The following is a 72,089-nucleotide window of genomic DNA, read 5'->3' as shown; positions in this document are numbered from 1 at the left end:
AAACAACCATATTGGTTCTATTTATGTAGATGACACTATTTATTCTGACCCTAAGGAGATTCAATTTCATATCAGAGAATTCTTCAGACATCTTTTTGAAAAGAAGGGGAATATTAAGTTTGAAATTCCTGGTCTTGGCTTCGATAAACTCTCAGAGATTCAGGCTAGCAGTCTGATCTTGCCGTTTGAGGAGTCTAAGATCTATGATGCTATTTCTTCTTGTGGTAGTAAGAAAGCTCCGGGTCCTGATGAGTTTAACTTCTACTTTTACAAGAAAGTTTGGCCGATTTTGAAGGATGTTACTAGCGAATTTTTCTCGAAATCCCTTCGATTTAATACTCTTCCTAGAGGTATAAACTCTTCCTTTATGGTTTTGGTGCCGAAGATTGCTGGGTCTTCTGAGATTAAAGACTATCGCCCTATTAGTCTTGTCAATGGAATGTACAAGATGCTTTCTAAAGCCTTGTCCCGTCGCCTATCTCCTCTCCTTCCTGCTGTGATATCGGATAGTCAGCACGCTTTCTTAAAAAGTAGAAGTATATTGGATTGCTCTATGATTGCTAATGATCTTGTTTACGTGGCCACTAGAAGGAAAGATAAGTTTCTTATTCTGAAATTAGACTTTATAAAGCATTTGATAGCATTGACTGGGAGTACATATTTTCTGTCATGCGTTGTATGAACTTTCCGGAGAAATGGGTTGATTGGATGTCGTGTTGTCTTACATCTGGAACTACGGCTGTGTTGGTTAATGGGAGCCCTACTGACCCTATTGCTCTCGGAAGGGGTGTTCGTCAGGGTGATCCCATATCTCCTTATTTATTTGTTATTGGTGTGGAGGGCTTGAAGCGCATTTTGGATAGGTCTACAAAGAAGGGTTATTCGCAAGGATAGAAATTTTCTGAGAATCACGATCTGATCTCTATGCTCCAATTCGCGGATGACACTATTTTATACCTACCTTATAATGTTGAGCAGGTGAAAAATTTGACAAGAATTCTTCGTTGCTTTGAGCTGATATCGGGTTTGACTATCAACTATCTTAAAAGTTCGGTCATGGGGATCAATGTTGCTGAACAAGACCTTATTGGGGTAGCTAATATTGTGGGTTGCAAAATAGAATGTTTTTCCATTAAATATCTTGGTCTTCCTTTGGCTAGCAAGAATCTCACCTTAGGATCTTGGGATTATGTCGTTGAGCGATTTAAATCGCGTCTAGCTTTATGGAAAGGTTCTATCTTGTCACCGGCATGCAGGTTAGTTTTTATCAAATTTGTTTTGTTCAGTATCCCGGTTTATTTCTTGTCGTTGTTTGGCATGCCTGTAATGGTTCAGAATAAGCTTGAGTCGTATATGATTTGGTTTCTTTGGAAGGGAGATATCTCTAACCGGGTTTTGAGTAAGGTAGCTTGGAAGGTAGTTTGTCAAAAAATTGAAAATAGAGGATTGGGTTTCTATAACTTGCGTATTAGGAACCAAAGTCTTTTATTCAAATGGGTTTGGAAGTTGAGAACTTCAAATCGTGATTCCCTTTAGTTCATAGTTTCTTCAAGTTGTTCTTTAGTGTCTGATTGGAATTCTTTGAGGTTTGGGGACGTTAAGAAGATGTCTTTTATATGGAAAGGCATCAGAAAATTCTGCTGATATAATGATGTGAAGGGTTGGTCTGTTTTTATTTCGAATGTTCGTTTTAATGTTGGAAAAGGAAACACTGTATCACTTTGGCACGACAATTGGTTGGGTAATGCGCCGGCTTCTACCTTATTCCCTCGCCTTTACAATTTATCGAACCAAAAGCAAGCGCGTATTGAAGACATTTGGCTAGGTAATTGGCGATGGCGTCGAAGACTTCGTGGTAATGAGCTGCTGATTTTTAATGATTTGCTTACCAGTTTTGGTCGGTTAATCCAAGTTTCAGATAGAGGCAATATTGTTCGCTGGAATGCCTCTTCAGGCACCTTTACTGGTGCATCCTTCTGTGACTTTATGAACAGCTACAACGCTGTTTTATCAAGTCACCATCCTGCTGATTATCAAGACAGAACTGCTGCTAATTTATCTTACCGCGTTTCAGATGATGTCCCTACTGTTTAGTTACCAGCTCCTCCTCCTTCGGTTATTCAGTTTCCAGCTGCTCCTGCTTATCCGTCAAGACAGAACCCAGCTGAACTCGCTTCTACATCAGGTCACAACTGAGCTACTCTTTCGCCTTCGTCTAGTCAGATTCTCCCTGATTCTTCCAACCGTCGGGTACCAACAGTTGCAGGTCGGCAGCCAGATCTCTCTTCTTCCTCGTTTGCTGTTGGTAGGGGTACTCTCACTTATAAAAATCCTTTCATGCAAGTTTGGAATTCCGTGGCTCCGCCGAGAATTAAATTCTTCTTGTGGCTTGATTTAAACGATAGGGTGCCAACTCTCGACTTCTTGTTTAAACGATCTATTATTCCGGTTGAAGAATCTCTTTGTTCTCTCTGTGTCGAAGTGCAAACGCAAGCTCACCTTTTTATTCACTGTTTTTTTGCGAGGAGTATTTGGTGCAGTGTGCTAGATATGTTAGATGTTGTTTAGGTTGCTCCTTATTCCTTTACGGATTTCATGTTTCAGTGGCAAGGCGTTGTCTCTTTGTGTCGTTATTGGGGTCTTTGGCAATTACTTGGCTATCTTATTACTTGGGAAATTTGGAAAAGCAGAAACGGTCGAGTTTTTCAAAGCAAGAATGTGGTGAAAGAGGATGTGAATTTTCTTTGCTTTACTCGGGCGGCTTATCTTTATAAGATCTGTAATAGGAACTTTACTTATTCTGGTTTGGACTTTTTTAGAAGTCCTCGTTGTATCTTGTTTTCGGACTTATGATTTTGTTCCTTCGCTCTTTGACTAAGCCTCTAGTGTGCTTCTTTATAAGTCACTTCTTGTGCGAAAGCTTAGAGCGTTGGTCCTTTGCCACTTCTTGTGGCTTTTAATATACTAATTATTCATCAAAAAAATATGAAAGCAAAATTTCAAGTGAAATGTAGTATATATTAACCTTCTCACTCTAGAAAAAAATATATCTCCCTCTCTAAAAAATATTAAATTAAAAATTATAATTTTGAGGAGGTGATTTTGGGGTTGACCAGAAAGCCAACGTCACAATTTTTTTATTCTCCACTTTTTTAATAATCTTATTTAGTTATTGTCCAATAAAACTATCTATTTGAATGGTTCTCTTACTTTAAATGGCTGAAAACCCATAGTTTGGAGGTGGCTTTAGTGGCAGGAAAATCACCTTCTAATTTTAACAAATATTATTCAAAAATTTATTACTGATTTTGTTTCTTTAGTCGGATTTGAAAGATATTTATTCGGATCAAATAAGTTGACAACTTTTTTATTCAGATTTAAATTCTCAACTTAAAAAAATAAAATTTTCATGGTTGCTCTTTTTTTTTCAAATATGTTCTTTGATGTTGTTCTTGTGTTTTATTAGATGTAATTATTGAATTCATGTTGAAGATGAGACTTGAAAAATTTAAAGTTTTAAGAATAAAGTGGTTTTAAGAACGTATTTTCACTGTTTGGACAATAAATATATTAGGTAACCTATTTAGTGGTTTGAAAAGTCTTAATTAATATTTGTATTTACAACTCTTATCAATATTTTAGAATAGCTCTTTTAATTGTTGAAGAACCGTTCGTTTATGTGATTTTTATTATCATTAATTAAAAATTCAGCCTCTAAAAAAATAATATATATTCAGTCTCTCTTCTTAATCTTTCTAACCTTTCTCAGACCCCAAACTCTAAAATCTAAACTACCGCCGCTGCACTTATAGGAGGTGATTTCTCGCCACTTTAGCCAAAAATCACCTCCCCACCTTTAAACCTTTTAAATTTGACATGAAATAAATAATTTTATCATGTTTTATTAGGTTTTGTTCTTGTTATTATTCTTTTTTAAGTTTATCTCCTTTTTACAGGTTTATCTTCCCTAAATGGGTTTGATCATTTTCAAATGAAAAGTTTCTACAAGGCATTTCTTCTTTCTTTGGTGGTTCTTCTGGATATTGTCACGACAAATGCCCTGTCAGATTTGAAAATGTCTTGTGCTTTTCATTTTTTTACCATAATTTTAAATTTTACAACTTGGTTTGTATGTCTTAGATTTACATAGATCAATGGCTTTTTAATTGTAATTATTTAAATTTGTATTTTATTATATGCCATATTAGTTAGGTTTATTTATAAATTTAATTTTTACGGGTTTGATGTATTAGGTCGTTTGTTGGGTGGCTCTCGACAGCCAAACGCCCCCACCTTCATGTAAGGTTTATCGTAATTTCGAGTCCAAATATTATGACTAGAGCCGAGACTTTTGTAATTTCCTCAATGCAATTATATCTTCCTGCAAAAAAACAAATTTAATATGCAAAGAAGACATGACCAATATCAAACAATGACCACTGAGTTAAGAGAGGGTTCTCTATGAGAAAGAGTTCCGCCAGAGTTTCTCTTCTTCTGAGCTCCGCACACCAAGCCTATTATCTCACTCATATACACTCGCTCATCCCAAACACATATCACTATTAGGAATCCTGCTTTTAGCGGCAGATTTTTCCGTCGCTATAAGCAGGTAATCCGTCGGGAAAATGGTTTCCCAACGGACGACATATTTCAATCCGTCAATATTTTCCTCGTCCTTAAATTATGTAGCGACATAAAAAATTTAGGGACGAATTTTTAAAAATTAGCGACAGATTCAAATTTCGCGACGATCTTTAAAATCTATCACTAAAGTCGTCAACTCCCGCCAACTTAAGCGACAAATTTAGCGACGGATGTTGAATCTGCCACTCCGTTGTCAAAACTGTGTTTTCTAGTAGCGTGTAATCACTTTTCTCACTAGCTGAAGCAGTTATGTACTAGAAAATGTTGGTAAATATATTGATTTATATTTGGAATTATTGTCCTCACTAATTTACTGAACTGAACCAAATTTCATATGGCGATAAAACCTTTTGAAAAAAATTTAAAATAATTTATATTTATGACTGAAAAAACAAAACCTACAAAAAAAATAAACTTAATTGAAAATGGATTAGGAAATTGAAAATATCTTATTGTAAGTCAATTTTTTTAGTAAATGATTTTTTATTTTTTAAGTTCTAAAACTACTATCAAAGCACTTTCTTCGTTTCAAATTGATAAACACTATTTCAAAAAAAAATCTCCTAAATTATAGGTAATAAATATTTTCTTTACTAAACAATTGTCTCAAATACCATCATTAATTATATAGAATACCTTAAAAAGACAACAAAATTTATAAAAAAAAAACCAAAATTATCACTATATTTTATTTTTTAATAATTGGGAGAGGGGGAAGCGCTTGCGAGCTCACGACCTAGCATTTTGCTGCTTAGCTGCTTATATCATTTGAGCTATATCTCATTGGTAATTATCATTATATTAAATGAGAGTAAATATTATATTTTTCTTATATATTAACTCATTTTATTTTAAAATTAATATCCTAATTTGTTCTAAACTGTTTATAAATTTAAAACGGAGTAAGTAATAATTTTTGTTTGAGAGATATTTTATATGATGATAAAGAAGCTAGTGTTGTCCATGTTTGTCGCGGGCAAAAGCAATGCGATACCTTTCGTGTTAATTAGTGCTCTCTAAATGGATGAAAAGATATGATTAATAAATGCCACCAAAGCCACTGATTGGATTTCACTTTTCTAACAGCATCAGCAATCCACTCGCCACGTCAGCTTACTTGGCAATAGTCACAAGAGCTTCGACTGAATGGACTCCCACTTCTCATCAAAACTAAGCAACTTAGGATACTAGTCTCTACTTAATAATTTCGAAAATAATTAATTTTTTTTATTTAACACTAATTAAAATTAATTTAATATATTTAATAGTGTTCGCGAGATTTTCACCTTACTCAAACCTTTGAATTTATTAATGGGTAACTTTAGGTACTAATACTTTGACCGGGGTGATTCTAGATGAGGTAAACAGGATCTGAATGACGTAACCCTAATTCAAGTGACGTAACCCGAATTCAAGTGACGTTGTCCTAATTGCGAATGACGTTACCGTCGTTCGATTAAACTAACAGTACTAATCTGGGAATCCTGAAATCCAAGCGAGATTAATATCAATTCTACTCCTAAACTAAGATTCAATCCGGAGATTGGGATAAAAAGCCTGAACTTTGGTTTTTGATTAATGATGTGTTGATAAAAAATAATACAAAGCTCCTAGCTATTTATAAAGACAAAACCCTAATAAAGAGTCCTAATTCTAATGAGATTCAATCTCCCTAAACCAATAGAAAAAAGTTAAAATTAAATATAGCTCTTGTTGGGCTTAAAATCCCTGATGACCCCATTCAATTCATCTTCTCTGACCATGGGCCGAAATGTCACCAGCCTTATAATGGATCTTCTGGGCCGGTGCAAACAATTCCCCCAACAAGCCTGAGGTTTAGACTTTGGGCTTGTTATTGTCGGCCCTGACACCAAAGTGGGCTTCGCTGCTCTTATTTCGGCCCATACGGTAAAAACTTCTCTGACTCTTGGTCTCCAGTAACTGTTTTCCCCAAAGTATAAAATATCTTCACTTTCCTTTTTTGGATTTACCTGAATCTTTGACTCCCGAAATTCTCTCAAATCTGTTGACTTCTAGCCGATTTTTTGAATCTTAATCGCTCACTCTTCAAACTAGATCGCCATATCATCATGTCTCAACAAGAACAAGCCGCTCTCCAAGCATCCGAGAAAATCGCCGAAGTTCGTTCAGCCGCTCCATCCACCGCTTTTGAGGAAAATCGCCGTAGGTCCGATTCTCACCACTCCTTCAGAACTTTGTGAAACTGCCGTCCCCTTTCCAGATCATGCTCCTCCTCACTTCTCAGAGCTCCATTACTCGTCTGTGTGGACCAGGGAAACCTTCAGAAACTGGCCCAGCACCAACGCTGATTACAAAAATTGGATCTTACGACTCCATGGCTACTATGGCGATGTCTGGAAAGCAATAGGTCTATATGACCTTATTGGAATTAGTCAAAACACTTTCCCCATCGCCAAGCATTACTGTTTTGGAGCTTCACTTTTCGGGTCTGATACTAGTAATACCTTCTGCTTTCGGCGAGGACCGATGTCTATCACGTTGCTAGACCTGGCTTTCATGTTTAACGTGAACACCACCGGTATACGAGTATCGCCTCTTAACTGCCAAACATCCCCAAACCTTCATCTTGGGCCCGAGAAATCTGCTAAAAGCTTCAAACACTTCCTAGAGAAAAACATCGATCAAAACAACCAACCACCAACCGCTAACGAACACATCGCCTTTCTAGCATATTTCCTCGCCAAATTCATAATTTGTCCAGCTTCTTTCAGAGTCACACAAGAATGCCTTCGTATCGATGTTGCCCTAGCCGAAGGTCACCCCCTGAACATGGGAGAGTTCATCCTTGGATTGGTCTACAGATGCCTTCACAGTATGATCAAGAATGCCAAGGTGAAGACACATCGGTGTCCAAGTGGACCGATGTGGATAATCCCAGCGTGGATGTTCATGTACTTCCCTGACATTGTCAGACTCCCCGAACGAACTTCAGACGAGTGTTTTGGTTACACATTATTTCAAGGGGTTGCAACTTTACCCCATCTCAGAGAAGTCATCGGCTACTTCTTAGAAACTCGCGAACAATCGCCAAATTCATGGTGCCCCATTTTGAACATCCAATATCCTCCTAAGTGGTTATCTTATGGCTGGGAGATAACCGAAGACTCTGATATAGACGAGGAACTCCACTCTCAATGGTGGGACAACTGGAGCAACTCATTAATCAGCCGTAACCTCATGATCGACAACAATTTCAAAAATAGTGGATCGGAAGCGTATTGCCCCAATTATTTGTCAAGGCAATTTGGTTATACCCAGGCGATTCCCTGCCCCTTCCTAATAGATTGAAACGAGTATGGCTCTAATCGCCCTGCGTTACCGACATCACGACATATAGCTTTCCTTGGGCAATTCCACGAGGGCTATTTGCCATCGCCTGACGAATTACCTATACCAGATGGACATCCGTCTTCTACACACGAGTTCGAAGAGTGGTAGAAAATCGTGATCGGCATTAACTTCGGACTATCGGCAGAGGATATCCTTAAATTGAATATTTTTCAGTTGCCTGAAACGAAGCGAAAACGTACTCACGCCGATGTTTTTCTTTTACAGGTTCCGCAACCGAAGAAAAGGAAAGGTAACTACGAGCATCACCTTGAACTTGTTAAATTTGAACGCTTTTACAAATTCAAGTACGACCCCACCAATCGCCCCCTCCTTAGTTTAAAAATGGAAAACCATAGAAGAGAAGCTTGGCGAAAATACATACTCAAATGGAGGAAAATATGGGAGAAAAAATATCCGCATCGGCCTTACCCCATCTTCCAACAGTATATTCGCCCTTCTTTCACATATAAAGCACCCTTAGTCCCAGACTCTGAATATAGGTTAGCCAATAAAAAACCAAAATCTCGCCCTAAAAAGGTAACATTTACTGGTTATTTTGTGCCAGGTAACTGTAAGGATATCGCCTCCCTTGTCGAGGACTTGAAGATTCCCGCAGGTAAGTATGAAAGAAATTTTTAATCGTCTTCCTCTTAATGTAATACTGCCTTAACCTTGTTCTTTTGAATCGCAGAAGTAGAAGCGGAAATGGAAGGGGCGATTTTCATGGACGAGAAAGAAGAAGATGAACAACCTCTGAAGAGGAAAAGAACTGGGAAATAACCAATTGCCGCGAAATCGGCTGCCAAGCTCGAACCAAAGTTGGTTAACACCAAACCATCCACCTCCAAACCGTCGAAAAAATCGGAGGCTGCTGCTACAAAACAACCAGATGCAAATACCTCCAAGAAGGCAAATACTACCCGGATCTCCATCAAGATGAGCGGGAGTTCAGTTGACCGCTCTGCTCATGCGGTATCGCCTGCATCTACATCGGCGACAGCGACTGTCTCAGTATCTCGCCCTTCCAACTTAAAACCGGACATGACTCGTAATGAAGCCCTAAAGGTATATTCCTCTTACTATATATATTTCTATCATCGCCAACGACCCTAATACTAATTTTCATTTTGCAGACAAAACTCCTAGCTTTTTATTCCGACTCAGAAAGCGATGCTGAAGTGTCACGACCCAAATTATTGAGCCGAGACCGGCGCTAGGGAATGGGAGTGGTAGCTCCAAAACCCGTAGCAAGCCTAAAACCACTAATAAATTTTCGCATTTAAAAGTATAATACTGTATATAAAACATTTTCAGAAAACTCTTTTAAATAATATAATTATAGATATTATAATATCATATCAGAGTTTACATTAAAATGAATCATTTGAAGTCAATTCACAAATCTGCTATTGACTCCTATTGACTACTGCAGCTCTAGGACCTCATACTTGTGCAAGTCCAACGACTTCTGGCACAATGAATATGGTTTGTCTGATCCGACTTCTACTACCTGCAAACATCAGAGTGAGGGGTCAGTATTTGGGAAAATACTGAGTGAGTATGCAAATTATTAACGGTATTATTAAATTTACAACATCGCATACTCAGAATATAATTCATGGCTTTTCATTTCATAACTATCGTACTTAACCTCATTCTCCTGACATCGATAGCGAAGCCAACCGATGTATCCTGCATGCCTGACATCGATAGCGAAGCCAACCGATGTATCCTATATGCCTGACATCGATAGCGAAGCCAACCGATGTATCCTATATGCCTGACATCGATAGCGAAGCCAACCGATGTATCTCATACGTCTGACATCGATAGCGAAGCCTACCGATGTATCTGATATGTCTGACATCGATAGCAAAGCCAACCGATGTATCTGATTCAACTCACACAAACCAATCTAATATATCATGCAGACCATAAACATCACCACAAGGTTGATGTATCAAAGCAATCAAACATAACAAAGTCCCATACAAACAAATCATATAAATGCGATGTATTGATAACAACATTCATAATATATGAAAATAACTTTTCTAATAATAATAATACGCGAAAGTAATTTGCCACTCACAGTGACTGCTATCCCTTATATCCAAACGTAAGCTCCAGGAGACTGGTCCGTCAATCCTCGTCGAGCTTCTTGCTTCGTCATACTCGTAGATCGATAGTCCGTCACATCTTGAAATGAAGCTTAAGATTGATAGAGCTTCCAATTCCGAACAAATCGATATAAAGAACGCACGATTTGGACGAGAAACGGCGAAACGGCGGCGGATCGAAATGATCGTCAATTTCCCCCTTCACTGAAGCTTTTCTTCTTCTGCTCTTCTTTCTTTCTCTGGAATCATCTGATTCCTTTAATGTTATCTTATATTGTTTGGTTAATTATCCGTTTTAGTCCCTCATTTCTTTAACTTAAACCATTTCTCTTTTAAACTTTTCTTTTGTTCAATTTAGTCCATAACTAAATCGATTAACTCTTTAATCATAACTTATACGTATTATTTATATCCGATAAATAATACGAATCCCAATATTAATATTTTTCCGTCCATAATCTTTTAATTACTATTCTCAAGATTTAATTGGATAGTTTGCACTTTGGTCCTTGAACTTTTAAAAAGTTACAATTTAGTCCAAAACGCATCCGCGTCCAAATTTTAAAAGGTCTCCGATTGACCCGAGACTTTTACCACATATACTATGAAACATTTCGCGGACCTTGGAGAAATAATTTCCCTTTTTGGAACTTAACTGGTTAAAGTACCACTTTAGTCCCTGAACTCTAGTTTGGGACTTTTCTTGACATTTTTCCTTTTAATTAAAATTCCAACTTTAGAATTGGAATATGATATTAAATTCCGCATAAGTACTTTAATTTCTTGGAACTTATTTCCGATATCGCCACCCTAGCGAATCAGAACTGGACACATGGTCTAACTAAATACTTAAATATTTTGGGATATTACATTCTTCCCCCCTTATAAAAATTCGTCCTCGAATTTTCATATACTTTTCTTACTTTTTAATTCCCTTTACATCTAGAATTTTATTCATAGTAGGGATACCGTGTTCATTTTACTATACTGGTCAGCGCAAGGAATCGTCGTTCCAATTTTTATACTTCTTGCACTTTGATGTCAGTTATCACTGACAACCTTACTTTTGATTCTTCTCTTTGAACTTTCAGTTCCTTGCTGATACCAAATGGTAGTTCGTCTTAATGACGTCTTATCACTAAAGATGACAATCTTTGTCATTCGACATCTTCCTTTATGATGATACTAGTCATATTCATCTATGCTTACGGTTCTCTGTTCTTGATTCCTTACTTTTGTTCAATACGTCTGATCTTACCATCATTCCTCATTGAGTAATGTGAATACTCAATTAGTTCATGCTTCTTTACTTATGTAGTTTCGTTTATATTGTTGTTGCTGTCGTCCCATTGTTATTCATAATAGTACTAGGATTTTATCCCACTATCTGTTATCTCCTTTTATCTCGTTGCTTCACTTCTCGTATGAAGATTCTTTCGCTATCATCACTAATCATGATTATCTATGAGGTGAATCCTCAGGACGTACCCTTATAAGGTCTTTACTTTTCTTGCAAAACTTACTTAATTCTCTTATTGCATCTGGATATTTCATATTTGTCGCTGACATCTTATCTTAATAAGACAGCGTGTGATCAATGCTCATGTAAGCTTTCTTTGCTTCTAATCTTTAAGTGAAGATCTTAATCCTTTTCCCACTCATATACTTACATCTGAATGTTCCTTGATGACATCATGGCTCACTCTATGCTTGATCTTTTATTCATTATCCTTTCTCATTTTGTCTACGCTTTTCTTTTCTCTGTCATCTTTTAGACATTGTTCGTCTTTTGACTTTCAAAAATGCTTTTAGCATTTATCGTCATAATCCAACTCTTTCTTATCTATATCTTCCTTTCAATTCTCAATCTTAGTTTGGCTCCTAACTTCCAATTCATTCCTCTTTACTATCATGTAGCGTTAAACTTACTTCTCCTTACTATCCATAATCTTGTTATTCTACTTATTATTCCTACTTTCGTCCATATTGCAGACGTACTTCTTTGTAACTTTCTTTGATTTCTTGTCTTTAGTTAACCAATAAGATCAATAGTCTAAATGCTATGATCCTCTGGTATTCTTCTTGCGTTCCTAATTCACGTTCTTATCGTGTTTCTTGATTATCTTCTATTGCATTCTTTTCTTTCCTCCTCAGCGTCTTTTGTACATCGTGTACTACTTGCTTTTAATATCCACAACATCGATCATTAATAGGGAATCGTGGTCTTTTCGTCTAAATTTCCCGATGTAGTACGTTCTCAATCGTATATGTATTGTCTTATCGTATTCGTACTAACATTATGGCTGTCCATAATGCCAATTATATGTTGGTATCATCTCTATTATATTTTGCACTGCTGATATTTCTTGTTTCAGCACTCTAACGTCGATCACCAACTAAATAATGGATCACATTTTATTTTGTCTGAATTATCGACATAGTGCGCTTTCGATCACTTACTTATTGTACTATTGTACTATTATTGACGTCTTAACTGTCAGTGAATCCAATCCTATATCTCTCTATCATATTTACTTTTCTTGTTCCTATGTGTCCGCGACTACATAGAGTTCCATTTCTCTAATCTCCTTGACTGTTTCCCCATGTAACTCCTATTTTCCTTACCTCAATCTCTCTTATGGAGTTCCTTGCGACATACGCAAGCTATTCACACTTTCTTAATGCTTATCATCTTGAATGATTTCTTAATATCCTTAATCCCTTCTTAATTCTCATCGAATGTATATCTTATACCTTTAGCATACCTTATTTTCACATCTTAATTTCTCGTTCGATTTATCTGATATTACTTTCTTTCGTATGGCTCAATTCCAATATTGAGTCTCTGCTTTACATTCTATCACTTATTTCAACATACTAAACTTTAATCGTATATCTGACACGTTCGATGTCATATACCATCTCTTAACCGTTCATATATTATATCTACATCTTCTCATTAGGGTTACTATTAACCTTTTAGATCAATTGCACTATTCACTTTACTCCTTATTAGTTAAACTCGAACTTAGTATTTCGTGCTTCGCGTACATCTATCATACTTATATTTATTCTACTCTTTCATTTGCTTTATAATCACAACCTGTGGTGGGGATTCTAACTTCTAGTTCACTTGTCGTCCATCTCTTGATCTTTCTTATCGTGTACCTCCAACTATTCATTCTCATACAGGGTTGGTGTTGGCTGTACTCAGCAAGCCAAATCTTACACTTCAAACTATTCAATCTCATGTAACTCTGACGTTATCTGTACCTAGTTAATTACATTCTATGCTCTATCTTTTGTATTCTTGTCACACGCCCTCTTGGCTCGTCATCTTTATCCATATACATCTGCCATTGATACTCTTATTAAACTATTTCAAGCTCCTATTTCAACGATCGCAGTGATTAATACTTAGGTACTCGTCTTAAAAACATCATATCCCGATATCAACTTGATCCAACGGCTCAATTTAAAGTCATCATAGTTTTACCAAACCTTTATAGGTATCTCTTTCTTCGCGCTAATATTGTCTTTGTATCCATCGTCTTATTATTGGTACACAGTTCCTTTTTATCAGTTGCTTTTACGGCTAACTGATTCAGAATGACGTTGAGCTACTGCGGCACTTTCGATGCCTGTATGTTCACACTTTACTTTGCTAATTTCCCGTTGACCTTTATCTCATCTCTGGCCTTTACTGGCCAATTGGAGTAGATTGCATTCACTTTGGTTACTTCGACCTTCTTCTCGCGCCTCATATACTTGTTGTGCAACAGCACACGTTCGCGCAGTTTTTTGTTCATAGTATAGCGATTATTTAAAGGAATACTGATAAATTCCTTAAAATATAACGCTTATTAGTCATCACAACTAATCGCTTTTCACGTAAGTTGGACGTTAGGAACGTCTCCTTCCTTTAGACCTTTTAGGGTTACGTCTCTTATTGCAAGTCTTATGAGTGTTCTGACTCATTGTAGACTTAGCAAATTATCAAAACATATACTCGCATTGTATATGTCACACACATATTACTATCGTAGCTATAAGCATCTATGTTGACCGGATTCAAGAAAATCAGTGTCCCCTAGATTTCCTTGATTACGTATTGTAACTTAAGTCTTGTGAGCATTCTGCTCACATGGACTTAATCAAACATCAAGAGTATTAAAATATAACATACATATCATACGTCATTAATCGGATATGTTTTATTATCCGAACACATATCTACTATCCAGGCTAAATTCATTAGCTAGAGGCACAAATCCTATGTTCTCACAACTATACGTATTCATTCATCTCATAGCCTAGATCACAGCTTGCTCGCGAGCATCTCACTTTCATCACAGAGTTCTGGTCTAGGTATACTTACATAAAAAAAAACTTCTTGAAAACTCTTTCAAATAAAACGATTCATTTGAAAATTTCATTTAAATCTTAGCAAAATCGTGCACTAGGGTGATGACGTCTCTCATCCCCAAAGAGTTGCCACATCTCACCTCTTCGTCTGAACATAATGCATATGATGCATGTCCTATTAATGCATGTATTGATGTATGTAGTGATGCATTTCTATCAATGTCGTGGCAATCATGTATCTCTGTATCGGGGTCTAGGCACAATTATGCTTTCAGAATCGTTAAATAAATAACTTTTAAAAGTTATAAACTTCGAGTTTTGTAAGTTCTCTAGACCTTTAAACTCTGCTTCTGGAAAGTTCCTCAACTTCTACAACTTTGCATTCCTTCTTCTCACTCTTTCTGAAATTTCGATCGATCAAATTCTATAGCATCTATCACGTTATCTGATGCTAAGCACACATATATATGACATCAAATCAAAATCATATCATTTATATTCTTTCCACAGGAGGCAATACATCTCCTAGAAGTTTCATTCCAATAGGCATATCATGCGTGCCTATCCAATCGAAAAGAAAATACGTGTATGTATCTCTTATACACGTGTCATAAGAAGCAAACACATATTTCACAAATCAATCTGTCATACTGATCACAAAGCAAATCACACTAACGACCTGGATCAGACAAACCTTCACTCTATAGCTGCAGTAGTTCCTAGGTTACTTGACCGACAAACGCATCTTAGCAGAGGTAACTGGACCAACTGCTCTGATACCACAATTGTCACGACCCAAATTATTGAGCCGAGACCGGCGCTAGGGAATGGGAGTGGTAGCTCCAAAACCCGTAGCAAGCCTAAAACCACTAATAAATTTTCGCATTTAAAAGTATAATACTGTATATAAAACATTTTCAGAAAACTCTTTTAAATAATATAATTATAGATATTATAATATCATATCAGAGTTTACATTAAAATGAATCATTTGAAGTCAATTCACAAATCTGCTATTGACTCCTATTGACTACTGCAGCTCTAGGACCTCATACTTGTGCAAGTCCAACGACTTCTGGCACAATGAATATGGTTTGTCTGATCCGACTTCTACTACCTGCAAACATCAGAGTGAGGGGTCAGTATTTGGGAAAATACTGAGTGAGTATGCAAATTATTAACGGTATTATTAAATTTACAACATCGCATACTCAGAATATAATTCATGGCTTTTCATTTCATAACTATCGTACTTAACCTCATTCTCCTGACATCGATAGCGAAGCCAACCGATGTATCCTGCATGCCTGACATCGATAGCGAAGCCAACCGATGTATCCTATATGCCTGACATCGATAGCGAAGCCAACCGATGTATCCTATATGCCTGACATCGATAGCGAAGCCAACCGATGTATCTCATACGTCTGACATCGATAGCGAAGCCAACCGATGTATCTGATATGTCTGACATCGATAGCAAAGCCAACCGATGTATCTGATTCAACTCACACAAACCAATCTAATATATCATGCAGACCATAAACATCACCACAAGGTTGATGTATCAAAGCAATCAAACATAACAAAGTCCCATACAAACAAATCATATAAATGCGATGTATTGATAACAACATTCATAATATATGAAAATAACTTTTCTAATAATAATAATACGCGAAAGTAATTTGCCACTCACAGTGACTGCTATCCCTTATATCCAAACGTAAGCTCCAGGAGACTGGTCCGTCAATCCTCGTCGAGCTTCTTGCTTCGTCATACTCGTAGATCGATAGTCCGTCACATCTTGAAATGAAGCTTAAGATTGATAGAGCTTCCAATTCCGAACAAATCGATATAAAGAACGCACGATTTGGACGAGAAACGGCGAAACGGCGGCGGATCGAAATGATCGTCAATTTCCCCCTTCACTGAAGCTTTTCTTCTTCTGCTCTTCTTTCTTTCTCTGGAATCATCTGATTCCTTTAATGTTATCTTATATTGTTTGGTTAATTATCCGTTTTAGTCCCTCATTTCTTTAACTTAAACCATTTCTCTTTTAAACTTTTCTTTTGTTCAATTTAGTCCATAACTAAATCGATTAACTCTTTAATCATAACTTATACGTATTATTTATATCCGATAAATAATACGAATCCCAATATTAATATTTTTCCGTCCATAATCTTTTAATTACTATTCTCAAGATTTAATTGGATAGTTTGCACTTTGGTCCTTGAACTTTTAAAAAGTTACAATTTAGTCCAAAACGCATCCGCGTCCAAATTTTAAAAGGTCTCCGATTGACCCGAGACTTTTACCACATATACTATGAAACATTTCGCGGACCTTGGAGAAATAATTTCCCTTTTTGGAACTTAACTGGTTAAAGTACCACTTTAGTCCCTGAACTCTAGTTTGGGACTTTTCTTGACATTTTTCCTTTTAATTAAAATTCCAACTTTAGAATTGGAATATGATATTAAATTCCGCATAAGTACTTTAATTTCTTGGAACTTATTTCCGATATCGCCACCCTAGCGAATCAGAACTGGACACATGGTCTAACTAAATACTTAAATATTTTGGGATATTACATGAAGGTTCCACCGAGAGCTCCTCTAGTTCTGAAGAATCTGATACTGGCGGTTCTAAAGCTGATGTGGCTGTGCATCTTAACAACATCGCCGCAATGAAGGCAAAAGGTGTGCAAGTGCTGGGCGATCCAGATGAATCGAAATCACTTAAGACATCGCTAGAGGCGCTTCTCTTGGTGAGAGTTGAAAGCAAGGTAGCAGAGAGAGCCAAGAAAACCATCGCCAGCATAGTCAAAGAGCTCCCGAATTTGACTAAGTTATATGCTGAAGCTGCTCTCGCCAGATCTTCTTATGAGCAATCGCTGGAGACCAAGCGCAAGCTTGATGACGAATTCGGCTCACTCAGGTCAAAGGCGAAAAAGACCTCAGATCAACTCGCTCCTCACACTTCCAAGATGGACGAATTGAAGTCTAAGATCGAGGAGCTCAAAGCGGAAGAGGAAATCGCTGCCCCTTTAGAGCAACAACTTGATGATTTCATCTCCCAGGGCACTAACATGAAGGATTGCCGCAATCAACTGAAGAAGACACTGGCGAGTGCTGAAAAAAGATACTCGGAAGCTGTAAAAAATCTATCTGACATTCGCAGTACCATGGGCGATTTGTTCAGCCATTTTGGCTAGTTTTGTAATATCCAAACAATTTGCAATGTTCTGAACTAGGTTTTCATTGTATCGTTTTTGAAACATATATTTCTTTTTTATCAGAATAGTTGAATCGGCTAAATTTACGAAGTCTTAGATTTTCTAGCGTACGCTAATCTTTTGTGTTATCCTCATCGGCTGGTGCTCCGATGATTTGAGTTGACACAAATTATCTGGGTATCGGTTTTCTTTAAAAACATATAAAATTGGATCGGCTGATTTTCCGATGCTTTTACAATGTTAATAAAACTAAATCTAGATAAGCACAAAAGTTGTTATGATTTACAATTTTGTTAGTAATCGGCTTGCATTCTGATTCTTCATCGTTTTGGGTCATCGGCCGGTGTTCCGATGTTTGTAGGGCATCATTCTACCTCTCAGTTTGAACTAACAAAATTTAACTGGGAATCGGTCTTCTTTAAAAACATATAAAATTGGATCGGCTGATTTTCCGATGCTTTTACAATGCTGATAAAACCAAATCCAGATAAGCACAAAATTTGTTGCTTATGATTTGCAATTTTGTTAGTAATCGGCTTGCATTCCGATTCTTTATCGTGCTGGGTCATCGGCTGGCGTTCCGATGTTTGCAGGGCATATTTTTACTTCTCAAAAATATGTCTGTCAACTCCTTCCCAGCAGCTCGGCACATACCTTTTGAGATATTGAGCGTTTATTGCCCTATCATGAATTCGTCCTTCTATATCGGCGAGTATATACGCACCATTACCCAATACTTGAACAACCTTATAAGGTCCCTCCCAGTTTGGCGACCATTTTCCGAGTGCTTCTTTTCTTGCCCCGATAGGTAAGATGACTTTCCAAACAAGTTGGTCTAGCTGAAACTTCTTTTCTCGAACTTGCCTGTTGTACGTCCGTTCTACCCCTCTCTTCTGGGTCTCCAAGTGGTCAAGTGCCAATAAACGTTCTTCGTCTAAGTCTAAAGCTTCAAGCACCATTTTGTCATGATAATCGGCCTTTGTCAAAACGTGCTGCATCTTTCGCCTCGTAGATGCCACGGTAAATTCCATTGGTAACATCGCGTCATATCCATACACGAGTTTGAAAGGTTTAGTACCCGTAGCCGATTTCTGACTCGTGCGATTTGCCCAAACAGCTTCCGTCAACAACTGATGCCATTGTTTCAGATTATCTTCTATCATCTTCTGGATAATACCCTTGGCCGTTTGCCTGCGCATAATACGGGGTCGAATGTATCAACTTGAATCCCATATCTTTTTCATAATCGGTTATCTCGCTCCCGGTAAACATAGTTCCTTGGTCTGTAGTAATAGTCTCTGGTAAACCATGTCTCAGAATAATGTACTCTCTGAAGAACTTTATAACCGATTGCTGACTTGGTGACTTCAATGGTACGGCTTCGACCCATTTAGAGTAGTAATCGGTTGCGACAATCACAAATGTGTGTCCTTTGGATGACGATGGGTATATTTTACCGATTAAATCGACAGCCCATCCATGAAAAGGCCAAGGTTTAATGATTGAAAGCACCATCTCTGCCGGAACATGCTGAACAGGACCGCACTTTTGGCATGCTTCACACCCTCGGGCATATCGGATACAATCTTGCTCCATTTTGGGTCAGTAAAATCCATACTTGTGGATTAGCCACCTCATCCGTGGACCAGCCTGATGTGCGCCAGCGATTTCCTCGTGTACCTCGGCCATGACCAACATCGCTTCTTTTGGGCCGATGCATCTAAAAAGCAAACCATCACTCCCTTTTTTGTATAACTCATCGGCCATAACTATGTAATTGAGGGCCAAAGTTCGTAATCTTTTGTCGGCTATATCCGGTGATTCAAACCATTGGGTTATTTCTTTCCTCCAATCTGTAGAAAAATCCAATTGGTACACGGAATGAGCTGCTTTGTACATCGTGTCGTCTCTATTTACCAAGTTTGGCGTATCTCGTCGGATTGCCTCATACTCAAAGCAAGGTTTATAACCACTACCGTGTTGTGCGAGGTCATTTGCCTCCATGTTGTCACTTCTCTCCGTGTATTCTAACCAAGTATCTGAGAAACCGCTGATAAGGTGTTTAGCTTTGTTGCAGTATCGGATTAAGAGCTCCGACTCGCACTTGTATTCTCCGGCTACTTGTTTTATCACCAACAATGAATCTCCCCATACTTGGATTGATTTTTCCCCCCAGCTCCATTAATATTTCCAAACCTAAAACGAGAGCCTCATACTCGGCTTGGTTGTTGGTACACTTGAAAGTCAACGAACAAGACATTGTGAACCGTGCCCCCGAGGGTGAGACAATGACGATTCCTGCTCCGGCGCCTTTTTCCGTTCTGGAGCCATCAAACCATAATTTCCACGGATGAAGTTCCATACAGCCGATTCCTTCCTTTACATCAACCCCTGGGTGATCTGCAAGAAAATCGGCGAGGACCTGTCCTTTAACAGCTTTCTGAGGCACGTATACGAGAGTGAATTCTGACATCGCCACCGCCCATTTTCCCATCCGATTTCTGAGATATGGTCGGGATAGAATGTATTTTATTACATTGGTCTGTGCCAGGACATAAACTACGACTGGCAGCATTTAATATCTCAACTTGCAGCAGGTGAAATTTAAACATATGCACAGTTTTTTGATGTTTGAATATCGTGTTTCAGTATCGGTCAAGGCTCTACTGAGATAGTAGACCGATCTTTCAACGCCTTGGTCCTCCTGTGCGAGCATACACCCTAAAGATTAGGGAGCCGCTGATATATATAGCAACAAAGGCTGATTCGGCTTCGGTGGCATCATAATCGGCGGCTTCACCAAGTATGTTTTTAGCTCATCAAATACTTGTTGTTACTCAGGGGTCCATACAAACTGATCGTTGTCATTCCCTTTCAACAAAACGCTCCAACTGCGTAATCGGCCGGCTGTATTTGAAATGAATCGCCTCAGAAAATTTATTTGTCCGATCAATCGCTGTAGTTGTTTCTTGGTCTTTGGTGGTTCAGCATTGATTATTGCTTTCGTTTTATTCTTATCTACCTCTACCCCCCGCTGGTGAACCAAGAAACCCAGGAAATTTCCTGCCGACGCCCCGAAAGCGCATTTCAATGGATTCATCTTCAAACCATTAGTTCGGATACGCTCAAAACCTTATTTCAAATCGGCAAGGTGTGCTGTATTGTTTGGTGATTTGACGACCACATCGTCTATACTTCTAAACATTCAAACCCATCAAACATTTTGTTCATGGTCCTTTGGTAAGTTGCACCAGCATTCTTTAAACCGAAGGGAATCACGATCCATTCATATGCACCAATCGGCCCGGGGCAGCAAAATGCGGTTTTAGAGATATCGGCTTCGTGAATCGGTACTTGATTATACCCGGAATGGGCGTCCAAAAAACTAAGGATGGTGTGCCCGGCTGCTCCATCGATTAGCATATCAGCTATCGGCATCGGATACTCATCTTTGGGCGTCGCCAGGTTCAAGTTTCTGAAGTCGACGCATACTCGTAACTTGCCGTTCTTTTTCATGACGGGCACTATGTTGGATAACCATTCTGTGTACTTAGCCTCCCGTATGAAGTTAGCCTCTTTTAGCCGATTGATTTCTTCCCTGATGAGCTCCTCGACGTCTTTTGACATTCGTCTGGGCGGTTGCCTAAATGGGCGAAAACCATCCTTTAGGGGTAACTTGTGTTCGGCGATGGATTTATCTAGACCCGACATTTCTGCATATGACCACGCGAAACAATCCTTGTATTCCCAAAGAAGCATTATCAATTCGTCTCTAAATGTAACGTTGAGGCTTGCGCTAACGTATATCGGCTTGGGGAATGCATCTGACCCTAAATTAAATTCCAAGAGCGCGTCTTGGACTTGGGCTGGATCGTCCCCCAACTTCCCCGTAGCTATTTTAAGGTCTTCTATTCTCAAGGTACCGGTAGGGTCTTGATCTTGATCCTCGTATATGCACTATGCGGATAGCACCCCGTGATTGAGTGCTAAGTCATAGACCTTTTTTCGCAACTCTGTATGTCGTCTATTCATCGGAACGTTGCAAGATGGTGGATCGGCTGCTGCCCCCGAGGGTAATGTCTGTTGGCTGATCCGCGTTGATGAGGATTCTGGGACTGTTCGTATCTCGATGACTTAAAGATTGGATATTCCTCACTTGCTCGTCATACATCATAGCTTCTAAAACGTTGCTATCTTCGCCAAAAGGGCTTGGATCGCCCTGCACTATCTCAGCCTCTCCAGCTTCTCGCCATAATATCAGCATCTGATGCATGGTAGATGGAATGCACATGTTGGAATGAATCCAGTCACTGCCGAGTAACACGTTGTAATTGCTCCTAGCATTAACAACAAAGAAACCTTCTTCAGTCTCGACTCGGCCAACTTTTATCTTTAGGGTGATATACCCTTCGGCGGGGGTCTCGCCTCCGGCGAAATCTGTCATATAAACGTCAGTGGATTCCAGCTGATGATGTTCTATTCCGAACTTCTTGAGCATTCGGGATGGTAAGATGTTTACTCCTGCGCCGTTGTCAATTAGCACTCTTCCAATGGCGACGCTATTTACCTCGACCTTGATATACAACGGCCTGATGTGCCTTGTCATTCTTGTCGGCGGTTTGCTTAAAGAAACAACTGCCGAAGCATCGGCACTATTCTCGTCCGGGATTATAACATCTCCATCCAAAATTGACTTCTGTCCTGCTTTATTCCTAAAAGAATCCGGAAGAGTAACTACTTGGACCTCTTTTCGGTTATCGCTTTTCGAAATCCATGCTTTGAGCTGCCCACCTTGGTGTACAACAACTAACTCTTTCTTCACAGGTACCCAAGCCTTCAACTGGCCATCTGCGTGGCTCAGGACTACATCCTTGTAAGATCGCCTATTGCCGTTTGGCGATTTCTCATCCGTTGCCGATGTATGAGAAGGTAGCTCATTGTCGTGATTGCGTTTCTTCTCCACCCAAAATTTCCTAAGTTTTCGTTTCGGTGTCTCGAAAGACTCAGCTTCCGACCGATTATGCTTGCCTTGGGTCGTTTTTGGATCGTCTTTGGCTGCCCCCAATCTTTCTTGAATCGGTCTCTTAGTTCCGGAAGAAGATACAGTGGTGGATAAACGGTTTTTTACCGGCACTCGGCACCCTGGTGCCGATTTGGGCTCTGCTGCGACCAATCGCGACTCCTGTCGCATTCTCTGGATCCGCCTCTTCTGTGTCTTGGTCATACGAGGGGTCTCCTCCGTCGGCCTGAACACCCTTTTGAAAACCGATCTCCCCTTCTGTCCAGATGGCATGTGCTGCTGCCACTCCTTTGTGGGCGACCTCAGTTTAATGGTTTTGGGATTCGTTCTGGCCAATTTCTGTACGTATTCGGTTCCAGGGCGGCTCTGGCAGTGCTGGCAATGTTGGCAAATCGGCTCTGAGACAATTGGTTTGGTCATTCGGTATTGCCTAACTACGTTATTCACTACTACTCTTTGCCGAGGTTACTTAGCATTCCATTTCTCCAATACTTTCCCAATACCCAACACTTGGTCCAAATTGGGCCGAATCACGTTGATCGAAACGCATTTCGCATCGGCCTCCCTTTTGGCGGGGAACAACAATTTTCCTTCATTTATCGCCTTTTGGACTACGTTCCTGAACACTACGCAATTATTGGTGCTGTGTCTCCACGAGTTGTGGAATTTGCAGTAATCTTTGCCAATCAGTTCCTCGCTTGACAATACAACATGACCTTCGGATAGAGAGATTTTCCCGTCTTTTAGCAAGGCGTCAAATATATCATCGGCCTTTGTCAAGTCGAATGAATATTCTTTTTGGATGACCGCCATCTTATTCTTCTTCACGTATCCCGGCTTCCTCAACGCTGCGCACTCCGTTGGTTTCTTCCCAAGAAACTCGGCCATACATATCTCATCGTCAGATGAATCGTCCTCGCTATCGGTAACAACGGCAACATCCAACTGATCGCGGTAATAGGTACCTTTCGAGGATCCTCGCCTCTGTTCCTTCTCTTGGAGTAATCGTTCATAACCTGTGACTCTGTTGGTGAGTTCAAACAAATCCCGAAATCGGTGGCCTTCGAAATGTTCTCGCATGGCGAAGTTCATCCCTTTCACAACCATCAGCACGCAATCCCCTTCGGATATGTGCGTCATGCACCTTGTCCTCAAATTCCGGAAGCGGTCAATATATTTCTCGACGGATTCACTAGGTAGCTGCGAAATTCTTGCAAGATCAGCCAAGGTAACGTCGGGTGGCGCCCTGTAAAATTTCTCGTGGAATTTTATCTCCGGGTCTTTCCACGTATCGACCGAGTTAGGCGATAAATGGGAGTACCATGTGAACGCCACCTTGGTGAGGAAACTGGCAAACAAACGCAGTTTCCAAAAGTCGTGAGCCCCTGCTTCTCCACATTGAGCAGAAAATCTTGCGATGTGTTCCACTGTTGACTGACTTTTCTCTTCTCCTGAGAATAAACTAAATTCGGGAACTTTGTAACCCCTAGGGAATGGGTATAGTTTATCAATCCTATCTGGGTACGGCTTCATATATGAAGGTCTAGGCATCGGCCTGACGTCGACCCCTAATTTCTCTAGTTCATCTAGCAACTGCCCCCGATTATATAAGTTGTTTTCTCCCATGGGGGCATTGTTACTTCCGTAGAGGTTATCCTGCGGCGACTGCTGGTTCGGGCATTGTTGTCCCGGCAACTAGTCGTTGCCTTGGTACCTTCCGGCTTCTACACCAGACGAATCATTGCCCTGGTGTCGTGCTGTTCCGGTACCGGATGGATCGCACCCTTGATATCGCCCGACTCCTGATGAGGATAGATCGCCCTTGACCCCCGTGTCTCCTTCTGGGCGCGTTAACAACCGCACTGATCCATAAGTGAAACCTGTTTTACTCGGTGAATGTCCCGCATCGGCCGTACTACCAAGACCGCCATTTCTTTGCGATGTCGAGGTATAATCGGCCCTACGGTAACTCTGATCGGTCACTGATTGTCCCGAAAAGATCTTTCCCAGATTGTCCATTGAGCTCGTCAAGTTGCTCAAGTTTTTCACGATTGATTGCTGAACGACCGCTTGGTCGGCCAACATCCCCTTGAAGGAATTGGACATCTGTTGCATCGCTCCGTCAAACATTTGCCGATTTTCCTGAGCTATTTCGTCTCTCATAATGGTAAAATCAGCCCTAGATAGCGACGGTCGAGTAGGTGGTATTTCTCGGAAAAATTCGTCGAAATCTTTTTCCACGTCATCGCCTTCCATGGCTTTGTTGCTAGCAGAAATCACTTCAGGTGTCGTATTCTGAACTCCTTTGGTCTGCGGCTGCTTATCTCCTTTCGCCATGATGGTGATGATCTCTGGATCTGGTTGCTCTGTTTCTCCGAATTTCCTTTGAAGTTTCGCTCGGCTTTGATACCGAGTTTCCCTGTAATCGTCTGAAAAAACTCCGGTTTTGTGCTGACCATAAACTGTCCCCAGTGGAGTCGCCAAAAGATGTTCGCGAGATTTTCACCTTGGTCAAACCTTTGAATTTATTAATGGGTAACTTTAGGTACTGATGCTTTGACCAGGGTGATTCTAGATGAGGTAAACAGGATCTGAATGACGTAACCCTAATTCAAGTGACGTAACCCGAATTCAAGTGACGTTGTCCAAATTGCGAATGACGTTACCGTCGTTCAATTAAACTAACAGTATTAATCTGGGAATCCTGAGATCCAAGCGAGATTAATATCAATTCTACTCCTAAACTAAGATTCAATCCCGAAATTGGGATAAAAAGCCTGAGCTTTGGTTTTTGATTAATGATGTGTTGATAAAAAATAATACAAAGCTCCTAGCTATTTATAAAGACAAAACCCTAATAAAAAGTCCTAATTCTAATGAGATTCAATCTCCCTAAACCAATAGAAAAAAGCTAAAATTAAATATAGCTCTTGTTGGGCTTAAAATCCATGATGAGCCCATTCAATTCATCTTCTCTGACCATGGGCCGAAATGTCACCAGCCTTATAATGGATCTTCTGGGCCGGTGCAAACAAATAGATATATAATTAAGTTAATTTTATTAAAAAGTAATCAAAAACCGTCATATCCATCTCGAAATTTATATTTTCAAAGTTTCAGCTACCAGTCCTATGACACTGCCGCCGCCTTAGACCCAATTGTTCGTCCTCCGACGAACAGCCTGAGTTTGTCTTCCTCAAAAAAGGCGAGCCAGGTCTAGGTTCGCCTTCCTCGAAGGACGACAAACTCAAGTTGTTGAGGCGGCGGCAATGTCGAAGCACTGGCAGCTGAAATTTTAAATATATAAATTTCGGTTGAATATGACAGTTTTTAATTAATTTTTAATTAATTTTAAATTAAATATATATTTATCAAATATATTATCAAATAAATTTATTAGATTTAGTAAAAAAAATTAAATTAATTTTAATTAGTGTTAAATATAAAATATTAATTATTTTCAATTATATATATAAAAAAAAATTATAAAGAATTTAATTAATTAGTTATTGGACTTTAAAATGACATACTCACCTAAAAATACCAAACATTTGCAATTTGTGTCAGTTATAGTCAAACCTTTTCAACTCACCAAATTGTGCCATGAAAAGGTTTGTCTATAACTGACGCAAATAAAAAACGTTTGATATTTTTGTGTGAATAGACCTAATTGTAGACACCTATTTTCCAGACAGGTGAAAAGTGACAGGGGACTAAGGTCCAATGATGATTTTCAGAAAAATTTATCCGGATAATGAGCTTGTGGTGCGCTCATTGGGATTCAAGCTGGTCAGATCTGTGCACAATTACAAACTTGAAGAATTGAAATGTAATTAGCTGCAAATAGCCTATAAAAATCCAAAGAAATTGTGATTTAAGCGTAAGAAATTGGACTAATTGCAATATCTTAAAAATTTATGGGCTAATTTCAAGTTTGGCGGATTAAAATTGACCATAATCAAACTCTTAAAGCCCTAGGAGCCATTTTTGATATTTTTGAGCACCAAAACTTTAGCATCTACTTAGCAATCAAGTAGTATTACGAATTTGAAATTAAAAAATCCTAATGATAATAGTAAAGACTTATTCCTAATCCTGATAAGACTTATGGAGTTATCACTCAACACCTAGTAAGCCCTAGGTCAACCCGAGTCACTACACATAGGACTCTAGGACAGCCTAGCTAAGGGTCAAACCGGTCAACAAAATTCATCACCCAGAAAAGCACACAAACCCAAAAAATTCCCCTGTTGGCCAAACCAAACACACACACCATCTGATCAAACAAAGCCAAAACGCTTCAATCATTTAAGAAATCATTATTGCACATCGATTTGAAGCTTGATTCCACGTCCGAATCACCAAAAAATGAGTCAAAGAATCAGAACAGTACTTCTGAGGACAAAAATTATTATTTTATCACTTTTTATCACATATAATTTAGAACAACTAATTTGATATGTAAGAACCCATGTTAGGTTGTTTTGTTGTGAAATTACCTAAAGTTGTGTTCTTGATATAAACTGTCTTTGCCATGATTGCCATGCCTTTAAATTCTAAACATGATTTCCATGAAATTCATATTAGAAACATGTATATAGCCAGTTTATATGTGTTTTTATCATTATATGTTGACACTGTTTAATTCAAACGCCTAAAACGTATGTTTATAGATGAAATTGTCATGATTGTCATGCTCTGTGTTCTTTAATGTTCTTAACATAATTATCATCATATCTAATTGAAAACATATATTAGGATGTTCTTAAGTGTTTAGAACGTTTATTATTCAATTCCAGTATGTTTTTTGTGCTTTGTGATCGTTTTGAAAAAGTTTGTTCGTGTGGATACTCGTAGAGAACAAGTTGTTTTAAAAGACGTTCGATGTGCAAAATATCAAAAGTTCGACGCAAAGTGTCACTGGATTGAACCACCTCTCTTCCTTCCATCAAATCTGCTGTGAATTTAACATTCGGCAAGTTTTATTTATACAACTATGTATATCTATCGAATTGCATGGATCTTATTCTGGATTATAGAAAATAATTTTTAAAATTCTAGTGCGTTATTGACCTAATAATCCACCAATATTTGTATGTGAATTTGAATTTTTTTTAATAAAGTTGGAAAGTCTTTAAGTTTTGTGGTTATCTTGACAAATATAAGATATTAATAGCTTTATGTTAATATTGGTCGTAATTGGTTGAGATATGTTTTAGTAAACTGATGGTAAACTAATAATAAATTTATTTTTTATTAAACTGAAAGTGAAAGTAAACTAAATAAACTTATCTTTAAGAAAATGAAAGTAAACCGATAGTAAATTAAAAGTAAACTAATTAAAACTAATTTCACACATAAAAAAATACTGATATATAGTAAATTAAGAAAAATAATTTAATTCAACTGTATAATTATAACAATGAACTTGTTTTCTTTTTTGAAATTGATATTATACTAATAGTAAACTTGTTTTTTTAGTATACTAAAAGTAAATTTGTTTTTTCATTAAACTAAGAGTATATAAATTGAAACTAATTCCGTACCTGTTTTATAATACTAATAGTAAACTAAGAAATAATTTATTTAACTTTATAATTCAAAAATTAAACTAATAAAACATTTATTTTTTAAGTAAACCGATAGTAACTTTGTTTTTTTAGTAAACTAATATTAAATTTGTTTCTTTATCAAAATAAAAGTAAATAAATTAATTTTTAAAAAATAAATATATTTAAACTCATTTTGTACATGTTTTACAATATTGATAGTAAACCGATAGTAAACTAAGCAATAATTTACTTAACTTTATAATTCAAAAATCAAACTAATAATGAATTATTGAACAAAGGATCATTTTACCCCCTGAACTTGGCACAAAGTATCAAAAACGTCCAAATTGGCAAAACCGGATCACTTTTAACCCGAACTTGTCAAAACTGGCTCAAAAAACCCCAATTAACAAAAAATCACTCTTAATTAATTCAGGGGTTTTTTTCGAACTTTTTCAAAAAAAAAGTTGTTTTCTGATTTCCGGCGAGGAGGCTCCTCCTCGCCGGATCTGGGTTCGTCTCAGGCAAACCCAGAGGCGTCTGGGTTCCCCTAAGACGAACCCAAAGGCGTCTAGGTTCGCCTCAGGCAAACCCGTCTCTGTCTGGGTTCGCCTGAGACGAACCCAGATGCAAACGCATCTGAGACGAACCCAGACCCATCTGGGTTCGCCTGAAGCGAATCCAGATGCAGACCCATCTGGGTTTGCCTGAAGCGAATCCAGATGCAGACGCATCTAGGTTCGTCCGTTTCTGTCTGGGTTCGCAGATGCGTTCGCAAACGCATCTGCGTTCGCTTCAGATGTAGACGCATCTAGGTTCGCCTCAGGCGAACCCGTTTCTGTCTGGGTTCGCCTGGGGCGGAACTGTTTCTCAGGCGAGGAGGTTTCCTCCTCGCTTGAGAATGATGAACAATTTGTTCATCAAAGGATGAACATTTTTGTTCATCAGTTTGATGAGCAAAAGTTGTTCATCAAACTTTTTGATGAACAAAAGTTGTTAATCAAACTTTTTGATGAATAGATCCATGGGTCTGTTTAGGATTTTTAAAAAAACAAAAAAATTAATTTTTTTTTGTTAAAAGTTTAATAGTTTTAATATTTTTTGTAAACAAATTAATTTAGGAGTTAAATTGTCATATATATAAAATTTGGGGTTAATTTGTTATATAAAGTTTTAAAATTAAAAAATTAAATTGTATTTTTTTTTAAATTATTAGGTATTAATTTCAATTGTGAAATAAATATTAGGACCATTTTAAACTTTTTATCATTAAAATATCACCCTGGAAACCAAAACGACCATTAAAACCGGAGAGTGTATCTCACTCTCTGAGATGAGAGTGGGGAGGGGGCTTTTTGTACCAAATTTAACATGTTCGGGGTAAAAGTGATCATGTTTTGCTAATTTGGACGTTTTTGATACTTTGTGCCAAGTTCATGGGCTAAAGTGATCCTTTGTTCATGAATTTATTTAAGTAAAACGATTCTAAACTAATAGTAAATAAATCAAACTACTAACAGTAGACTTGTTTTTTTTAGTAAAAACTAAAACTAAACAGATTGAAACTAATTTCATACATATTTATAATAGGATTTTTTACGAAAATATTTGAATAAGTGGTCCATTTGATATTTATATGCTTCAAATAAATGATTTGCATTTATACGTCTCTTTTATGTTTAAATTTGCTGATTTGCTCTTTTCTTGTTTGTCCATTGTCCCACTAAAGACTTACACTTCTTTTTACATTTTCAAAGTTTCCCCAACAAAAACTATAAGAATTCTTTGTAATTATTTTTGAGAAAATAATAAGAAAAGTCATAAATCACAATTGCTTTTCACTAATTGCCATCTAAACTAGAGTTCTTTCTTTGTAATCATTATTATTTCAATTAATTACACAAAACCCATTTCGTTTTTATTTACTGTCATCTTCCTCAAGCTTATACATGTCCAAAAATAAACACATGTCTTTTTATGTTAACCCTATCAATAGCCTACATGTGTCCCCTTTTCTCTCCCATATATCCTCCTTTTTTTTTTCATGTGGTCCCCCTCCTGTCTTTTTCTCTCTTGTCATTTGTTCTCCCTTTTCTCTCCCATGTGTCCTTTATGAAGAGAATGAGATGAGAAAATGACAAATGCTCACTCACTACTTAACAAATTATATTTTAAAATTTAGTCTTTTTTTCTTAACTTTTAAGTAGTTAGATGAATTACTATTAAAAAGTAGATTTACATTTAACTCTAATCAACCATTCTACGAATTAATTAATCAGTTTTTATTTAATTAATAGTTAAACAACTTAATAAAAATAAATATTTGTGGCATTTTTAATAGTTCAGTAATTGAAAAAATTGTTTAAAGCAGCTGTATGAAATTAAACGTAGATATTATAGAGCGGATACATGTATGATACATTTCAGATATATTTTTAGTATACCCACAAGGGATTGAGTCTAAAAATTGATAAAGAAGCAGATCGAATATTTTTATATTTTGAAATTTTATTTATTTAATTTATATTTAAGAATCTGAAATATTTTACCTTGTTTTTTCAAATATAATTCAGATCTCGTAATTAAAAAATGAATACATCTGCGATACATATTTGATACGTATGCGATACATCTGCGGTACACCTGCGATACATATTTAATACATCTACGATACATATTTAATATATCTCTCAACATATATGATACATCTCCCAACATATATGATACATATTCGATCGTCAAAATCTTTTTTCCTTGTTTTTTTTACGTCTTGTTTTTAAGTAATATTGCATATGTTTTTATACATATTTGATACATCTCTGATACATATTTAATATATAATTTATAGTTAATAATTATCTCGGATATTTTTAATGTTATTCAGATCTCGTAATAATTAATGGATACACCTTCAATACATATTTGATACATATCTGATACATAATAGAAATATCTCTAATATATAATTATACATGACATAAAAATTATATCAGACCCGTATTCGATATGTATTGATAATATATCGATAAATAATTTATAAAAATTATATTATTTGGGTATTTATGTATTTTTTAAAATTTAATAAATTTAATAAATTTATGTTTTTAAAATTAAAAATAATATTATTTTTAAAATTTATGTTATATAAATAAATTATTTGGGCATATGGTGTATGTGTGTGTATGAGAAAAGGGGACCACGTGGCAAAAGAGGAAGAGAAACACATGAGAGAGAAAAGGGGACCACGAGATAAGAAAGAGAGAAAAAAGGAGGACCACATGATAAGAAAGAGAGAAAAAGAGAGGAAGACGACCACATGAGAGAAAAAGAAGGGACACATAGGAGAGAAAAGAGGACTACTCGAGAAAGAAAAAGAGGGATCACGTGTCTTGTTCTTATTGAGATGGTATGAATGTAAAATTTTAATGTTTTTTGGTATGAAGTAAAATAAATGAGTTAAATGCCAATTAGTGTAATTAGAGCTCAATTTTTGATAATTTTATTATTTTCTCATTATTTTTATCTTCATAATATTTACATATGTAGATTCTCTAATGCTGTTGGCTTATAAAAAATATACAAAGCCATTTTTAAATCAAAGAATACTTGAAAATTTAAGTTATATAACAATTTATGTATAATTATTTTAATTTTTTCATCTTTTTTAATTTATTTTTATAAATTTAAAATAACATAAAAGCCAACTATTTATTATATTTAAATTATTACTTTTAAACCAGAAAGATTGTTTGTATCAGCTCAAAAAATTTAAATATTGGTGTTTACACATAACATTTACAAAAATTCGACAATTCAATAGGAAATGTATGAACAATTGAAAAACTACCAATTAACAAGCAACCAAACATCATTATAAAAAAAATCAAAGAGTAAATATGTCAAATACCAAATATAAATTTTTTTACACCTTTAAAATGTAAAGAAAATATAACTCTATTTATATATATCCAACTGAAAAAATATATTTAAATTGCATAAAGTACTTTTTATGTATACCATCTACCAAAATTTATAAGTTGGCTGAAAATATTCTAGCAGTCAGTAAACAACTGCAAAGAAATCGGCGAGCAACTGTAAAACAACCTGCGAACAACTGTAAAACAACCAAGAGCAACAAAGTAATTAGGGAGTAAGAAAATCAAATATTGATTGAAAAACAATTACCCACCTTTAAAAATAAAAATAATACAATTTTATCATGTTAATATAACTATAAAGAATTTTGAAATTACATAAAATATTTTTTTTATTTGCACACTTATAATCTCTTTCTGTTTAAAATTGTGATAATACAGTAAATTTTAGGCATATATTTGATAAATAAACATATCTAAACAATACGTATTGTAAAAAGTTTAAATGTGAAAATTTCATAAACATGAAGAAGAAAATATTATAATTTATTATTAATCTAAAAATTAAAAAATTATAACTATTTTTCCATGTTCGCATATTTGATAGAAAAAAGAGTGCAAATAAACTACATAAATTAAAATTAAAATAATATAAGATGTAAAAAACATTAAAGATGAATGCATAAAGTCATTGTAAAATTTGGATCAACAACTAAATAGCAATCAAAGAGCAACTAGTGAACAACCAAATATTGAATCAGAAATCGATAATGTAACAGAGAAACTTCAAACTATACAAATAAAAAAAATTATGGTGAAATCAACTTTAAAAGATTGAAATAAAAAAAAAATACAAGTTAAATATAAATATAAAAGATAATAGTCTAAATTAAAAAAAATGCTGCAAATGATTAGATTTGACTATAGAAAACAAGTGTTTAATTTTTTTTTTAAAGTATATGTTTAATTATTAAAAATAAATGTTTAAAATTGGATAAGAAGTTTTCAAGTTAAAAAGAAATTAAACAAAAAACTATTAAGTATATTTATTATAAAAGACATGTGGATAATGGTAAGATTTGATTACTCACATTAATCATGTAATAATTTGTTTAATTTATACTTATGAAGAATGAAAATATTTTAATATTTATTATAATAATAAAAAAAATTAAAAACTGAAATTATAATATAAAGATAAAATACAAAAATTCAATAAATAAAGTCAAATTAAAAAAAAATTACTAACAAACAAAAGCATAAAAATATACTTTCTCCGGCCCAAAATTTTTATTGCATTCGAAAATTTCTTTTGATCCATAATATTCTTCACATTAAAATTTCAAAAAAATCATTAATTGCTATTTTTCTAAATTTATTTCTAATAATAAGTAACTTAATAAGGTTAAAAGAACTAGTTAAATACTCCCTCCGTCCCGTTTAAGAAGGGACATATCCCATTTTTATTTGTCCCATCTAAGAAGGCCATATCGTGTTTTCTGTGCCAATTTATATTGAACTTCCACTTTTATCCCTTTAGTTATTTCAATATGCATTAAATGCAATTCAATTTACAATACATATATTCTATTATTAGAAAAAACCATATTAATTAATAGGGGTAGACATGACAAAATAAAATATTGTCTTATTTTATTAATATTTGTGCAAAACTCATTTGTCCCTTCTTAAACGGGACGGAGGGAGTATAAAACTAGTGGTAGTTAATATGGACAATTTAGTAAAAATATACAAATTAAGACATATTTATTAGTTTTTAATTTATGTGAAATGGCCAAATGTATAAATATTAAGGACCGGAAGGAGTAAAAAAAAAAGAACATAATAAATGAAATTATTGATTATTCAAAATAATAACATTTGGAGTAAAAAAAGTCAGCACACAGACGAGAAACACAAAATTTGTATTATTGATTTGACAAAATTAAAATGAAATGAATAAAAGATATATAATGGGTGGATAACTATCCTACTAACCAAATAAAAGCATATGTATGACTCTTTGAATAAACATAATTTTGAGAACAGAAAGTTAAAAAAACAAACATTGCTTGGAAATGTAATTTTTGAAGAGCTATTTTTGAAAAAGTAAAATAAAATAGGATAATAGAAGTAATTTCATATTGATAGTAAATTAATGGTATACTAAGTAAAATAATTTACTACTATAACTTAATAATTTAAAAATAACAAAACTATAAATTAAAACATAAATATTCCAACATATACTGAAATGTAGAGTAGTTTTTATTATAATGAAAAAGTTTTTTTTTTTTGAACTCTTACATTATAATAAGAAAATTATTTCTAAAACATGAAATTTGAACAGAGATTTCCGAAACTCTCAAAATTCAGTCTTCTTACTCTATAAGACTACTAATGATCCATGCATGATATTAGATATTAGATACTAATCTATTCCTATTTGAGTTTCCTTTAGGAAGCAACATAGCTATAAAAAGATCAACTAAAATAGTTTCCTTAGGAAGCAACATTTCGATTAAGTTCATATGATTAAGCTTGCCAATGACACTAACTTCTGCTCGGAATTCCGCTTCTCCTTGCTCTACTAAGTCTCTTTACGGCTGCAACTCAATTATCAGATAATATGCCTTTGCATACAATTCCTCCTGCTCCTCTTCCAATCTCTTCTATGAAACCTCGAATCGCTTTTTTCAGCTTAGTGTAGCTGAATTTTCGAAAGCCTGTCGCGCTTTGAAGGTAGCCTAAGAGGAACAAATGAAAAAGTAACGCAGATAAAATAAATAGCTTGCTCCAACTCTGAATGTGAATGTGAAAATTCATCATTTACAGAATACTACACATCTAACATGCTTGAATCAAACAGATAAAAGATCCAAAAGTTCCTGTTCTGCGCAACCATCCATAGCAGCAAACTAACAAAATTGTGTGATATTTGCGCAGCCCTACATTTCCAACCATCTCCAAAATAATATACATCCGTAACATCAGAATCTCCGAGCTGAACTATTCATGTTTTGTTAAAAACTCAGACATACATGTTACAAATTTTTACGTACTCGCAAGACCATAAACTCAAAACTGCTACAGCAATAAGTTGGCCAATAAAAGTGAGTTATAGCATGTAATCACGCGGTTAAAAGTGAGTTATAGTTTGTTCTCCTAATTTAATATTTTCTCTCGTTGTAAAAGAAAACCAGTAGACTCACGCTGACCAGCATTCTGGGACCATAGTCTATTAACAGGCACATCCATAATGCTGAATCCAATAATTAGGGTGATGCTTCATTACAAGCTAAGAAATAAACAGTTCCATTTATCACAAATAAAATTTAACTTCGGATCTCAGGAGAGGGAAAATATAATTAGCTCTTAATTTATATGAGATAGCCGGCAGGCATGCTGAAGCCGATATATCTATTCACAAATACAAGAGGGTCTAAACATACATACCTCACTCATAACATCTGCGACGTAACACCTTATCATGTCTTCATAGAGACCAGCAGACCTCTGTATTTCTGGAGCATCAGGCCAGCCGTAAGGAACAAAGGTAATTATTGTTTTTATACAGTTATCTGCAGACTCTGCAATTACAAGTACAGTAACCACAACTTACATGTAAAATTGGTTTGAAATAGAAGATCAATACTACATTCACAGAAATTGTAACTTAATGCTTTGAAATAGAAGATCAATACTAAATTCACAGAAATTGCATAAACTTACATGTAATCCTTACGAGTTATGACGTCTAGGGATTGACAACCTTAAGGTTCCTTTCTTCCTTCAGTGCGGGCCATCGGGTATTCCTAATTGAATCTAGACAAACCTTAGAGTTAAGACTAACATAACTAGTAACTGATTCTACAGCAAATAAGAAACTGAAACCCTAAAATCTATCTTTGAATCAGCAATCAAACCTTGCATTTTCAAAATCTAGCTTCTCGAATATCATAAATCAAGAAAACAAACAAAATTTCAGCCGACTGTTACTATGAATCAGTTACAAACTATGATGCACGGAAACGGAAACGGCAAAACATATTTTTTCAAAATACAGGAAACGGAAATTTGGGGGAAACGTGTAAATAGTAAAAATATAGGGGTATATTTATAAATATTAAAAGTTGAAAAATTATATATATATATATATTTATTTTCATATGAATAAACTATTATAAAAAATAATAAAATAAATTATTTGAATATATAATAAATATAACATTTCTAAAAAAAAAATAACATTATCAATAAATTTCATAATAATTATGTGTATTAATTAGATCCCTTTATTTATAGGTAACTTTTTTAGGGTTTATTTAAGATTTTTTTTTTTTATATAGGAAACGAGTTTCCAACTGTTAGTATTTACAGAAACGGCCCCGAAACGTTTCCAAAGAGTTTCTGAGAGTTTCCGAAACGGGAAAACTTACCCTAAATAAGGTTTCCGTGCATCATAGGTTACAAATTAAACTTCAGCTAAAACTTAGATTTTGCAATTTTATTCAATCTCAAACAAAATTGGTAAAAAATTTACTTAGTTTAGCAGTAGCATTATAAATAAATTCAAAACAAGCATCAATCAAAACTATAAGTAAGTGAAGAAGAATCATTATGACTATAATCACCAATAACAGCCAAAAACGACAACAATAGACTGAGAAATACGGCCACACATCATTGCCAACATATTGTAAATCAAAAGAACATAAAAATAATAGACGTTGAAAGAGAGAACCTGAAGAGGAGTGCAACAGTGAATGAAAACAAGAAGCTGTACAAAGTCATCCATTGTGAGGATGCTGTGAAGTCAGATTCACCGTCGCCGGCCTATCTAACAATTGAAACAAGCCGAATGAAGCCGGGAATAGCAGAAGTAAAGAAACTGTGATTGTTAAAAAAACCGTATTTCTTGAAAACAGAAAGTTTCTGCAAGTGATATTGGTCAAACCGTAAAATTCAACACTAATTGGTCAACCAGTATTTTTGAGATTACTTTGCTATTTTGTGGGCACTTCTCAAAAAACCCCTATCCTTTACCCCACTTTATTATTTTTAGCCTATTTTGACACATTACATTTACTTGCATTTTTTTGAAAAAAAAAATTACAGGTCTTTATAAAAGTTACAAGATTAATAGTAATGGGCGGTTTAATTTCTTTCTAGGATCCTATCTAGGCATGCTTCGGAAGGAAGCTTATTTCCTTTGCAAAGTTTACTAATCAAGGAGCTGCAAATTTCTGTTTCAACAGAATAACCAATCTTTAACATGTAATCAAAAACAAGGACACAATCATCTAGCTTTTCATCTTGTGAAAGGTGCTGAATCAATCTCTCGAGAGTCATCTTCTGCGGTATGAGTTTATTCTTCAGCATATCAATTAGCCATCCCATAGCCTCCATTAGACAATCATGTTTGCATAATGCAGTAATAAAATGATCATAATCGCATACCTTCGGCTTCAAACCTCTGTTTTGCATATCATTCCACATCCGTTTTGCTTCTTTCATGTCTCCCACTTCACATAGATTCTGAATAAGAGGAATATAGGATAAAGTCGATGGCTGTAAACCATGTGCTAGTAGCTCGTTAAATAGGCCTTTACTCTCGTCGATTCTCCCTTCTTTACAAAAGCCTCTAATTAGAGCATTATACGTGATTACATCTCGAGAAATTCCCTTCCGTTGCATTGTTTCAGACAAATCAAAAGCCTCATTTACCTTTTCAACCAAGCATAGATTTGAAATCATCATGTTGTAACTCGCCGTGCTTTCCCCATAGCCTTTGTCACGCATCTCTTTGTACACTTTCATAGCCTCTTCAAACTCTCCGTTCTTACAAATCCCATTAATCAGCGCATTATAAGTGTATTCATTCGGTAAAATACCCTTGTTTGTCATGTCAAACCAAAGCCTCCTGGCTTCATCAAGCCATCCTATCTCACAAAGACCATGAATCATTGTTGTGTACATTACTCTATCTGGGGCATAACCTCTGTCATTAAGATCATTGAAAATCCTAAAAGCCTCGAGCGACATTCTGTTCTTGCAAAGTCCACTGATGACTTCCTGATATGTATAAATATCAGGAGCACAATTTTTAGCGACCATCATGTGAAGAAGCTCAGATACTCTGCCATAGTTTTCCTGCTTACAGAAACCGGATATCAAAGCATTAAAAGCAATATTTCTCGGGACCAACCCCTTTTCCAAAACCTCTCTAAGAAGTTCATAACCCTTCAAAACTTGACCATCGCTACAAAATGCTCGAACAAGATATTCCACAGTTTCAATATCTGCCACAACCCCGAATTCTATCATATCATCATATAATCTCCAAAAAAGATCAGTCCGTCCAACACTGAGACATCCCAATAAAGCTGAATTCCATGTCGCTATTGACGGGCACACTTCAGTACCTTTAAACTTCTTAAACAATTCAAATGCATCCTGAATCAATCCACCCTCGCAAAGACAACAAATATAACGCTCTAACAAACTCACATCAGGATCAAACCCTGAAATTTCAAGAAAATATTTTGCTGCACTGCAAGCCTTAGCCTCCAAAAGTGAATCAAAAAGAAGACCACAAGACACTTGGTCAGGCACAAAATTAGAATGCAGGTGCAGCCATTGAAAGAATTTTAATGAAAGAAATGCATTGTTCTGGTGCTTCAAAACCTCAAAGAAGAACTGGGGATCAGTGAAATTGATCGAAGGAAAATCCGACGATAAAGTTCGCTCCCACTTGGACTTTTTTCTAATGATTTGAGCAATTTCTTTAGTTATATCAGTAAACTGCTGATTTACACTCCGACCCAATTCTTGATTCTGATTTGGGTTAATTGATTTTCCATTAAAGCCAACATCTTTAGATTGGAGAGCAATTTTTCTGATCTGGGTACTAGAGTTTTGCCTGCTAGGGTTTTGGCGAATAAATCTTGAAATAGGTGATGGTGTTCTAGCCATTAACAAAAAAAACCCTAATAATTCGAAGATACAGGTAATAAAATAGGGAAGCAGACCATTAGAAACTAGAAATGGACCTTACAAATTCTTGGAACTTACAGTAATTAACCAATTTCCAGTGAAATGAATGCGAATAAATCTTGGAACTTACAGTAATTAACCAATTTCCAGCTCTACTCAGCTTCAATTGCTATACCAATACTAAATATTGCAAAGAAATCGAATTAGTTTTGTCTGAACTCTGAACTGATTGTATTTATTTAAAAGTAACAAATTCTACTGTATCTAGGTTGGTTTTCGGCCGAAAGATAAACAATGAACAAACGATCACTTCACCCCGAACTTCGCACAAAATATCAAAAACGTCTAAATTAGAAAACTATATCACTTTTATATTGAATTTCGCAAAATTGTTTCAAAAACACCCTTATACTGCTGGGGCATCCTAATTAGAAAGTGAGATTCTAATTGTACTCTAATTAATCCTAATTAATTTAATCTAATTAAATATTTACCCCTAATTAATCTAATTTAATTAAATGATTAATTTAAATTTTAAAAACGATAAATTCAGCGGGTCTTTTTTTACACCACCACTGCTGCTATCCCTCTTCCTCTACCTTTACCAACCACCATCTAAAATCCATTAACCATCGGTCAAACCCAACAACAACCGCCCGAAACACTACCCACCACCCATCTCAGACGAACTGAGTTCGTCTCTCAGGAAAGACGAACTCAGTTCGTCTTTCAATACATCAACGAACCCAGATCTGGGTTCAAGAGTTGTTGTTCGTCTCTGTGAGACGAACTCGGCAGCTGCCGGAAACGATTTCCGGCAGCTGCTGATTATAATAAAAAAAATTAAAATTATTTTGTATAAAGTACAAAAAGGTATTTTATATTAGTTAATATAATTTTGATATGTAAGGTTTTAAAATTAAATTATTTTTTTAATTATTAGGGACTAATTTATATAATGTTACAAAAATTAGGATCAATTTAAACATTTCACTATTAAAAACCACCTTGAAAAAAAAACCACCTCCAAAACCAGAGTGTGTGCTTCACTTTCTTAGGTGAGAGTGGGTGGTTTTTTGTACCAAATTTGACAAGTTCAAGGTAAAAGTGATCTTATTTTGCTAATTTGGACGTTTTGATACTTTGTGCCAAGTTCAGGAGGTAAAGTGATCCTTTGTTCGATAAACAATTTAGAGGAAATTACATCATTTACCAAAAAAATGAAAATAATTATAAAACTATATATTGATTTTTTTTTCATTTACAAAAAATTCTAGTTGATTTAAAAATAATCATAAAAATAATTAAAAATACCAAAAAATAAAAAATAATTATAAATATACGGTGGATATTGTTGGTATAATGTCAGTATATTAATAAACTAACATTATATCAACATTATGCCAACGTTATACCAACATTATGCATTCTGGAATTTTATTAATATCAAATAAAAATTTATCAAATTATATCAAATCGTATATTAAAAATTAAATTAATAATATACCAAAATTATACCAACAGTATACCAATAGTATTCACATCAAAATATATTGAAATTTTATTATTAGATAAATATTTACACTAATATTACACCACATCGTATACTAAAAATTAAACTAGCAATCTACTAAAATTATACCAATAATATACAAATTATCTAGTTCATTACCAATTATAGTGAAAAATACATATAGAAAGAATATACATGTTATCAACTAGAAAATATATATAAAAAATTATCGATATACCGAAAATATATTGAAATTATACCAATAATAAACCAAATACTATTTTTACATTCTCTGATTTATAGTTTTAATATACGGAAATTATACCATAATTATTTCGATATTATACACATTGTACTTTTGTAAATAATTTTTATTTTTTGGTAGTTTTGTAATTAATTGTAAATCAGTTCGATATTTTTGTAAATAAAAATATTTACCGGTACTTTTGTAAATATTTTTAAAATTTTAGATAATTTTATCATCATCCCAACAATCTAAGTAAAAGTTAGCCCGGCTGATCATGTAATATTTTGGCAGTCATAAGCATGAGGGGTGGGCATGCACCCGCTAATCATTCCATTGCTTAGATTATTGGATTTTTTTTAAGGAACTGTTGAAAAATATCAAGGCTTTTTACACATAATACGGTTTTTTTCTGGCCCAATATCTTTTAGGAAAATTTACAGAAATATGCCAATAGCGCTGATTTATTTTAAAAATGCTAATTTTCCTAATTATTTTCATTAACTGCTAATTTATCATTTACAACAAATACCTAAAAACGGAAACTTATTACAATTAATACCTACTTAATCCTAGTCCTACACGTTGCATCTGATTATTTATCGCCTACACCCCTTTCACATCTCCTCTTCCACCACTGCTGCCGTGACGATCACCATTCAAGTCCGACAATCGGCTTCTCTCCGACCATCTCCACATACCCTGCTCCAAAAGACGACTATTAATGCAGTTAAACGTCCAATTAAAAAAGTTTTGCTCATCACCACATTGTCAACAACAACGACTAACTCAATAATTTCAGCTCCGACGAGATCTGATGAACATACCATACGACGTTAAGATAAAGGTGAAAGCCAAGGTGATAGAGGTGGAGGGGCCTCGAGGGAAGATGACCTGCAACTTCAAGCACTTTCATCTCGATTTCCAGCTCATCAAAGACGACTCCATCGACAAACAGAAGCTGAAGATTGAGGCTAGGTTCAGCATAAGGAAGACGAGTGCTGCATCAGGACTACTCTCGGCCACGTGGGGAATCTCATTTTTAATTTCTGGGTGTTTCAAGAAAGAGTAAAAGATGTGCCCTTTGAGATTTATTTTGGTGTTTTTATCAGCGGTTTTGGCTGGTTATGTTGCTTGGAGGACCGTCAGATTGTCGTCGGATATTGAAAGTGCAATATCCGATGATTCAACGCCAGAGAAGAAACCATTGCAACATAGTAACACTAATCAAAAATTCAATGCGAAAAGGGTAAGTTTATTTTTTTTGTAATTCAAATCTTGAATTTCAAGAATTGTCTTTTTATTCCTTTCTTGAGTTTCTGTTTTGTGTTTGATTTTTAATTCTTGCTTTTATTTAATGCAGATGGTTCGAAATGGATTATGGATATTTATTGACATGGCTAGTGGAAAATACTTATGGAGAAATCGGAAGGAGATGAAAAAAGATGAGAAAGTGAAGAACAACTAGGATTTGGTTATAGTTTTTTACCATTTTCTTTCTACTTTGTTTCTCTATTTTCTTTCTGTGAAAAAATGTAGAGATTGGAATTTCAGAACAGGTACTTGTAATTTTCAGTATATAGACAATCAGTTGATAATCTTTTTTGCATTGGAGCTTGGAAATGTTTGTGCATAAGTTGACGATCACCCCTTTGCAATTATAAAGGATTGAATTAAAAGTGAATTTTCCTACACACCATGACTTATGTTTTACTCTTGTAGAAGTTTGAGTTTGATGATTCTGATGGAGTTGTGGATTAGGATGATTTTTTGTATGTTTAATAATATTAGTGTTGGGAATTATTGATTAGAAAGGTGTTATGCAATATTAGATAAAATTAGCGTTAGTAATTATTGTTTACGTTTCTGTTAATGAAAAAGTAATTTCAGTTTAAATTTTTATATGGGTTTGAGATTTGATAAATATGAGAACTGGGTATAACTTTTAAGGTGCACTAATTTCATTTTTTAAGTCTATGCAGCAAATACTTGGCGTCGAGGTGGAAAAATTGAATACAAAATTGAAATTTGGTTCGGTGCCACATATTTTATACATTTATGATACATATAAGATACATCACAAATACATTTATGACGACAATATATTGTTATTGGTTCATCTTTTTTATTTATATATCATGTATATACATATTGGATACATCAATAATACATTATAAATACATCACCTGATACGTCATAGATGTACCACCGGTACATTATAGATACATCATTGATACATCAATAATACATTACCGATATATCGTTGATACATCGTTGATATATCGATCAATTTTTATACTAGTGAACTAGCCCATACAAGTGATAATAATATGCTAACGCGAGCTCATCTTTGATCACAAGTCGATTTAATTATTATGCTCGAGAAAGTGTTAGAAAATGAGACCATCAATTTAGCATCTCCTCTTATGATACATTACAGACTGAATTTTTTTAAATTATAATTTTTTTTTATAAAATAAGTGTTAAGTTTAGGATATATTATAGATACATCTTTGATATATAATTTATGACTTAAGTAGCAATTTGCCCCCTCAACTTGTAAGCAATGGGGTAACACATAAATTAACTTTGTGGGCAAATTAGTCATGAACTTGCATATTATGGCAATTAGCCCCATTTTGGCAATTTGCCCCCTAAACTTGTAAATTATTTGTCCCTAAATTGGCAATTTGCCCCATACAATTTTAAGCTAATTTTTTTAAAACGGGGCGAATTGCCCATAATATACAAGTTCATGACTAATTTTCCCATAAAGTTAATTTATGTGTTAATTGCCCATTGCTTACAAGTTGAGGGGACAAATTGCTACTTAAGTCTATAATTTATGCATTGGGATTCCCTCAAGTTCAAATAAACTTGAGAGGGCCATGTTCACGATCTATACCGTTCACTATAAAATGAACGGTGTAGATTAATTTGATAAAAATTGTACTTTTTTAATCTACACCATTCATTATAACGTGAACATGACCTCCTCAAGTTCAAAATGAATATGAGGGAATCCCAATTCATAATTTATATATTGTAATTTTTATATTAAAATAGATGGATTATTAAAATTATATTTAATTTGTATTATTTATATATCGTAAATGTATTATTAAAATTATATTTAAAATATATTATTTGTATATTTTGATATGTATTATGTACAAATAGTGTATCAAAAACATATCGTTTAAGTATTTTGTATGCATTACATGATATATATTGACATGTTATTATTTGCTGATTCTTTTTCTATATTTTTTTATATAGTCGATGGCTCAATAGGGTATTTAATATTCTAAATTATAGTAGCAGAGAGAGATATTATTTGTGTATTTAATATGTATTATTTGTGTATTTTGAGATGTATCATTAAAGTCGTATTTAGTATGTATTATTTGTATATTTGAGATGTAGTATTAAAATTATTATTTGTTAACTTCTCTCAACTGTTTACTTTTATTTATAATTTATGATTTTAACAATTCTTTTTAGCAAGAAGTTTAGTATTACTACTAAAAAACAGTCGATTAGTGACGGATTTCAAATCCGTCGCTAAAATCAAATTTAGCGACGGATTTCGAATCTGTCGCTAAATCCTAAAAAAAATTGGCGGGATTCGTCCTGCCACTTTTAGCGACGGAATTTCTGTCGCTAAAAGTGGTGGGACGAATCCCGCCAATTTGTGTTTCACTTTTAGTGACAGATTTTGTAATCCGTCGCTAAAAGGAATACATTTAGCGACGGATTACAAAATCCGTCGCTAAATGTATTATTTTTATTAAAAAATTACTAATTAAAATAAAAAATTACAAATTAAAATAAAAAATAATTATTTATTAATTATTTATTAAAAAATAATTACTTATTTAAAAATAATTATTTATTAACAAAATAATTATCTAAAATAAAAAAGTTATTATATTAGAATGCGGGAGTAAAGTTTAATAGTAATAATTTTTTTATTTAAAATAATTATTAAAAAATAATTTATTAATTATTTATTTACAAATAATTAGTATGAAAAAATAATTAATTTATAATACAGATTTAAATTGCGGGAGTAATTTGTTTATTACTTTCAGTTATATTTAAATATAATATACATAGATATAAGAAAAGAATCTGAGTTGGTTAAGATGGAATCACACATGGGGGAACTAAAAGGTTAAAAAAGATTGGGTGAGAGCAATACATGATGGGTGACCTACAGGAAAATTGGGAAATTTGTAAAATTTGAGGGTGGGTGATAGTGTGTGGTGTATAGCGGGTGGGTGTATGATGGTGTGACCGTTTAAATAATATTTCATTTTACGAATTTTAATTAAAAAATTAATTTTTTAATTTTTTTTTATTCTTGAAAATTAGTGACGGATTAGCGACCAGACATTTAGCTATTTGATTCGGTCGCTAATTAAAAAATTCATTCCGTCGCAAATAATTTTTAAATCGGTCGTTATTTGATTAGCGACCAGACATTTAGCGACAAACAACGTCGCTAAACCTGTTTAGCGACGGAATTTAGCCATTTAGCGATGGAAAAATTCGTCGCTAAATGGCTGTTTTTTAGTAGTGTATACCGTGTTATTTTTGGAGAATGTATCTAAATTTTGAGATGAATACAAAGTGTATTCGAGTTGTTTCTAAAATTTCATGGACTGAACTCCAATTTGCTGATAAATTATTGATAGATCTCTAATACATCGTGGATAGTAATGGTTGTAATTCATTAGAGCTAGCAAATGAAAAGAGTCGTGAAGTAACTTCTGTTCGTTTAAATAGTTTTTGAGACACATACATAATACATATTAATAATATAATTTTGAGATACATAAATAATATATATGAATAATTTATATATTATTTTTACCAATAGCGATAAATTTAATGAAGAGGATAAATATTGTTATTAGTTCTTTTTTTTGGTATATCACATGTATATAAAAATATTTATATTGATAAAAGTGGAGTTAAAAAATCATAAATCATTATTTTTATACTTTAATTTATAGTGAATAGTAATATATCAAAATGTCGACGCAGCAGTGTTCCCAGGTCGACAATATATGGGAGTAGGAGTTGTGGTACGTGACTGGCGTGGAGAGGTTGTATAGGCTAGGCAATGCAGTTGGTTCGTCTCGTTTTCTCCTCGCATGGCTGAGTTTATGGATATTAGAGAGGCTCTTAGTTAGCTCAAGGGGCATGATAAAATTATTATTGAGCCGAATGCGATAGAGATTGTTTTAAAGATCAGAAATCCGACTAGTAATGAATCTGAGATGCTCGTGGATGATTGTCTAGAGCTAGCAAAGCAGTTTTATAATATTTATTTTGTTTTCGTGAGGCCATCTGCGAATCAGGCAGCGCATGTTTTAGCGCAATATGTTAAGTTCCAATTCAGGTCATCAGGAGTAGTTTTGTGACTTTCCTGACTATCTCACAAATGTAAATGCTCTCGATTTGATTTAATAGAATAGTTTTTCTCTTAAAAAAACATATCAAAATGTTATTGATAGTATTTGATGTGTGAATTATAATTAAAGCACGTGATACATATATCGTTTAATTTAAAATATATTATACATACACCTTAAAGACACATATATGATACATATTAATAATATATTTATTTATTTATTTATTTATTTTTGTTTTAGAAATATGAAAAAAAAAATCAAATATATCCTTGGTACATATCTGAGACACAACAGATACATAAATGATTCATGTTTGAATAGTTTTCACAAACGGACGCGTGACCGACACACGGTTCTGACGCGCGTGTCAAACGCATGTCAGAGGCGTTTCTCACACGTTTTTGACCTATTCTGATGCGTTTTTACCTTTTTTTTATTTGTTTTGTGTGTGCCATATGTTGCATCCTCATTGGGAAGGTATTAAATGTAAAGTTTCAGCTTTTTGAGGTGCTCATATAATATTTCAGCAAATTTAGCATTTTTGTTATTTTCTTCCTCTTTTTGAATATTTTTGTCATTTTTTCTGTCTTTTATATGAGCCAACTCTATTCTTTCTTTTTCATACAAATGTTTCTTACAAAGTTGACCTAAATTTTAAAATTGTTTTCTTTGTTACGTTTCTAAAATTCGCAGTTTCTTTCTCTTTTTCTTCTGAAAATTGCGGTTTCTTATAATGGGAAGAAAGTCAGTTGGCCATAGACCGCTAAAAGGACAATCGTCTGGTTCGTAATCTCTTGATAAAACTGTCAATGAAGCAATGTCTCATGAAACTAACAATGCTGTTGTTTTGAGGAATGATGAATATGAATTTATTCAGAATCCACCTGTTGTCACGAATGACTCTGAATTAGCGGAGTCTGTTTTAAAAAGTCAAGAGGATATGTCGGAACAAATCACATTTGCTGTTGAAGAATTGAATGTAGATGATGCACTAGAGAAGCGTAGCTGAAAATGCTAAGGAAGTATTAGACATGACCGAAATAGTGCTGAAAGCAAGTAAACCTAAAGTTCTTCGTGCTTTTAAGCATCGGAAAAAGACAGATTCTGATGTTGATAAAACATTAAAAAATCTTAAACTATTGTTACTGAAGTACAACATGATGTTCCAACATTGCCAAAGAAGCCCGTTTGTGCTTCTAAGCGTGTGAAGAGTGGTCCAAATGCTGGAACTGATTCGATGGTTGCTGAACTTGCCAAATTAAAGGCATCGTATACTAGCAAAAAATTGGTGAAGCAAGTTTCTTTTGAAACAACCAACAGTTCGAGCCGTGTTGTAAAAACTACATCCTAAGAAAACTATAAAGAAGAATACCAGTTGCGTTAAAATGAAAATTTCTTTTGAATCTACTGATTTGAATGGTGCTGCTAATAAAATTATTAAGGTATTAAATTGTTTTTGTTTTTTTAAGATGTTTTGATTATTCGTTGTATAAATATGTCTTTGTTGTTCACTAAATTCTTTATTATTATTTTTTCAGCAACTTGTTATTCAGGAGAAAAACAATACTCCAACTTTTTTTTTGAAGAGAAAATTTCCTCTTGAAAATTCGGAATCGGAAGATGTCTTTGTTGATAAGTTAGTGGAGGTATGCTATCTGATGATCATTTAGCGACGCCTCAATAACCGACGGAGATAATTCGTTGCTAAATGTATCTAGCAACGGAAAATAATCATTTAGTGAAAGAAAAATCCGACACCAAATGGCTATTTTATAGTAGTGTATGCCCGTTCTCTGCCAGAACATCAAGATTATTTTTCAGACGTTTTTAAATATCTCACATTTGTAACTATTTTTAGTTAACTGATATCACCAATTATTGTTGTTTTTAAAGACAAACAAAGTAATATATTAATGTAAAGTTTCATCTATAGAGTTCACTAAATATATCATTGATAATTATTGAGTTAAGGAGCATATGATGTCCCTAGTGGTGGAAGTGTTGTCTTTTACTCGAAGGAGACCAAATTCAAACCTTGGTTTTTGCAATTTATGTTGTTTCTTAGTTGATTAAAAATGTTTTTCAATTGAACCAGATCGAGTCTAATGTTCTATATGTCCAGTTCAACAAGTTAACCAGTTAGGTTTGAAAGGTTTTAGCAGTTCTTAAAAAAGAGGATTATTATAGCAATTCAAACAGGAAATCGGTCTGGCTCCCCAGTTATTCTTATCAAACTGACCGATCCGGTTTTGGTTTGAAAACCATGATATTATCAGATTCTAAAGAGCACAATTTAAGTTTCAAAGAAATTGAATGAAACCTCGCGAACTCAAAATTCATAATGACATTGCTCGTTATATATGTTTAGGACTAATGGTTAAAAAAATCCAAACCCTTACGATTTGTTGCAATTATATCCAAAACTTTTAATTTTTGCAATAATATTCAAATTGCATTCTTTGTTGCAATAATATCCAAATTGCATTTTTTGTAGATATAATAGTCAAATTGATGGTTAAACTTGTTGTTTTCAATTAAAATTTTAGGCTATTATTATTTTTTGATGTACAATAATATAGTAAAAGTCCCAAAAAATGGCAAAAAACTCAAAAAATTCACATAAAAGTGCAATTTGGATATTATTGCAAAAATTAAAAGGTTTGCATATAATTGCAACAAGTCGTAAAAGTTTGGGTTTTTTTTGCCATTAGCCATATGTTTATTTAGTGGAAGTGCAAATCCTGAGAAAGATTACAAAATTGGAATAATTTTGAGTTGTAAATACATGACCTAAAAGTCTACAATTTAATTTTTCTTTATTAATTAGCATGGTAATTAGTATTATTGATGCTTGTAAATTTCTTTTATTATATTCATATTTCTAATCAATCCCAATGCTATTCAATTATTATTAACATTGTATATGGACCCCTTCTTTCTTTCTTCTGTTTAAAAATAGGATAGAAGTAATACATATTCTTTGATAAATATTCAAGTTCATGATTCCATTGCTGACATTGTACATAGACTTCCTTTTTAAATAAGAAATATAAAGGAATAATAAGTTGTAAGATAACTTTAATTTTAATGTTATCTAATGACCATTTTCTGGAAAAACTATTTTAAATCAAAGTTGATGATATTATTTTTATTCATTATTTATTACTTTGGTCTCATATAAATGTTAAAGTTCATTTTTTTTAAAGGTCGAACTTTTACAGCTAAACTGAAGCTAATTCTAACTAATACTTTAAACCATTCAACTCATCAATTTAGACATTTGATGTGTCAATTAGTCGTTCTCAATATATTTTGTCACACGTCCGCTGTATCAAAAATGATGATTTTAAAAATACCGGATACATTTCACATTATCTACAAAGTTTTGGCTTTTTTAAACATTAAGCCAAATGTTAAATGTGTAATACTATTATAAAAGGTTAATATTAAAATGAAAACGTGGCATATTTTGAAATACTTGTAACTTTAACTTAAAGCTTTCTTTGTCATTGTGAAAAACATTTGTGCGTAAGTGGTACCACTTTGTAATTTATGCCTTTGAACTGAGTCCCTAAAATCATATGTGACCCTCCTACTGTCTCCTTCTCTTTATATCATTCATCATTGGCTACTTTCCTTTTATTTGCACTTTTTTTTACATTGAGGTCCCTCTTTTAGGTGCTGAATGACAAAAGCATAAACTCTCTAACATTTTTCTAAAATATTTTTGTACACAAATATTTATCAGACTTTAAAATAAAATTATTTATCAGACTTAAACATGAACAAAAGTATAGAGTGGTAATTTCTTGAAATACATATTTTGGTAACTTATTTACACCTTTATCTGTCAAGTTTTGATTTTTATTTTTTACCTTTTTTTATTTACGAAAGATATCTTTTTGTTTTTTTAATTTCAAAAATGCATTTCTTTCGGTTTTCAATTTCGGTTTTCGGTTTTTTCGGTTCGGTTGACCGAACCGACCGAACCTACAATTTTTTTATATAGTGTAAGATTAGTGTATATATAGTGTATATATAGTGTATATATAGTGTATATATAGTGTTAATTTTTATTTTTTATAGATTTTTTTCTAGATTTTTTTTATTTTTTATAGTGTAACAGTAGTGTATATATAGTGTTTTTATGGTGTTTATATAGTGTAAGATTAATGTATAAGTAGTATATATATAGTGTATAAGTAATGTATATATAGTGTATAAGCAATGTATTTATGGCATTTTGTAATGTTTTTTGTGGTTTACACCATGAAACACTGCAAATACACCATAAACACTGCAAATACACCATAAACACTGTAAATGCACCATAAATATACTAAAAACCGACAGAAATACACTATAAATACACCAAAAATACACTAAAACGTAAATATATTATGAAATTACTACAAATGCACCATAAATCAATTTTTTCTTTATAAAATCGGTAACAATAAAAAATCGATGAATAAGAAAAGACAAAATAAATAATTATATGAATAATAGAACAATTTTATAAACAAAAAATTATAGATTTACAATAATTTATTTACAAAATATTTAAATCATTACAAAAAACCTAAAAAATTACAAAAATCTAAAAACGAGTCGAGAAATCCATAGCGTGAACGGAAGAGACGAACAGACTAGCGCGAACAGAAAAGACGAACAGAAAAACGACCGGAAACGACGAGAAATCCATCTGTTGGACCCTTGTCCTTTCAAACTCTTTTGTTTTGACTTTGACAATCAACTATGAGTGATCTAATCTTGTTTATTAGTGTATAGGAACTCATAGGAACAATCGGAAGTCAATTCGGAGCTCTCTAGCAAAAATTGAGTTTTTGAGTTGCAAGTTGTCCAGAGAAAGTTAGCGGGCGCCAACTATAGTTAGCGGTCGCCAACTTTATCAGAAGTGAAATCCTAACCTACAACTCAAAGTTAGCGGGCGCGAACTTGGCTTAGCGGGCGCGAAGAAGATGACCGTTGGAGGGCCAACAGATATTTTGAAGTCCCCCAATGGAACGTTGACATGTGGCACTAGCCGTTGGAGTTTTTGTCCTTTAGCAGAAGTTAGCGGGCGCCAACTAGTTAGCGGGCGCCAACTTTGTCTGACAGCAAAATATGTTTTGTTTGCTTGTGCCTTTCTTGGGATTGCTTTGGGTATAAATATTAATCCATTTGTAATGTTTTAAGGTTAATGATTCACACACCTTGAAACAACAAACACACATTTTCAAATCAATTAGTTTTGTTGTAGTTTTGGAGTTATCTTGGAAACTCCTAATCATTATGAGTTAGAGTTTAGCTTTGGAAAAACTCAACCCTTCATAGGTTCTTTATTATCCTTGAAAAATCAATTGTGAGTTTGAGATTATCTCTAAGAAATCTCTTTGTAAAGTTGGTGTTTATCTATAAAGCACAATCCCATTTAGTGGATTCTAAAATCTCAATCTTAGATTGAGTAGTAGAGTAGGATCGTTAGTTGAACCACTCTAAATCTCTTGTGTCTTTAAATTCTCTTTTCCGCTTTAAAGAATTTAAATTTCCGATTCACCAATCAAAAACCGGTTTGCCTTATAACCCATATAGTATTTCACCATCGGAACTAGACGAACGGAAGCGCGACCGGAAAGACGAACGGAAAAGTAATCGGAGGAGATAAACTGAAAATCAAATGAAAAAGAAGAAGAAAAGAAGAAGAGAAGAAAAGAGAGAAGAGAGAAAAAAGGTGGCTATGTAAAATGATAACCTCAAATGAGATAAAACTTCTTTATATAGTGGGTATTTTTGGTAAATAAGTTAGCTTATTAGGTAACGTAGGATGAGAGAAAAAGATGAGATAAAATGGTGTAAATACTTTATTTAAAACAGGTATTTGAAAAAATAATCCCAAGTATATATTGGAGTTTTAATTAATAAAATTTGTATTTGTTTTGTAAATTCCTTTGTAAATAAATTTTGATATTTCTAAGCTAAATAATACTATTTATTTCGGTAATTTACCATTAATTTTTTTTAATTTTTGAACTAAATAATACTCCCTCCGTCCCAAATTAATAGACAGTTTAGAACAAACACGGATATTAAAAATTTAGCTTCTCTAAATAAAATGAGTTAATACATAAAAATATACTATACTTGCCCTCATTTAATTACTGTTGTTCAGGAAGTTCTATATTATATTTTATGTTTTTTCAGTCCCTCTATTTATCTAATTTTTAATGTTTTTGCCATCTTTTAATTATTTTTAATTTGTATTTACTAAATTTTCTTCCAACAACATAAAAAATATTAAAAATCGAAAATCAAATAAAAAAAGGAATCGGAAGAATAAACAAATAGTACATAATATTCCTCAATAAAAATAGCATGATATAGGAGTGCTCCGGATGGATTTTGCTAAAAAGAAGCTTGTCAAAGTTTTCAACTCAAAATAAATCCATAATTTGATTTTGGAGAGAGCATTTTTTTATAAAAATTATGATATGTATAAGAGTTGCCTCCAACGACAAAACTGTCCAGCTTCTAAGGTGGCCAAAAAGAATCCTTACCAATCTTTACTATATAGTTTTTTAAGCTTATTTATTCACTAAAATCAAACCACTATCATTAGACTTTATTATAAATTTATCAGACAAATAAAACTAATAAAATACTCCTTGTCAACCAAGACGACCCACGTCTAATTCGTCTTTCCTTCAGAAAAAACTTTCTTAGTTATTACCATTACTAGTACTACTAATACATATATGATTTCTATTTTAAACAATTTTTTTATTCAGCATAATACAACGATAATTAAATTATTTACTTTAGAATATTATTTTATTTTAAAAAAATTCCATACAAAATACCTATAGAACATATAACTAATCTAAACATATGGTATATATATAGATATATATCTAATACTATTGGAAAGACATACCCTATAATCATTAATATTCTTCTTTATTTAAGCTATATAATTATTGACATTCTTGTTGCTTTGCCATTTAATCATGTATCTCCCTTCCTAAACAACATACTTCCATTATTTTATGCACTAAATTAACTGGCAGAATCTTTACTTGGACTATAAGTTTCCTATAAATTAAAAGAATGCACCCTCCTCTTCTTTTAATTACTTTAATTTTTAGCTCTCAAACATAAAAGAAATGGGAAGAAAACCTTGCTGTGACAAGATTGGTCTGAAAAGAGGACCATGGACTATTGAAGAAGATCAAAAGCTTAATAATTTCATCCTTAACAACGGTATCCATTGCTGGCGATTGGTACCGAAATTCGCAGGTAATTCGGTCTTTAGTATTTTCAAATTTTACGTAACGTTTACTAAATTATTTATATTTGAGCTAAAATGAGTTGTGATATAAATTAAAGGGCTACTACGATGTGGAAAGAGTTGTCGATTGCGATGGATTAATTACTTGAGACCTGATCTTAAGCGTGGTGCTTTTACAGAATTTGAAGATGATCAAATTATTCAGCTTCATTCCCGTCTAGGCAATAGGTAAGGAACATGTAAGGTTAAGAGTTTGAATGGTGCTATATTTTTATCATATGTTTCAATGTGATGCTAAAACTTTAATTTATATCAATTCAAACGGTAGTAGAACTTTAATTTTTATTTCAAAGCTGCAAGGCAGATTACTTTTCAATCTTTCAAATCAAAATAAGTTGATATGACAATCAATTGTAATATATTCAAAAAATATACCGATATAGCCAATATGACCGATATTTCAATTTTTCAATCGATTTAATTGTTCCTACGTGGCAACTAAATGTGTAATTATTTTAATTATGCCTACGTGGCAACTGAATGTACTTTTTTTTAACTTGGTATGCCATGTAGACATAATTAAATTGATTTTGGATAAATTTCTAGCAAGTTGGCCAATTCGAGATAGTTTTAATTTTGGAAATGTTTAGATAGATTTCTAAAACGTCAAAAAGATTTGGCTTTTTGATGCCATTAAACCTTTTTGATAGCACTTATATAAGAACTAAAGTTTGCACACCAAATTATAAGATTGAACAAAATTTTGGTATCACTCATGTTAACACAAAAATACCAATCAATATATAGAAAAAAAAGTTAATATTACAGATTGATAATCGATGTTAATTGTGCATATATTTAGGTGGTCTAAGATTGCTTCACAACTTCCGGGTCGTACCGACAACGAAATCAAGAACCATTGGAACACCAGAATCAAGAAAAGGTTGAGGCAACTTGGGGTAGATCCTCTTACTCACAACCCAATTCAGCAAACAGAAAAGTTTGATACTGATAATGGTGTCAAAATCGACGAGGCAGTACAATCTAACTCGTCGACCGGACAAGAAGAAGAAGAAAAAGAAGTGCAAAAAAATGATATATTGAATAACTACGAAATGTTGTGTTCTTCAAGCTCTGATATTGTGTTTTCAAGTAATTCATCACAACATTCTTCAGTGGGTGAAACTTCATCGGTTCATCAACAAGATTGCTGGGTTGACTGTGTGGACTCTATTCTTTCATGGGATACCTTCAATGATCTTTACTTTCTTGATAATATTAATACCCAATTTCCTAATTGTTTATGATCAAGAAAATAAATGTAAAATATTGTGAAAGAGTGCTACAACATTAAAGTTGAACATCTCTTTAATTTCTTTTCTTATTCTTCTTATTATTAAATAGTCAAATTCCATTTGTTTTTTGTCATTGTAAATTTTTGTTTTTTCGCTTTCACAAAAGGGTGGATTGAAAAATTGTGCCATTATCAAACTCCAGTGTTATTATAGAAGGGTTATCGAATTTTAAATTTTACATTTTTTGTTATTGATGGAACAACGCTTCTTCGAAGAGACTTGCAAAACAAAAAAAGATCAGAAAATTAGTCAGACTGCATTTATAAATAACCAAATATAAATATGTTCTATATCTACATTTATATTGTCTATATCTATGTAATTATAAAATTAATAAAATCAAATGAAATTTTTTATTCTCATAAATAATTATTATAATTCTCATCAAATAGAAAATTGTCAAAAAAAAAAAATTCTAACTAAACTATTTATTTTGATTTCATCTTTTTAGCAAGTGTCATAAATTTCCACTTATCTAAACTACTCATTTTAATTTATTTTTTAATGAATTTCAAATTGTTACTAATTGATGGAAACCAAATTCCAGCATAACTATTATGAAATCGAGTCGTACAAGATCCACTCATACAAGAATCCAAGGACTCACCCAAGGCGAAGCATAAAGATAACAGCACTCGGATTTTGGAGATCTCGCAGTGTCTAAAGACTAAAGAGGATTTACTTAAATCCCAACAAGACCGAATCTCAAAGGATTCCGTGATATCTAAAATCAAGTTCAAAGCGCGTGGCCAAAGACCTGATTACATGGAAACAAAATAATATCCAGAAGACCAGGTATAATGGAATCACTTTCCTACTTGAAAATATACTCATATTTGGAAAGATAAACCTATTTAGGAAGTACACTCCTACATAGGACTCTCATTAAATAAGGAATCACTTTCTTATTCAAATACCTACTAATAAATAGGAATCACTTTCTTATTCCAACTCATACAAGGTATTTATCATGCACTGTATAAAGACATGAGATATGCCTACAATCACGAATGAATTCATTACACAAATACGCTGCTTAAGCCTAGATTCACTTAAGCATCAGAGCGTTAATCGGACAATCACCGTCTGTTTGACCATCTACTCTATTTTGCAGGTTTAATCTACGATCAGAGGACAAACTCCACCAATTGGTGGAGTCTGTGGAAAAAGCTTAAAACCTTCAAATTCGAAGGAGTTTTTCTGAACTCAAAACTAATTTCAATGAAGGAATGGCTTCTGGCGGATTAAACTCGAAGAATAAACAACCCATGGATTCGAAGAATCTGGATCAAACACCTCCGCAAGGTTTAAATGCCTCTAACACTTCTAATGTTACCGACGCCGACGGTGTCAACACCACCGGAGTGAACACCACTGACGCATGAAGTTCACACTCAGACATACTAAACCTAACACCTCAATATCAAACGGAGCAGATCAGGGGAAGCAATCCAATTGTCTTCCCTAATCTAGATGGAACTAGCGAGCAAATTCCAAACGTGGTTTTCCCAGAAGTCTATCACGATATGTTGAAAAAGATGTTGGGAGCGTTCCAGGCTAACCTAGATAAGATGGCGGAAGAGGCCATAAATCAACAAGTGCTCATGTTGAGAGCATAAATTTGCTGAGGAATCAATTTACTACACCACCCAATCACCACAGACAAAGGGTGGAAACGGATGGGAGAAACCCTAACAATCAAGGGACTCGAGGATGAATTAACAGAGCTGAAAGAGGTAATGAAGATGGGCGTAAGACCCCTAAGAACCAGTAGGATGAAGGGGACGAGAACAAAGGAGACGAAGCTAACCGAGGAAAAGCCACCCAAAATGGTAAAAATTGGGATGAAGCCAGGAGCGGGCTAAATTCAAAAAGAGGAGAACGAAGGGAGAAAGAAGATGCTTCAACACGGAAAAAAAAGACAAGAAAAAAAGACAAAAAAAGGTCCCACAAAGCCCAATCAAAAAAAACCAAAAGGACTAAGGCGAGTCCTGTGAATCTCCATAAAGGAGTAAAACAACATACGTAGCCGAATAAGACCTAGAAGAAAAGATAGCAAAAGCGCTAAAAAAGTTCAAAGATGAGGAATTGGATATAAATGATCTGAGACTAAAAGGATCTCCCTTATCCGCTGAAATTATGGAGGAAACAATTCGCCACAGTATGAAGTTATCGATCTTACCAACATTCAATGGCGAAGGACACCCGAGAGACCACACGTTAAGATTCTCGGCGACGATGAGGCCATAAGCGTTTCAGACGCCATTTTGTTGTAAGTATTTTTCACCACCCTGACCAGGACAGCTCATAGATGGTACAATAAGCTCAAACCGAGGACAATTAAGAATTTCACGGCCCTATCAAATGAATTTCTAAATGGATATCTCATAAACACATCGGCCAAAACCACCACCAACATCCTGAGATCATGGATCCATGAAGAGGAAGAAACGACAAGGAGCTACTTAGAGCGATTCAACAAGCAAGTCATGAAGATCGACAACCTAAACATTGACATGGAAACTGAAGTCTTTAGAGAAGGAATATTGTTCGGAAAGTTGGTGGATAAAGTGCAGGCCAACAAACCCACAACTTTCACGAACATGATGGGAATAGCACAGAAGTACTTTAAGTTTGACGAAGGACGAGAGCTGTAAGAGGAAAAGAGGCAAAAACAAAAGAATCCAAATAAAGATCAAGGGATAAGCCAAGATCGAGGAAAGAGGAGAGACGCTCGACCTTAAGAAAGTAGGCGCTTCGCCCCACAAATTAGATATGAGTCAAGGAATGACCCCCGAGACGATGAACGAAACTACACACCGCTCAACATGAGCAGAATCATTGTCTTGATTTGGATAAAAGAAAACGTGAAATATGTAAAATGGTCGCAGAAGATGAGAGCCGAAATTAGGGACACCGGGAAATTCTGCAAATTCCACGATGAGCATGGATATGACACCGGATGCCGAGATCTCAAGGTGGAAATTGAAGGAATGATTGATTTAGACAAACTTAGGAAGTTCATCGCCAAAAAAAGAAAAGGATAGCGACCAGGGAGAGAAGCAACACAGAGATGAAAAAATAAAAGAAAAAGAAGAAGAGAGGCCCTCAAATTTTTTGGGGACAATGCACATGATCAATGGTGGTGGCTCTAGCAGTTCTACCATTAGAAAAAAAACAAATAAAAGAAGTGATGAATATCCAGGAAACTCATAAGGCCCCGATCATATTTGATGTCGAAGACTACGAGCATTTCCAAGCACCTTATAATGACGCCTTGGTACTAACAAAAATCATCAAAAAGGGACATGGAGCGAATCCTCATAGATGAGGGAAGCGTTGTTAATTAATGACAAATACATCTTACAAAATCCTTGACGGAACAACAGCCAAACTACGCCGAGTCTCGATTCCACTATCTGCGCTCGGAGGACTATCCATCAAGCCTCTTGGAGCGGTGACTCTAGAGGTCATAATTGCGCTAGAAAAAGAAATCAACAAGAAGATCATGTCTCCACGATTCGGCGGCGGTGATCAGTATCAGGGCGCTCGCTATGAAAGTCTCAACCGAAAAAGGATTCGTGACTCTAAGAGGAGACCAAAAGATTATTAAGAAGTGCTATGATGAATCCATAGTCGATCTCCAATAACCAAAGAAAGATAAAAAGGAAGAATGAGGGGGAGTAGGCAAATAACACATCACCAGTAGGAACTTAGGGCCTACCTAATGAATGTTATAATTTTCTTTGTTTTTGTAAGAAAATTTTTATATCAATAAAATATTTTTATTCTTGCAAGTCTTGGCATGAATACACAAGAGACTAAAGCCCCACAAGAATAAAGAGCTCAAAGCTCCAATGAAGATAAGGGTCCAATACCCCATTAAAATAAACGAATTGACCATAACTCTACTAATTCTCTCAAAAGAATCTTGATCGATTCTAAAAAAGAATTTAAGATTTAGATTAACCTTACAAGAAAATCAAGAGAGTTTAGACTAACTCTCAAAAGAAAAAAGAGTTCAGATTAACTCTTCGATAAACAAAAAGGAAGGCGGAACGCCCAAAGGATGAAATCATATAAGACGGAAACGCCCAAAAGCAAACGAATCATAACAACGAGAAATTATAAAAGGCAAATCACCCATAAAAAATAATAGAATTACTTAAAGAAATTCAAGTCTTCATTAAAGGAAAATGGTTACATAAATCATTCGAAGAAAATCCTGAAGGAATATAACAGGCAATTCGCCCAATACAAAAATTACAATTAAGTTGATTTCGCAAAATCAGCTCGATCTTTTGTTATTTTCTCCATCAATGCCTTGGCTAAATCCCGAGGGTCCAAATCATTAACGCCAGAAAGATCTATATCGAGATTCTGCTCCCGAAGACTATCTTCAATGGCCAGCCTATATTCACTCATTAAAGCCGAATAGAATGACTTTGTATCGAGCAAAGAGATATGGCGAAAGGCCAAAGACTTTTCAAGGAACCTTGTTGTGTAGCCGGTTTGTGGCTGATGTTGTCATGCCTTTGGCATTTATCGCATTTCTTCACTAAGGTCTTTGGATTCTTCCTTTATAATTGGCCAGTAATAGCCCTGTAGCATCATTTTGTTTTGCTATTGTGGTAGCCTCTTCATGGGCTCCACAGAATCCATCATGTATTTCTTGCAGGCTTAGATTTCCGTGTTTTTTTTATACGCATTTTGACCAAGGATGAGTTAAGGACGTCCGGTAGAGAGTTCCCCCCATAGTAGGAGAAGTTTGCTGACTTTCGGATGATTCAAACAGCCTCATTTTTGTCTGTTGGCATTTTGTCGCTTTCTAAATATTCGACAATTGGAGTCATCCACGTTTTTTGTTCATCCATCTATATGACCTCAGCTTCTTCGGTGTTAGGCGATTGTAGTACTTCTTTAAGCTTCATTCAGCTGAATAATTCTCCCAACTCAAACGCCAACTTGGCTATGGAATTTGCGTCTGCATTTTTCTCCCTCGGGATTTGGTGAATTTTCCATTGTCCTCTTTGCTTTTCCAATGAGCATCGTTTTGAATTTGGCCAAGTTTTTGCTCATTCTGGTTTCCTTAGCTTGGGATTATCCTTTTATTTGGTTTACCACTAGCTGTGAGTCGATATGGATTTTTAAAATTTTGATTTTTACTTGTAGAGCTAGTCTGAGTCCAGCAATTAGTGCTTTATATTCTGATGCATTATTGCTCGCATCAAATTTTATGTGTACGCCATATATTCTATTTTTATTTTCTTGGTCCATTCAAGATGATTCCAGCTCCAGCTCCAGCTCCTTCGTCGTTTGTGGCTCATTCGACATTTAGTTTCCATAGGAAATTTAAATTTAGCTCTTTAGACACTCCTAGTGTGATTTCAGCCACAAAATATACCAGTGCTTGAACATTAAAAGTTTGCCTCGGTTCATAGAGAACGTCATATTCGACAGTTGGACGGACCAGCAGACAAGCCTTGTGGAGGTCTCGGGTCTTTGTAGCACTTACCTTAAGGGTTGATTCATTTTTAGTACTACAATGGGGCCTTGGATGTAATATTTTAGTTTTTTCGCCGTAGTTACGACAACTACCGCTATTATTTCTATTATTAGATATCTTGTTTCTGATCCTTTTAGTACTCGGCTAATATAATAGATATGTTTTAGTTCTTTGTCCTCCTCGCTGACCAGAACGGTTCCGATTGTTTTCTTTTTTATGCAAATGTACAAGTATAGGGTTTCATCCGTTATTGGCCTGTTTGGGAGAGGGGGAGATGTTAAGAACTTTTTTAATTCTTCAAATGCTTCTTGATATTATTCATCCCATTTGAATTTTTTAGGAACCTTTAAGGGCTTTAAAGAATGGAAGACATCGCTTTGTTGAGCAAGACATGAAACTTGCGAGGTCAGTGATTCTACCATTAAGTTTTTGGATCTTGTTGATATTTTTTGGAGGTACCATGTCCATTATGGCTTGAATGTTTTTTGGGTTCGCCTCGATTACGCTTTGGGATATCATGAACCCTAAGAATTTTTCTTCCTCAACTCTGAATATACATTTGTCTGGGTTGAGCTTCATTCCATATTTATTCAAGATTTTGAGCGTTTTTTCTAGATCTTTCTAATGGTCTTCCGATTTTCCACTATTTATTATTAAGTCGTCCACGTACACTTGGAATCTCTTCCCAATTTCTTCATTGAAAATGAAATTCATGAGTCTTTCGTACGTTTCGCCATCGTTTTTCAAACTGAAAAGCATTACATTATAGCAATATGCTCCCCCATCAGTGACAAATGAAATTTTTCCTTTGTCTTCTTCCTTCATTAGTATTCAGTGATAGTCTTGTTCTGCATTAAGTAGACTCACCATAGCAAGTCTTGCTGTTGAATCTACAATCTATGTCTGGTAGCGGATAGCTACCCTTCAGGCATGTTTTGTTCAGATCTGTGTAGTCTACGCACATACGATTCTTTCCGTTTGCTTTCTTCACAATCACCACGTTGGCTACCCACTCGGGGTAGTGAACTTCTTTAAGAAATCCTACTTTCATTAGTTTTTCTACTTGGTTGGTGATTGTATGCTACTTATCTGCTAAGAACCTACTTGTCTTTTATTTCATTGGCTTTGTGTTTTCATATACATTAAGCTCATGGGTTATGATGTGTGGATCAACCCCAATGATTTTTATTCCTTTGAGGCCAATGTTTTTGCATTTTTCTTCAGGATCACGATTATTTCTTCTTTGATTTTAGGGGCTATTATGGCCCCTAGATCCACTTTTTTTCTTCTCGTCAATCTCCAGTTTTAGCATCCGGCTTTCGATTAATAATATTTTTCTTTAATTTTTTGGTTCAAAATTTCTTCCATTTTAAAAGTCTCAAAAAAACTCCTTTATAGATTTTTTTATAACATTCTTTGGCCATCTCCTAGTTATCTTTTGTTGTGATGATTCCTGTGGTTGTCAGGATTTTCATGGTAAGTGTTTTTACACTGGTTACAGCTGCGGAATCATGGAGGAAAGGTCTCCCTAAAATGGCGTTGTACGGAAGGTTGATGTTCACTATGTTAAACAGTGTCGCCAATTTCTTGTCTTTTTCTCCCTTTCTGATTCTTATCGTTAGAGGTATATTCCCATCAGGATGATAGGCGGTCCCTCGAACCCAGAGAGTGGGATTTCAACTTGTTCCAACTGTGTTGGTTTCTTTTTCAAACTTTCGTAGGCCTTCTTCGTCATCGGGTTTATTGCGCTTCGTTCATCTATTAGGATTCATTCCATGTTCCAATTTTTTACAATCATCGTTATTACCAAAGCCTCGTTGTGTGGACTCTTGGTGTTGTCAAAGTCTTGTATGCTAAACGTTATTGCTAGAAAATTTGTGAGCTCATGTTCTTCCGTTCTACGTCTTTTTTATGGTGATAATTACTTGATATTATGTTGATAATTCCTTTTACTAGTAATGGGGTTACAATTAAGTTTCCAGTTTTGATTTGTACTTTGCGGTTAGTTCTATCAAAATTCATCTTAGTCGATAGATTTTTTGGTTCACAAAAAACTCCTTATAATGAAGTATTGTGAAATTTCCCATAGACGGCGCCAATTGATGGATTGGTTAGCTTCACGATGGCCTGAACCTGCAAAACATGGTAAATAGCTTATCGTACGGTAGTACTCTGATTAGCTCTCTAATGATTAAGTTAGTGTTGAGTTTAAGGGAGAATAGTTTGTATTCCAATTCCGTTGTGTGTGTAGGCATACCTCAGTTCCTTATATAGTGATTACTGAAAATCTGGAGAGTCCTAAAATGAAAGTGATTCCTTTTAGGAAGTTGAATCTGAATAGGAAAAGGATTCCTATTCAGTGCGTTTTCCTTTTTATGAATGAATCCTATTTAGGATTGAGTGCTAAATAGGATAATCTACCTGTATTATAATTTAGTCTCGAATAAGAGACTACCTTTGATTATTCTAGAACATCTAGGTTTTCTAGAATCTTCCTTCTTTATCGCTGATATAGTTGACTTGAGTTTTGCTCTCTTAATGAGAATTGTATCTGATATGATATTCTTTAATGACCGATCCTATAGGATTCGGCTACTATTTCATTGGGCAAATATATCTTGACTTTATTCCCTAGTCGGCGAATCTAGTAGGATTCGCCTTTGGCGTTTGAGATTCTCTTTAGTTTAGTCGTCCTGTGTTTAGACTTATTTTCGGCGAATCCTGTTAGGATTTGGTTTATCGGTATCGTGTGGAAAATGAGTTTCCATCATATATCTTTTAAAATTATTATATCTGTTGATCCTGAAACCCTTCACCCTTTCCCATCAACAGTTTGAGCACCTGGCCTGATTTAACAACATTGAATTTTGGTAGACCTCCTTTTATATTTGTATAAATTGGCTTGTAACTTGAATAATATAAAAATCAGTATTATTTTTGAAAGGATTTGATTCTGTTTTTATTGTATGTCTTCTTTACTATCAAACCAACCTATCTATATACTAATCAAAAAATACTAAAGGACTAAAAATAAGCAAAGGTCATTCCTTAATCTTTAAAACATTAATATAATAACTCTAGTATTAATTATCCACTATAACAATATAGACAAACTTTTCAAATTTCCTAATACTCTCTCTCAAGTTGGAGCATGAAGATTACAAATGTCCAACTTTCGAAGGAAAAGTTTAAATTGTTCTCACCCCAAAGCCCTAATGACTATGTCTGCTAATTGTTCACTACTTCAAACATATACAGTATAATCAATCCACATTGTATCTCGTCCTGTACAAAGTGAAAATCAACTTTGATATGTTTTTCACGTTCATGGAAGACTAGATTAGCGATAATATGCATCGCTGCTTGACTATCACAAAACAATGGCAGTTATAAAACTCCCAGTGACAGAAACAAGCCTTTAAGCCATTTAATTTCACACACACTGGCAGCCATGATAAGATATTTGGCTTCTGCTGACGAGCGTGATACCGTATATTAATTTTTGGTCTTCCATGAAATAGGTGAACTACCTAGAAAAATCATTTACCCTATAAGTGATTGCCTAGTCAATGGACAATCACCCCAATCAGAATCACAATAAGCATGAAGTTGAAGATTGCATTTTGATGAAAGGAAAATGTCTTGTCCGAGACTGCTCTTCAATTAACAAACGATTCATAATGTTGCCTCCCAATGTTCCTTTCGGGGCTGCTGCATAAATTGAGACAAAATGTGTACTCCATATGCCAATTCAGGTCAAGTGAGACTTAAGCAGATCAATCTCCCTACTAATTTTTGATACTTCTCCAGATCATCTAGTAATTCTCCTTTTGTTAAGGCAAGATAATGGTTCTGCTCCATGGATAATTTGGAGGGCTTAGTACCTAACAAGTCAGTTTCATAAATAACGTCTAATGCATACTTACGCTGACATAAGAAAATTCCATTCGCATTCTGCGCTACTTTCACACCCAAGAAATATTTTAAGACACCTAAATCTTTCATATGAAAATATTTACTTAAATGGGATTTAAGATTGACAATAATGTGTTTCTTATTCCTTGCAGCAATGAGATCATCAACGTCAGAACTAGTAAATGTGTTTCACCATGATGTAAAGTAAACAATGAATAATCTGAATATGACGTAACAAATCCATACTGAACCAAAGCTGCAGCCAACTTTGGAAACCATCACCGAGGAGCCTGTCTTAACCCATACAAAGTCTTCTTCAACCAACACACTTTCCCGTTTTGAGAAGTGTGAAATCCAGGAGGCATTTTCATGTATACATCTTCAGCTAATTCTCCATGAAGGAAAGCATTTTGAACATCCATATGATAATTTCCCATCCTTTAGCTGCAGCCATGGATAAGAAGGTGCGAATTGTCACCATTTTTGCTACCGGAGCAAATGTTTCATTGTGATCAATCCCTTCCACTTAATTATTTCCAAAATTCACCAGACGTGCCTTATATCTTTTAATTGATCCATCAATATTGTATTTAATTTTGTAGACTCACTTACTACCAATGGCATTCTTCCCTTTTGGAAATTCAACAAGCGTCAATGTTCCATTCTTTCCGAGTGCATCGATTTCCTTTTGCATTGCATCACGCCACCTAGGATATTTGCCTGCTTGATGATAAAATTTTGGTTCTTCATTTGCTATTATAGCTTCCAAGAATGCTTGATGTTGTGGTGAGAAATTTTCATAATTTACCTAATTAGCTAAGTTGTAGGACATTCATGAGGATGAGATTGGTGTAAGTGAACTTGCTGAGGGGCTTACTATTTTAGCTACATTTGTTACATAATCTTGGAGCCTAGTTAAGAATTGTTTTGTGCGTAGTCCTCGCCCAAATTTGTTCACTTCTCCAGCTGCATGTTCAGTTACATTTTCTGCCGCTTCTTTTATTGCTGAACTGGTTTATAATACCTCGCCTCCCTCCATGAATTTGTGACTATTTACTTACGAATCTGAGAGTCCTTCATTATCTGCTGGACTATGACCTGGTGGCTTAACTGCACTATTATCTTCATAAAATACATTATGCTAGAAATGCTCAATACTTAGTTTAGCTGCATATGGAATTTTGTATTTGTAGAACACGTCTCGAGAGACAAAATATTTTGTAGTCTCTAGATCATAAACTCGCCATCCTTTCTGACCAAACGGATATCCCATAAAAATACATTTATGCCTTTGGCTAGCAAATTTGTCTCGTTCCTGAGTCAGACTCTTTGCATAACACAAACAACCAAATACACTAATATAATTATAATTTAGAGACTTGCTGTAGAGAACTTCATAAGGTGTTTTGCCTTGTAAAACTTGTGAGGGAGTACAATTTATTAAATAACCAACATGCAAGACACATTCACCATAAAATTCAATATGAAGATTAGCCTGTAATCGCATAGCTCTTGCCACATTGAGAATATGGCGATATTTCCTTTCCGCTCTTCCATTTTTTTATGCGTTCGCACACATGAAGTTTGATGTAGTATTCCATTTTCTGAAAAAGAGCTTCTTAAGCTCATGAATTCAGTTCCATTATCATTTCTCACCATTTTAACCTTTTTGTCAAATTGTCTATTAACCATAGTAAAGAAGATTTGCAAAGTTCGTCCTAATTCTGTTTTTACTATTAACAAGTATATCCAAACACACCTTGAAAAACCATCAACAATTGTAAGAAAATAAAAGGCATTTGAGGAACTAGAATTTTGATATGGACCTCATAAATCATAATGAATGAGTTCAAATATTTCACTAGCTTTATCATCATTTGAACATAAAATTTCTCTAGTTTGTTTAGCTTTGAAGCAGACATCACAACTTTTATTTGAACTCAAATTTCCAACTCCAAAAGTTAAACCTACTATATTTGAAGATGGATCATATCCCATTCGTTTATGCCAAAGATCATGCACACTTGATGTCTCTGCTTTAAGTGCTTGAACTGATAACCCATTCTTAAAATAGTAAAGCCCTTTGAACCGTTCACCCATTCCATCACCATCATCGATATGCGTTCATGTATCAAGCATGACTTATCTGTAAAAAATAATAAATTGCATTTTAATTCATCAATCAATTGTGACATAGAAAGAAAATCATATTTCAATCCTGGAGAAACAAGAACGTTATCAGATTTAATTTGTGTGTCCATTTGAGATGCTCCCTTTTTGATGCCAACACTTTACTTCCATATGGTAAACCAATTTGGAAACTCAAATTCTGCCTCAGATTTGTTAAACTTTTTGATTTTCCTGTCATGTGATGCGTGGCTCCTGAGTTAATTATCCATTGAAATTTATACTTGCCGGCCTTTTTTCATCACTCCCTAAGATGCGTGTGTTCATCAAGGTTAGAACTGTTGCCCACTGTTCACTCGTCAGCTCCGTTGGAGCACAATTTCTTTCAATTTCTCACTTCTCTGTCCAATTATTTGAACATCATTGGCTCGTGATCCACTACGGCCTCGTCCTTAGTTTCATCCGCGTTTTCTTGCTCAATAGTTTCTTCCCTGTCCTTGACTTGATGCTTTGGTTGATCTCCCCACCAGTCGGGATACCCAATCAATTGAAAGCTACCATCAATATCACGTCCTTCTCTGTTGTAGTATTTACACATAATATTTTTCTCCTTTGTTTGAGCAACAAAACTTACTGCTTCCCTCTTGATTTCTTTCTATTTCGTGATGTGTTGTACTCGTTCTTTTTGGGAAAATCAGAGAATAAGCTTTATTCACACTAGACACGGGCATAATGCTCAAAATATTCGATCGTACTGTTCTGTACACTTCATCCGGTCCCATGAGAAATTGATGAAGATTTTCTTCCTCCCGTTTCTTACTCAGTTGACCCGTAATGTCACACTCACAGCCTGCACACTTGCATCCTGAAACCATATTAAAATGGGTAAGTTCTTCCCGCAACTGCTTCAATTTCGAATAGTAACTCATGAGGGGGAGGGGGGGGGGGGGGTTTCCATGTTTCTTGCAATTTATGAGTTCCACTTTCAGCTACTGTACTCGCAAAGTAACTGAAAAACATTCCTTGACGTCGTCTCATAGATCGTTTGCAATTTCTATGTGTGTTAGGGAAGATCTAACTGAAGGTTTAATCGTATTCAATATCCAAGGCACAAGCATGGAATTTACAGACCACCAATCTTCTAGATCTTCTTAATCATCTTCTGGTTATGTTACGGTTTTCTCGATAAAACCATATTTTTTCTTTGCTCTCAACGCCGTTCTTAATGCCCGAGCCCATTCATCATAATTGTTTTCTCGCAACTGTAGCTGGATTACAAGATTTCTAGAATTATCATTTGAAGACAAAGTATAAACGTATTTCTTAGTCTCACCGGCCATAGTATTTATAAGTTAGTTAAAATTCTGACTGCTATGATACTATGAAAGGCTTGGAATCTGTTTTTTTTATGTCTTATTTACAACCAAATCATCCTCTTTACATACAAATCAAAGGAATACTAAAGGACTACAAATAACCAAAGGTCATTTTTTAAATGTCTAAGACTTTAATCTAATAACTTTAGTATTAATCATCCATTATAACAGAATTTACAAACTTTTCAAATTTTTTAATAATTTTCTCCATTTTGTTTTACCACATATTATTGAGTTCATGCGGAATTTGAAGTCCTAATTTTTGTGCATTTAGTAGTGCAATTATGGGTAGGGGCCAAGATAACTGGGGTAGGTCGTGCTAACCACTGAATGCGAAGTGTATACTCATTTGTGCTGCTTAATTAATCAAAATGTGCATGTATCTACATTATTGACGGCTTAACCCCTATTTAATTAATTAGCTAATTAAATGAAAAACAAAAAGCAAACAACTCATATTTATTTTATTTTTTTTGCCTAATTGTCAAAATAAAATCAAACTTTTGAATGTGTTTGTAATTTAAACCAAACAGAACTTTTTGTAGTGTTATTTTTATTTCCATTTGACAATTTTATTCTAGTTATATCCATTTTTTCTTTTTTATTATATGCGCCTATTACATTATATGGGAAACATAATAGTTAATTGTTTATTGAAAATTTTGTCTGACTATTATTTTTCAATAAATTCTACTGAAACGGACTTTATCAAAGCTGTCCAATTTTATAATTATATTTGGAAACTGGATTACAGAATAGGCAGATATAAATTTGATATACTTCCACTTGGAGAAATTCTTAGGTAGACTCGGTCCACCACGTCATCCGTAGACTAAACCTATCACATTATGACACGTCATTAAAATAATGGCAGTATCGTAATATTACTATTCAAAAGTGTAAGTAAGTAATAAACAAAATTACAATAGTGCCAATATCTTGCCGCCAATCCCAAAGCATGCCTTTTAATTAAAGTTGTGATGATATTGACAATGCATGGAAAAATAAAACAAACAAAAATAGATGAAATAAAGCAATTAAAAGTAATCAGGGGAATAGGGCTGACGCGCGCGTGTCAGCAAACAACACGCGCATCATACCTTTTGACTCTTTTCTTATAAAATGTGCTGTCAATATTTGATTGGTAAGGTACACATGTAAACATTTTCTATTTTTTGGTACACGCGTAATAAATAGGATTAGTTAGTATTTTTGTAAAGTTGGCAGCTTTATTGGATACTTTTGTAGATTTCTCTTAATATAATTGTTAAAACATTGATTGGTTGGCAAATGGGCTCCCGTCAGCACCAAACCTTCTCTAATCGTCATCACAAGCATCAGCTAATAATTACAATTGCTTATTAATATAAGATTTATTGACATGATAATTATGTTCATGTCTTGTGAGCAAGTGGTGATCTTTTTTATTATTATTATACCTAATGTTGGAGAAGTTTAAACATTGATGCAATTATACAATACATTAAAACTTAAAAAAATGATATTATAACTAATTTCAGCTAACTCCTGCTAATCGTATTTTATATGAAAACAACTAAAAATAATAATATCATTTACCAATGACTGAAAAATAAAAGCAAAATGTGGACATTTAAAATGGTAAGAAACGAAATGGTAATAAGTTAAATGCCAACACTTCATAAGTATTATAGCTTATTAGACGGCTTAATACATCATTTGACCCCTAAACTATACACATTTGTTCTCTGAGATTTTAAATTAATTTTATATTCTATTGGACCTATTAATTTTATTTTATTTTCTATTTAACCCCTCAACTGCAACTTTTTTGCCGATTTGACCTTTTTGTCCAATGTGGCAAAAGCGCGTGTTTTTAAATGCTTTAAAGCACGTGAAAGATAATTAAAATGCATAAATTGTTCTGTTTAACTTCTGAACTACACTATTTATTCTATTTAACCCCTGAACTTATTTTGTCTTCCTACTGCACCTTTAAATTTTTAATTTTTACGCATTTAACCTTCTCGAAAATATAATTATTTAATTTTGAACCATTTTATGTCTAGCATGAATGATTAGAAGCATATAAATTAATTTATGTACGATCATATATAAATTTTAATAGTATTTTTATAAATTGTTAACGACAATAGAAATAAAAAAATATTGTTATTTAGTCAAATAATTACATAATATAACTTTTTGTACATGTAAATATTTGTTTACATTTCAATAATGATAAATGGAGTCTGTCTATTTTTAAAGATATTATAAAATATATAAATTTACTATACTATTATAATAGTAAATAAAGATTTAATTATTTAAAAATTATAATTTTTAGTGTGTTTCACGAATCTCCAATTTTAAATTTTTTAATACACCAGCTTTTAATTTTTTGCAATTTCAAACTTTTTAAATCAATTCTGAATTTTTAAAATTTATGTTAAAATGAAAAACACGCTAAATTTCATGATTTTTGAAGTAGTTAACCCTTAAATGATTTTTTCAAATAATATGTAAGGTACATCACTTTTTATTTTAAATTAAAAAAAATATTTAGGCTTAATATATTTTTTGACCCCTAAACTTTATTTTTTTGTTCCCTATGACCTTTAAACTATTTTAGTGTTCCGTTGGAGCTCTTAACTATTTTTTTGTTCTATTTAACCCCATGTCAGTAAAGCCATGTCAGCAATTTTATCCATTTCATCGCGCGTGGTGTGCACGTTTCGAAAGAGGGGTTAAATAAAAAAAAATTAAAAATTAGGACACGAAATTAGTTTAAAGGTCGCAGAAAATAAAATGGTATAGTTTAGGGGTTAAATGATGTATTAAGCCCTATTAGACTTATGTTTAATAAATTAAGAGAATGAGAAATAATACTTTTACTTTTTATATATATTAAATACACTTCAATGCTTAGATTTTCAAAAATGAATGAATTTTTAAATTATGGATCTTATTAGTTTATTACTAAAGTAAATGTATTTAATAAAATAATATTTTATACGATCACCAATTATTTTATTTTGTTAATTAGGGATGAAAAACAAAATAGTGGCTATTAAAATTTAGAATGAAATTATTTATGTTTTATGTTTTATGTTGATTTATGAAGATATTCATTTTATATTTGCATACTTATTTGTATTTTTAAAATATATAGTAAATTAAAAACTTTATATATGTAATATTTTAAGTTAAAAATGGTAAATTGGGATCATAATTTGAGTCTTCCATCATTACCCATTAATATAAAATATGTCTGGATATAATAAATTAATATAAATGTAAATGATACTTTTTTCCAGACAAATTAATAACTTTTTGTGGCTATGAAAAAATATGCAATTATATTATTTGGTTAGTTAGCGATAGTAAAAAACACAACGGTGGCTAAAAAAATAAAAATCATGAATTTATTTATATTTTGTTTTGAACTTTATAAACATCTCTTAAAATCTGCCTGTTTAGTCCATTTCAACATATTCAATATCTTTTATAACCATTTTTTTAAATCGAACCAAATTTTTTACTAAAGCGTCTGCTATTTCACTACTAGCTTAACAAATTGCTGACATGACAACACTTTTAATCCAACCAAACTACATGACAAAGCACATAATAATCGCATCAAAATCAAATCAAATTAAATCAAATTAATTAATTATGTTATTATAAAATTTATATACATATAAAAAATTAATATTTTCAAATTAAATAATTAAAAAAATTAAAACCATAATTAAATTAAATAAATCTAATTAACAAATTAAAACTAAATTAAAATCGTAATTAATTTTAATAAACATAATTGATGGATTGTGTGCTCCAATCGGCGGTAGTGACCTGCAAAACAATGTAGATAGCTAATCGGACGGTGATTGTCTGATTGGCTCCCCGATGCTTAAGCATGTTTAGGCTTAAGCAGAGAAGTATTGTATTGTCTGTGTATAGGCATTATCTCAGCTTCTTTTACAGTAGTGAGATCTGACCTGGTAAAGTCCTAGAAAGAAAGTGAATCCTTTAGGATGTAAAGTCAAAGTAGGAAGTAGATCCCAACTTTGTAGTGTGTTCTTCAGTCGAATACTATTTAGAAAAGAGTCCTATATAGAAATGTCTTCATGTATTAATCTTTAACTCCGTTAAGAAGACTATCTTTGATACAT

The 72,089-nt window shown here is 34.2% G+C and overlaps 3 protein-coding genes across 7 annotated transcripts; 1 reads left to right on the top strand and 2 right to left on the bottom strand.

Moving 5' to 3' along the window:
* Positions 1-23,227: 23,227 nt before the first annotated feature.
* Positions 23,228-24,388, bottom strand: LOC126681919 (uncharacterized). The gene has a single exon (XM_050377475.1). The coding sequence runs from the start codon at positions 24,386-24,388 to the stop codon at positions 23,228-23,230; it is 1,161 nt and encodes a 386-aa protein (XP_050233432.1).
* A 10,048-nt stretch (positions 24,389-34,436) lies between these two features.
* Positions 34,437-39,481, bottom strand: LOC126682094 (pentatricopeptide repeat-containing protein At5g18950). 4 transcript variants are annotated; one of them, XM_050377646.2, is made up of 5 exons: positions 37,650-39,481; positions 36,934-37,029; positions 35,922-36,014; positions 35,646-35,779; positions 34,437-34,936 (listed from the first exon to the last, which is right to left on the bottom strand). In XM_050377646.2, exons 1-2 carry the CDS (start codon positions 39,162-39,164, stop codon positions 37,012-37,014), a joined length of 1,533 nt encoding a protein of 510 aa, XP_050233603.1. In that variant the 5' UTR covers positions 39,165-39,481; the 3' UTR covers positions 34,437-34,936; positions 35,646-35,779; positions 35,922-36,014; positions 36,934-37,011. The 4 variants fall into 4 exon arrangements, with proteins under 4 accessions (XP_050233603.1, XP_050233604.1, XP_055961752.1 ...); XM_050377647.2 differs by having other exon boundaries at positions 35,922-37,029; XM_056105777.1 differs by having other exon boundaries at positions 36,934-39,480.
* Positions 39,482-53,436: 13,955 nt separating this feature from the next.
* Positions 53,437-55,084, top strand: LOC126682494 (transcription factor MYB20-like). Of its 2 annotated transcripts, none has more exons than XM_050378207.1 (3): positions 53,437-53,664; positions 53,836-53,884; positions 54,519-55,084. In XM_050378207.1, the coding sequence occupies exons 1-3, from the start codon at positions 53,532-53,534 to the stop codon at positions 54,961-54,963; spliced, it is 627 nt and encodes a 208-aa protein (XP_050234164.1). In that variant the 5' UTR covers positions 53,437-53,531; the 3' UTR covers positions 54,964-55,084. The 2 variants fall into 2 exon arrangements, with proteins under 2 accessions (XP_050234164.1, XP_050234163.1); XM_050378206.2 differs by having other exon boundaries at positions 53,444-53,664; positions 53,755-53,884.
* The last annotated feature ends 17,005 nt before the right edge of the window (positions 55,085-72,089 follow it).

The sequence above is a fragment of the Mercurialis annua genome, linkage group LG5 (genome assembly GCF_937616625.2).
Source record: "Mercurialis annua linkage group LG5, ddMerAnnu1.2, whole genome shotgun sequence".
In the NCBI taxonomy this organism is placed as follows: Eukaryota; Viridiplantae; Streptophyta; class Magnoliopsida; order Malpighiales; family Euphorbiaceae; genus Mercurialis; species Mercurialis annua.
This window is presented reverse-complemented; position numbering and strand designations above follow the sequence as displayed.

Bases quoted from the DNA above. Each gene is read 5' to 3' on its own strand.
- LOC126682494 (XM_050378206.2), top strand. From the start codon at position 53,532: ATGGGAAGAAAACCTTGCTGTGACAAGATTGGTCTGAAAAGAGGACCA. The intron at 53,665-53,754 runs GTAATTCGGTCT...TATAAATTAAAG, and splicing joins ATTGGTACCGAAATTCGCAG to GGCTACTACGATGTGGAAAG. The intron at 53,885-54,518 runs GTAAGGAACATG...GCATATATTTAG, and splicing joins CATTCCCGTCTAGGCAATAG to GTGGTCTAAGATTGCTTCAC.
- LOC126681919 (XM_050377475.1), bottom strand. From the start codon at position 24,388: ATGGGAGAAAACAACTTATATAATCGGGGGCAGTTGCTAGATGAACTA.
- LOC126682094 (XM_050377645.2), bottom strand. From the start codon at position 39,164: ATGGCTAGAACACCATCACCTATTTCAAGATTTATTCGCCAAAACCCT.